This window comes from Talpa occidentalis, unplaced genomic scaffold, assembly GCF_014898055.3.
Source record: "Talpa occidentalis isolate TD23 unplaced genomic scaffold, MPIMG_talOcc4v2.1 talOcc4.9, whole genome shotgun sequence".
Lineage (NCBI taxonomy): Eukaryota > Metazoa > Chordata > Mammalia > Eulipotyphla > Talpidae > Talpa > Talpa occidentalis.
Genome location: NW_023605305.1, coordinates 109844012 through 109895250, shown reverse-complemented (window position 1 = coordinate 109895250; position 51239 = coordinate 109844012). Strand labels below are relative to the sequence as shown.

The following is a 51239-nucleotide window of genomic DNA, read 5'->3' as shown; positions in this document are numbered from 1 at the left end:
GCCGGGGCCGCCGCTAGGGGCGCTGCAGGCCCGCCCGGCAGGTGGAGCCCGACCTCGAGACCAGGGACTGGCAGTTTTATTTCTGCCTGTCTGGAAAGGATTATAAACCCAGGGAAATCTTACCGATCCGGTCTCGATCATTTAAAATATGCAATAATCTCTCCTTCTCAAGACTCAAGCTCCTCCCTGTTCCTGGAATAGCAGAAGCATTTGCTGAAGGATGTCAACCTTCTGCTCCTTCACACCCAGGGGTCAGCTGCGGGAGGGAACTGCAGGGACAGGTGAGGGGGAAGGAAGGGCATGGAGGGCCAGAAGGGCCCATCGCCTCTGCCTCCCGCCGTGCTCCCTCTCCTGCCAAGGCAAGGTCAGCTGTGCGCCCGGAGAGGAAGCCGGGGCAGGACAGGAGACTGCTGGGGGGCAGGACAGGTGACTGCTGGGGGGCAGGAGGGACGACTACTGGGGGGCAGGACAGGCGACTGCTGGGGGGCAGGACAGGTGACTGCTGGGGGGCAGGAGGGACGACTACTGGGGGGCAGGACAGGCGACTGCTGGGGGGCAGGACAGGTGACTGCTGGGGGGGTCAGGACAGGCGACTGCTGGGGGGCAGGAGAGACGACTACTGGGGGGCAGGACAGGTGACTGCTGGGGAGCAGGAGAGACGACTGCTGGGGTGCAGGACAGGAAACTACTGGGGGACAGGACAGGCGACTGCTGGGGGCAGGACAGGCGACTGCTGGGGGGCAGGACAGGCGACTGCTGGGGGGCAGGACAGCCGACTGCTGGGGGGCAGGACAGCCGACTGCTGGGGTGCAGGCCGAACCCCTGGCCCAGCCCGAGGAGGGGAGGCCCTCAGGCGGCAGGCTGACCCTGCGAGGCCCGCACACAGAGCCCCGCTCCCTGCTCTTGATGGGCTCACCGGGCTCTGGCAAGGGGGTTGCTGCAGGAGGCCTCTTCCAGGAGTCCCTGCCCCAGCCCTTCTCACTCCAGCCCTTCTCACTCCCGCCCTCATGATTTCCCCAGGCCCTTCCAGGGGGAGCTCGGCTTGGGCTCCTTCACGGGCACAAGAAGCCTCGTGGCCCAGAAATGAGAGCCCACGTCTGGGGCTTGCAGGCTGGTGAAGGGAGGCCTGGGGCAGACCCTGCAGGAGGGGGTGGGACCGGCTTCTGGGCGTCCTGGGTTCTTGACTTGGTTCTTGATCAGCCGCATCTAGGCAGAGCCTCCAAGTCTGCTGACAGCACGGCCTGGAGGCGGCCCGGGCGGGCAGAGCCCCGGGAACCCCGCCAGGAGCCGTGAGGGGCTCCTGGCTCAAATGCGGGCGGGGCTGGGGCGTGGGGGGCGGCTCCCTCCATCCCTTTCTGGGGTTCCCTGCACAGGTGGTCCTGGGGAGGGGGTTGCTTTATTAGTCTGGGCAGGAGTTTCTAAGTCACTCCCCCTGCTGCTGTGCCGGGGTTGCCTTGTTAGCACCCCAGCAGGTCGGGCCTTCCTGGCTCTGGGAAGGGTTTCCTGGGGTCCTGGAATTTCCGGGGGGCTCTGCCCTTCCTGCTGCTCGAGTGGGCTGCATCTTAGGGCCTTCAGGGAAAGAAAGAAAAACAAGGCAGCAGCTTCTACATGAAAGCAGACTGCATTCCTACGGCGGCACTAAATTTCTTTAAGGAGCCCCCATTTTCTGTCTGCTGCAGGCCAGGCGCCTTAGAGCCAGCGTTGCTAATGCTCTCACCAGCGCGGCCTGGGCCTTCGTTTTCGCGGTGTTCTGCACGTGAGAGCGGAGACCCAGCGAGGCTGAGGGGCTTGCAGGAGCCCCGCAGCTCCAGGTCGCAGGGGAAACAGGCTAAGGAGGCTGCAGTGATGACCCCCCACATTCCAGTGGCTTAGCTCTTACAGCAGAGCAAGTCCATGGATATTTTCTCACTGCTGTCTCGGTTCTGAGGCCCAGACTGGCTGCTGCGGCCTCGGGGCGCGGAGGGGGAGAGCTGAGGGGCGCGGGGGTGGGAGCCCTGGGGGGGCGCGCCCTGGGGACCCGGCTCCCCCGCCTGAGCCAGCGCGAGTCAACCCGCGGCCACCAGGGGGCGCAGCTCCGCGGGGCCGGGGCTCGGGCGGGACGTGCTGGGCTCAGCCTCAGGACCCGGACCTGCGGGGTCCCTGGCTCCCCTCCCTGCCTCGGGGTTCGCTCCCTGTTCCCCTTCACTCTTTCCTGCACCCCCCTCCTTCCCGTGCCTCTGCACCCAAAACTGTGCACTTTTCTCAGGGATCAGCCAAGTAAACACGAGCTCTCCGTGTGCATCCAGTTCATTCTAAGCGCTGCTAGGCCCAGACGGCTGCAGATGGAAATAAGGATCCAATAATTAGTGATAATTAGAGAGTTAGATAAAGTGAGACTCAAACCTGAGAAAAGTTTGCAGCTTCAGCTCTGGGAGAACTGCCCAACCCTCTCAAGTTCGAATGAGTTATCATTTTTTTAGTTAAGAAGGAAATAATCATTTCTTTGCATCACAGAACAGTCATCAAAACAAGGCTTTCTTATTTATTTATGTTTTCATTTTAAGAGGACAGTTTGTGAGGACAAGGAGAAAGAAGAGGCGAGTCCCAGGTGGGCCGGGGCGCTGCCCCAAGCAGTATTTCTGGTAAGGATTTCATGTGTAGCTTTTGAAGCGTCAGGCTTTCTGGTGGGCCTGTCAGAGGCTGCTGCTGTCCATCGCTGAGGGTGAACATGCTCCTGACTCTGCCCACAGGGATCTTGGTTGTGTGCTCTTTGTCGTGATCTTGTTAGGGGGAAAGGATGTCCTGAGATAATCTCATACAGGCTTTGTGGACTCCACCCCCACTCCAGACTAAAGCCATCAGGACATTGGGAAAGACAAATCCCATCACCACCAAGGGGAGGGTGGCTGGGACCTGAGGGTGGAGTTGGGCAGCCAGGTTGGATATAAAAACCAAACACGTGGGCCTTGCTCGCTCTCTGGCTCGCGATCGCTCGCCTCCTGGCTTCACCGCTCCTGGCTGGCGGCCAACTCTGAGAGCGCCATTTTGGGATTCCTGATCGGCGGATCGGGTAGGACGCATTTAAAACTTTGTCTCCCACTTTTCTCCCATAGCTGTACATTTCCTCATTTCCCTTTCCCTTGTAAATAAACCTTTTATTAACCTTTCACGTGTGCCTGCAGTAGAGCATTGATAAGTCCTTTTAAGCGCGCGGGTGAGGACCCACAGTCAGGCACCCCGTTTTGTATCGGGGTTGCTCTATAACAATCTTTCTGGAACTGTTTTTGCTCAGCAACAGACCTCAAGACCTTTCTTTAACTTCTTTTCCCCACAGGCATATGGATTTTTCCCTAGGTGGAGCCTTTGCAGGAGCTTTAACTTCCAGCCTGGCGGACTAGAGAGAGGGACCCCCAAAATGCAACTTCAGTTCTCACTGTATTTGATCAAATTTGTCACAGATGGAAAATTAACAAAATAAATTTACTTGAGCAAATTTGCAAAGTTGAATTTAAAAAATGGCTCCACAGTCACAAGGTGTAGGGGAAAGAAAGTATCAGGCTTTTCTGCCCTCCCACCATCAGGATAGATGACGGATCCTTGTCCTGAATGCATGCCTGATGGCGGGCACCTGGAATAGGGTGTGGGCATAGGTAGATGGGATTCAGCTGAGCTAAGACTGTGCTTTTAAGGGCGGCGTCACGGGGACGCCAGCAGCAGCAGTAGAAGCTGAGAAAGAAGCCGAAGAGAAGCAGAGAAAGCCAGAGAGCCCAGATAGAGTGAGGATTTGCTGGGGGTTGGGAGGACTGCCAGCCTCCCAGCACCCCAACACCCCTGCCTGCCATATGCCTGGTGAACCCCAATAAAAAACCTGCAAAAAAACCCACTAAGGACTCTGATTCCTCCTTTACCCGGTCTGCATGGGATCAGAAAACCTGCACTGTGCCCCGTTCCTGCCTTTACACAAGGGCAGATGCTCTACGGGACAGGTGCAGGGATCAGGAACGCAGGATGAATCTACTTTGGGATGTGAAAAGGAAGAGGAAAAGAATCACGTTCATGAAAATAATTTCAAAAATAGAAAGATGAAAAATGAAAAAAATGATAAACTGCTTACTGCACGGTAAGGAAATATATTTGGAATTGAATTGGATTTTAAAAGTTTGCTTCAAAAAATGCTTGCTCGGTGAAAATTGATCCGCGTTTCTATTTTCCGTGAGCACCAGGTCCATGCCTGTGACCCTTGCTGGCTGCCAGGCCCCGGTGTCTTCTGCAAATGTCACCAACGCCCTCTGTGCCTTATTTACACATAGAAAAATTCCACTTCCAATTGATCTTCGATCTCCATCTCTTTCCACACACACTCTCTCTCTTTTTCTAAAAACACTTTGTTCATAGATTATATTTATTCAGTCTCACAGCAAATAGGTGAGAGGTTTACTTCAATTCACCTGCTTTTCAGTGAAACGGCATTGGTCTAAAAGCACTACACGTGGTGGTAATTAGTGATATTTCTTGTGCAAGTCACTTAGTTTCCATAAGATTTATTTTTTATCTGCAAAATGACAATGTTTGATTAACTCAGAGAGCAACTTCGTGTTCTTATAAATAACAGAAAATTTCATATAGCAGTCTGAAATCCTTAATGAAATTTTTAGATTCAGCATCCCAGATTAACTCTGAATTCATTGAGATTTATTAATAGAATACATGATAGACATAATTATATGCTATATATTATGTATAATATCTATTAGATTGTTAATATAGGATATGTTGAAAACTAACATTTTCAGAATACTCTGTCAGGCTATTTTTATTATGTTTCTTGAGGTAACATTGATTTCCAATGGTGTGTTGGTTCACACCTCTACCAATGAATGTTATCACACCAGGTCTTCCACCAAAGTTCAATACACCTTGACCACAGTCCGTTGGGCCTGCTTACCTCTTTGTCCCCCCACCTTTCACCCTCCCCATATACCTATCTATATCATTTCTGTAGTCAGATTTCAAGGATTTTTTTTAAAAGATTTATTTATTTACGCATAGAAGAACTGGGGTGTAAGCCAGAGGTGCAGGGTGGGAGGTGGTGAGAGGACCCACCAGAGGAAGTGGGGAGCAAAACAGCCAGATCCACTGAAACACACTGCTGAGGGGTGAAGTGGGAGAGACAGGAGAGGTCTGCTGTGCCATGTGGGTAGCTCCCTGGCAGGGATTGAGCTCATGCTTCAGTGGCTGGCGATAACTCCTGCGCCACCAGGGAGGCCCCAGATTTCAAGGATTTGTTTTGGTCTGTTTTTGTATGTTCCTTTGCTTTGTTTCTTTATATTCCACATGAGTGAAATAATCTGGTATTTGTCTTTCTTCTTCTGACATACTTCACTTAACGTAAACCCCTCTAGTTTCATCCATGTTGTCACATCAGCACGATTTTATCATATACTTTTATATATATATCATATATAAATTTATATTTATATGCTATCTATTCAAGTAAATAAAAATATTAATATTTATCATATATTTTTACACACATATATCTTATAGATCTACCTACCTATATCTAGCAGAGTATTCCATCGTGGATATATCGCACCTCTTCTTTATTTTCTCACCTGTCTTTGGGAACTTAGGTTGTTTCCATAGGTTGGCTATTGTAAACAGTGCTGCATTGAACACTGGTGTGATCGTGTCTCTTTGAATTAGAGTTTTTGTATTCTTTGGGTAGATACCAGGAGAGGGATTGTTGGGTCAAATGGTAGATGGAGTTTAAGTTTAGGGGAAACCTCCATACTGTTTCCAGAGGGCCTGGACTAGTCTATATTCCCACCAACAGTGTGTAAGAGTTCCTTTATCCCCACACCCTCACCAACATTGTCTCGGGTCTTTTTTTTTTTTTTTTTAAGATTTATTTATACAAGAGCTGGGGTACAGGCCAGAGGCGCAGGAAGGGGAGAGGATTAACTAGAGACAGAGTAGGGAGCAGAACAGGCAGATGGACCGAAAGCACTGCTGAGGGGACCAGCGGGTGAGACAGGAGAGGTCTGCTGCTCTATGTGGGTTTCTCCCTGGTCAGCCAGGAATTGAATCTGCACTGCAGAGGCTGTGGACAGCTTCACAGCGCTGCACTCAACCCGCTGCGCCACCAGGGAGGCCCTGTCTCAGGTCCTTTTGCTACAGGCCATTCTCACAGGTGTGAAGTGGAATCTCATTGTGATTTTGATCTGCATTTCCCTGATGATAAGTGATGATGAACATTTTCTCATGTGCCTGTGCCCATCTGTTTGTCTTCTTCAGGGAAGTGTCTATTTAGCAATTCGGCCCATTTTTTGATTGGATTCTTTGTTTTCTTATTGTTGCATTGTATGGTTCTTTGTGGATTTTGGATATTAGCCACTTGTCTGATGTATGATGAGCAAATAGTTTCTCCCATTCTTTTGGGTGTCTTTTTGTTTTAATCATAGTTACTTCCTTTGTGCAGAAGCTTTTTAATTTAATATAGTCTTACTTGTTTATTGTTGTTTTCATTTCTCTTGCCATTGTAGCTGAGTCCCCAGACATCACCGAAGCAAATGTCGTGGAATGTTTTCTTCTATGCATTTTATGGTTTCTGGTCTTATACCCATGTCTTCGATCTATTCTCCTTCGTTTTACCTTTTTGAATTAATTTTCACGTATGGTGTGAGAGAGTGGTCTGGCTTCATTCTTTTGCACAACACACAGTCTCTTGATTTCCCACGTGTTCCATTTTCTCCATCACTCTCCTTTTACAGATTGTTTTCTTTCCCTTCCTTGAATGTTTTTGTTCCCATGGGTTCTGTCTCCAGCTTACTTCTGTTTCTCCATAGTCTCCTGAGGAAGTTTCAAACCATCTCATATATTTTACTAATACTTTTGTGTTGATAGTTGCAAAACTGATACTCTGATCTACATGGGGTAATGCCTGTTAAGCCTCAAACCACGAAAACAATATAAACCTGACTAACTTAAGCAGGAAAAGGAAATAATTGGAAATGTATTAAGTTTCTCAAGAATTGACCAAATTAAAAAAAAAAGAAAGAATTGACCAAATAGGGGAAGAAACTAAGTTTAGAAACTAAGCAGGGAGGGAAGCAGGGAGACCAGAACTCCCGCCAGAGTTGAACTGGTTACAGCCCACTGATCCAGGAGATAGTTGGCACCATTGCCACATGGGCAACACCACAGAGTTGCCTGAGGGAATTCTAACTGTCCTGCTTCTCTGTGTCACTTGTTTCCCACCTGCCTTTGCTTTGGTTGCCTGATAAGGGGAGAGCAAATATCTGGTTTGAGTGAGAAGAAAGGCCTTTCCTCCCACCAAGAGTCTAGTGGAAGAGTCTGCAAACAAGACGTGGATTCAGGTACATCAGGCCCACAAAGCCTGAAATATTTACCAGGTGGCCCTTTTCATGAAAATTGTGTCAACTTCTGCTTTAGAGGTTGTACAGTTTGAAGGTTGGCTGGTCAAATGTTTTTCATGTCACACTTGTGTTATCTTTGGCCTTCTGTCTACTTGCTTCTGGTGGATTCCATGTAGAAGTCTCAATGGCTAACTGTCTTGTCTAGACCTAGATTTTTAAGCCTGAAGGGGTTAGACATTTGTTTACCAACATTTATGCTCAGTTCACTCCTTATCCCCGATCCAATTTAATGGCAGTTATCTTGAGGCCATCTGAAGCAGCTGCTTTGTAGGGGAAAAATCAATGACCTTAATCCATTCTTGACCACGGGGATGGTATTTTTTTTTTGAAAGATTTATTTATTGATGCATACAAGAACTGGGGTATAAATCAGAGGTGCAGGGGGTGAGTGGATTCACCAGAGAGAGAAAGGGGAGCAGAACAGGCAGATCTACTGAAATACACTGCTGAGGGGAGCAGCGGGTGAGACAGGAGAGGTCTACTGCGCCATGTAGGTAGCTCCCTGGCCAGCCAGGGATTGAACTCGTGCTGCAGTGGCTGATGACAGCTTGATAGCACTGTGTCTTTAACCCATGTGCCACCAGGGAGACCCTTGGAAAGAGATCTTAAGAGGAGATGCCTGAAAAAGTTAAGGCCGTGGTCACAGACTTACTTCTTGCTATCAGATTAGTGCTTAATTTATAAATGCTATTTTGTTTAGGGACTAGAATCAGTTAACTAAGCAGCCCCATACTCTTGGACTTAAAGTATTAGGGGTATGCAGGGACTGCCATCTGTTCAGGGGTGCATATTCTTGAAGGGGTCTGGCCGTCCATATGCACAAAGGCAAAGGAAACATACTCTTCGTGTGAAAGATTTTAATAGAATTGGTGTGTGTGGGAGAGAGAGAGACAGAGAGACAAAGAGATAGAGACAGAGAGAAGAAAGGATTTCCCCAGTCCTAGTTCTCAGCAACTCCCCCATGCAGGAAGTTTGATTCATGGTATCCTGGGATTTGAAATCCAAGGCAAGTGCATTAAGTGGGGGTAGATTAAATGTTTAGTAATCCTTCCCCATTCACAGAGATGTGTCTGTAACAAAAGGCAACTTACGATGAGGCTGCAGGCAGAGAGAGCACCCTTTTCCACAGAATTGTGCTCCCTACTGCCCATCTTTGCTAAGTTTCCCCTAGAACACTCCTCTTTCATTGGATTATTCTAAAAAGGAAAGAGAGCACCCCAAATGTGATAATACACTGATTTTTAAAATAAATCATTTTGTCCAGAGTCACAGGGCTCGTTCATACCTCCCAATGTACTGTAGGTGACAATTGGAACAAATGTGTTGCTATAGCATATCAAGTGTCACTGGTTTTCTAGCATGCAATGATTCTTTTCTGTCACCTCCTAAGTCAGTGACACATTTTAAGGTATCAACCTATAGATAACACAGGATATAGGTTTTTCTGGGTATAAGTGAGGTCCCAAAAAACAATGACTTAGAAGTGACCCATAGCGCATGTCTTTGTTTGAAGGCAGACAGTCTGGGGCTGGTGTGGCAGCTCTGCTTCAGGAAGTTGTCCAGGGGCCCAGACTCTTTCTATCTTGGTGCTGTCAGTACACAAAATAAATTATACCTTACCCCTCTGGGTTCTTTGTGAGCTAGACAAGTAATCAAAATAGCATCAAGTGGGTGAACAAAGGAAAAATAATGAATTTAATAACTTACCTATCTATGGAGAATTCAAATGGTTATACATTCTAACAAATAATGGAGTAAACCAGGCAGAGTTATCCTGGGTTTTAAGATCTGGGGCACCAAGGACAGAGAGGGAAAGACCATATGACAGACAAGGAGGGGGTGACCTCATCTGTACTCTGTGAACAAAGATGAGATTCTTAGATCTTTACTGTTTACTGATAAACTTAGAACTGTGAGATCCTTCCAAACTACATTCTTCTAGGTTATAAAAGAGAGATCAGTGAGTTCTTCTTTAATTAGGGAGGGTTGAAGGATTTGGGCAGAAACAGGAGCTTCTCCTTTATCTCTCTTACTGCTCTCAACTCCAAAGCAGTTTGTATTCTTTTCAGTAATAGTAATAGACCTCCTGTAACCTACAAGGCCTTGGTTGACCTCTTGTTCTCATACCAAGGTGACAAGAGGCCTAACTTGGGCCTACTAGATTTGCCGGGGTGGGGGTGGGTATGACACCATAGTCCCCCATCATCCCTCAGACCTTGCCTTCCCTGATGATGACTACCCCCATGGATGAGTAGGATTAGCTTTCTTCCAAAAGGAAATGTGGGAAAGGAGTTATAGCATCTTCAGACTGGGCATTCAGACAAGGGTAGGGAATGTGATTCAGGTGACAGGCGAGACCTAGTCAGGGTTCAATGTTCAGTGGTCTCTGTGTCTTCCATAACATCTCAGACATCTTTATTACAACTGTTGGGGTCAGTCTTTCTTGAACAATGCCATGACCTGTGCATAACATTCCTAGGGATTTTGTCAACGCAATAGATGTTGAAATTTGGCAATGCAATTCTGTGCTTGGTTCTTAGCTATCTTAGCCTTAAAAGACTGCAAATCAAAAGATACTGCTTTTAGCACATTAGGAAAAATTTGGGGGTTGAAAATTTAGAGATGTAAATTTGTCATTTTTTATTTTTCAAGCTATCCAGTGCTCTTAGGAAAAATGATTCTTCCAACAGTCTTTATGACTGATATTTTTCATTCATTCTTTGCAATATGGTCTTCAAACTTGCCTAAAGGAGCTTATCATTCCACGTGACTAAGTGCTAAATTAACTGTTGCCGTTTACCACTGAGGGTCAGTGTTGCTAGATTCCCTTCCCAAACCTTAACTAGATTTTACTACTCTTTCCTCTGACTAGTCAGAAAACCAATCCTCCAGTCAACTGTCCGATTTCTTTGTTGATCCATTTCTTTACTAGTTTTCTCTCTCCTGTTTATTTTACTAGGTGGAAATTTTGGACTGTAAACTACAGAAACCATCTCTCATTGACTTAATCAGAATGTAATTGAGTTAGGGAGGATATGGGTTAGCTCAGAGAGTCTGCAGGAGGACTGAGAATCAGGGCTAGAAAATGAGCAGGGATTGTGGTGTGGTAGAGAAGGGGCCACCACAGTTTCCACCAAGGAAGCAGATGCCCTGCTTGGATCATCACAGCACACTGGGTAGTACCACTGGAGACATCTGAATGAGTTTCCAGCTGTCTGTCCCCTGCTTTTATTGTTTCAGTAATGAAACAAAGTGTTGAGTAGAGTGAACTGATTGATTGTATTTGGGTCATGTGACATATGAACCCAGATGTCTTGGAAAATCAATATCTAGTTTCTTGCGTTTTTGAAGGGTCAGTAAAGTGGTTTATCCACCAAACTGGCACATTTGATGTGCAGATATGCCATACTATGGCACATTTTCTAGCACAGAAAGTGGTTGTTCCCCTCTGGGCACCCCGCAGGCTGCTCAAGGTCTTCATATTTAACTGAAGTCATCATCATCTCAGCTAAATATGCTCCTTCTCTTATATTTGCCAGTGCAGTTGGTGACACTTTTCTCTATTTGCTCAGTTGTCCAAGCTAGAATTCCATGAAGGTTCCTTGACTTCTCTCTTATCCCTCACATCCAATCAGTTACCCCATCTTCTAGATTCATCTTCCTAAGGATTTCATGAATTTACCATTTTCTTTTTTTTTTTTTAAGATTTTTATTTATTTATACAAGCACTGGGTACAGTCAGAAGCATGTGAGGGTGAGAGAATCCACCAGAGCCAGAGCGGGGAGCAGCACAGGCAGACTGACAAAGTACACTGCTGAGGGGAGCAGCAGGAGGCAGGAGAGGTCTGTGCGCGCCATGTGGGACCCTCGCCCGTTGGCCGGGGATCGAACCAGCGCTGCAGAGGCTGCGGGCAGCTTCGCAACCCAGCGTTCAACCTCTGTGCCACTGGGGAGGCCCAATTTACTGTTTTCTTATCTTTACCACTACTACCCTCTTCCAAGCCCTCATTATATTCTTTTTTTTTTTTTTTTAGAGGCATGTTTAATTTATTTATTTGTTTGTTTGTTTGTTTTTGTTTATACAAGCACTGGGTACAGTCAGAAGCGCGGGAGGGTGAGAGAATTCACCAGAGCCAGAGCAGGGAACAGAGCAGGCAGAAGGACCGAAGTACACTGCTGAGGGGAGCAGCGGGCGGCAGGAGAGGTCTGCGCGCCATGTGGGACCCTCCTCCTGTGGCCGGGGAGCAGCCGGGGATCGAACCGGCGCCGCAGAGGCTGTGGGCAGCTTCGCAACCCAGCGCTCAACCACTGCGCCACCGGGCAGGCCCAAGCCTTCATTATATTCTTATTGAATTATTTTGATAGTCTCTTAACTGGAAGACAGAGCTTGACAGGTAAGACTTCTTCACAATGTTAGGGGAACCCAAAGAAGCCTAGTGAATCACCAACTGATCAGATGAACAAATATATTTCAACATTTTAGTAAAACTTAATGTGATCTGTGCAGAGGTGGCAAGACTTTGTAACATGAGACTGAAGAAAATGACTCACTCAAAGGAGTAACTGGTGGACAGTCTGCTTCTGTGATAGGGGTTTTGTGGTCCTTTCAAGCCCTATCACCTAGATAGCTGTCTGCCATAAGCATTCAAAAGTTTCCTACAATGATAGAATCTGATTTCTAAAGTCTTAGGTAGATGGAAATTTTTTGATTTATTTTTAATAACCTTAGACATCCAGAATGGGCACTGATGACATCTAAAAAGACTGAAAACAGGGCCTCCCTGGTGGCGCAGCGGTTGAGTGCTGGGTTGCGAAGCTGCCCGCGGCCTCTGCAGCGCTGGTTCAATCCCCGGCTGCTCCCCGGCCACCAGAGGAGGGTCCCACATGGCGCGCAGACCTCTCCTGCCGCCCGCTGCTCCCCTCAGCAGTGTACTTCGGTCCTTCTGCCTGCTCTGCTCCCCGCTCTGGCTCTGGTGAATTCTCTCACCCTCCCGTGCTTCTGACTGTACCCAGTGCATGTATAAACAAAACAAACAAACAAACAAACAAATAAATAAATAAAAACATGCCTCTATTTTTTTTTTTCAAGCTTTAAATATTTCAATTTTATTCTGCTTAGTCCAAATACTTTCCAATATTTAGAGAAATATTAGCTTCATACGATAAGTATTCCTTGTCAATATCACTTATCACTAATACTTTCCATTTGCCGTATATTCAAGCTTATTCAGAGAGAAAAACAGAATTATAAGGGCAGTATCTCAAATACTCTTATCTCATAAGTTAGTCAAGATTAAGTATCTACAAACCACATTCAAGAAGTTGAAAACATGAGCTGTGGCAGTTTTCAAGAAACGCTGGTCAAACCTTAATTAGAGCTCCATTAACATCTACCAAGCACCTGCTCTTGCAATGGTGCTTACGGACAAGCAGTTTAACTCTATTTTAAAATACTTATATATTAAAGACTTATAATACTATTCAAAGTTCTTGCCAGAGCAGTATTTTGAGTTTTCTACTGCTGGGAAATTTGAGGTTCATGTTGTCTTTCTTTCAGTCCCAAAAGCTCCGTTTTGAGTTCTCCAGGCTTTGGTGGAATTTCAGGTATTGTCAGGTCGGGCTGGTAGTACCTGTGCACCACTTGGGCCCCGGCGCACATGGCCAGGAGGCTGGCGGCGACCGTTTTCAGGTAGGTGGGCCAGGGCACGCCCGCGGGCATGGTCGGCGGCTGGACGGGGAGGGAGAGCGGCCAGGTAGATGGTTCCCAGCGCACGACGGACTCGAACTGGCAACAGGCCACCCACCTCCACGGGTTTTGAGTGTGGAGGGGCAGGAGCTTCAGAACTCCAAGACGGCTTCCGGGCGGCCGTCCAGGTGTGCCCGGGAGGAGACAACTGCGGAGCAAAGGCGGCCGGCGGCCGGCCCGAGGGCTGCCGGAAGTGCGCTCAAACATGCCTCTATTAAAAAAAAAAATTAAAAAAAAAAAAAAAACTCTCAAAAAAAAAAAATAAAAAAAATAAAAAGACTGAAAACAACCTAAAACCAGCAATAAGTTTCTCTAGCAATCAAATGATAGCAATTTACTGAAAAAACAAACCCCCCAATTTTTAAGCTGAATATTTAGGGGAAACCTGTGAACCTTCTGTGTATGACAGTCTAAAGATCTGTATTGCCAGGTGTTTCCCACAGCAGGAATAAAAGATATTCAGGAGGTTCAAACAGAAGAAAAATCACAGTTAACCTTGTGCTTGATTTCCTCTGAGTGCTGTGAAATTCTCCCCTGAATCTATACCAGACTGAAACACTTGTTAAAGTTGCATTGATTGTGTTCACAGTTAGATGCTCTAGTCAAAAAAGTTTGTCTGCCAATCCTACTTTATTAGCCATGAAATGATTTTCTTTTCATGCATTATTGAAAGCCCCACATTTAATAAAGTGAAAGGCATAAAAATGTTAGAAATGAGTAGAGCTGCTTTTCATGATTCAAGAAAGAAACTTTCACAGAAAGTTTGGGAAGTTGGGAGAGATCCCACAACTCATCTCTTTAGTGAGTGATTCCTGTATCAGGGATGCAAGTAGGGGATGGGCCAGCTTCTTGGTTACACCTCTCCTTTTAGCATTAAAAGAAATAATCTTTTTGCTCATGGCAGTTTTCTAATGTTTCAGTTTTCATTACTGAGATTGGAAAATAAGAGAGACATAATGTTGTGATGGAGAAATGTTAAAAATGGGGTGTTTAGGGGCCTCCCCGTTGGCGCAGCGGTTGAGCGCTGGGTTGCGAAGCTGCCCGCAGCCTCTGCAGCGCCGGTTCGATCCCCGGCTGCTCCCCAGCCACCAGAGGAGGGTCCCACATGGCACGCAGACCTCTCCTGCCGCCCGCTGCTCCCCTCAGCAGTGTACTTCGGTCCTTCTGCCTGCTCTGCTCCCCGCTCTGGCTCTGGTGAATTCTCTCACCCTCCCGCGCTTCTGACTGTACCCAGTGCTTGTATAAATAAATAAATAAATCTTTTAAAAAAATTAAAAAAAAAAGAAGAATCTGATTTCTGACCACCATGTAATTATTTTGAAATCAGTGATAACACAATATCTAGGAAAATTCAAGGTATTTGAAATTAAAACCATATACTTCTAAATAAGCTATGTATCATTGAAGAAATCAAGAGTGAAGCTACAAAATATTTAAACTGAAATGATAATGAGGATACATCAGTATCAAAATTTGTGGGATACAGCTAAAGCACTGATAAGAGAGACATTTATAGCTTTACATGATTGCACTAAAAAAACCCCAAAAAACTTATAATTTATTTAGTAAATTAATATTGAACACTTAATTGTTGGGTATATAATCTGAGCAGAACAGACATAGTCCATGTTCTCCTTGTGGCCACAGTATAGTGAGAGAGAAAAATAATAACCAAACAGATTAATATACAATAAAAATTATAGGTGCTATGAAGGGAAAGGACAAGGCATTATGGGGGGAAGTGACCTAATTTTGAAAGTAACATAAAGGAAAATCTCTTGGAGAATGTATTTAGCTCAACAGGACTTGAGTTCAAAGCAGGAGATAGTACAGAATTGCATGTAAGTTTCCAGGTATAAGGAGCTGCATGTGGACCAGGCACCCGGATATGTGGCTCAGGGGCTCAGAGGAGAGTCCATACTCCATCTGAGCAGCCAGGATGCTGAGCTGCAAGTGTAGTTAAGAATTCCATGCACTACAGGGCGGGAGGAAGGAGTAGGATCAAAACAAGGTGGGGTGGGAATTGTATGGGGACTATAACCAAGATGAAAATGCATACATGGTGCAAAATTGAAACATGATGTAAATATATATATAAAATTAAAAAATAATAAAAATAAATTTTTAAAAAGTCAAAAAAAGAATGGAAAAAAACAGAACTGGACAGCAAAAAAAAAAAAAAAAAAAAATTCCATGCAATATTAACCTAATTCTGTGCATTGCTTCTAATTCTCTACTCTGGGTTCCCCAGGGCATAGTTTCTCCTCCTGCGGGACAACCCCCACCCCTGCAAGCAGAAGTAAAACCCCAAAGATACACTCCGGTGAGCCAGTATTGGAGGAAGAATAAGCAGAATGTGTGAAAGGTGAAGTTCTTGTGGGTGTTTGAAGGCAGACAGGTCCAGATTAGCAGGGTCCAGAGATGCCACATTAGACAGTTGATACCTTTTGAGTGGGACGGAGAAAGAGTTGCATTGCTGGAGGGAGGTATCTTGGGTAATAATGGGAGTTTTCTAAGTATTCTTGGTGCTTCTGGAGAGAGCATACTTCTAAGCCCAGGCATTGTGTACTTTGACGAATGCAGCTTGCTCTGTCTCTACTCTTCTCTGCTCCTATGCCTGTCTCAAGGCTGCAGCCCTATGTGGCCTGGTTGGTGACTGGAGTGGGGTACAGGTGCCCTACTAGAAGGTCCCAGTTCCGTTGACTGAGGGTGCTGTGATGTGAGGGATTTAGCCAACACTTGGCCATGTGACAGGAATACCATCTGCACCCCAGGCACCTCGATTTTGCAGCTGCCACAGCCGACTCAAGCAGATTTGACACAAGTTTAGCAAATAGCTTTTCCAGGAGGTTCATAAATTTCCAATCTGCTGTGCTACATTTCCCCCTACAAGTGCCACCAACCAAATGTTAATTTGGATCCAAGACCTGAGGGTAATCGGCAAACGTATGGGTTCATCACAGAATTGGAAAGGAGATTGGGCTCAGGTGGTCCTAGAAAAAAAGCACATATATGTTATTGTTAAATCTTTATTGGTGTATCTCTCTTTACACATAGATGTATTCCTCACACATTGCATGTAAGTTGAATTTTTGCTATTTTCAATTTAATTTTTAGTACAAAATTAAAACAATCTAATTATACAATGAGTATTCCTTTTCCTAAGTCAAAAAAAAAAAAGACCCTAGATTTCTCCTTTATATAAATGACATATAATTGCATGTGTATTTATATTTGTGCTTTTGTATCTTCTGTGTAATTGTATTGAAAGGATTGTATCTTTGTTGGAAAATGCAGGGGATGTTGGCTCCAGACTAACTTGAAGATTTCCATGCTTAATTTAAGAGAGAGAAGAAAAGGTTCAGCTATACACACAAAGTAACTGGCACTAAGATTTCATCTTCATTGTTATCCATGAAACAAAAGATATAATATGCAGAATTGCACAGCATGCGGGGATGAATACATTAGAGCTCAGAGCTGTGTTTCCAATACAGCTTTTTGCTATCTTTTTTTTTTTTTTTTTAAAGATTTATTTTATTTATTTATACAAGCACTGGGTACAGTCAGAAGCGTGGAAGGGTGAGAGAATTCACCAGAGCCAGAGCGGGGAGCAGAGCAGGCAGAAGGACCGAAGTACACCGCTGAGGGGAGCAGCGGGCGGCAGGAGAGGTCTGCGCACCAATGTGGGACCCTCCTCCGGTGGCCGGGGAGCAGCCGGGGATCGAACCGGCGCTGCAGAGGCAGCGGGCAGCTTCGCAACCCAGCGCTCAACCGCTGCGCCACCGGGGAGGCCCTCTTTTTTTTTTTTTTTTAAAGATTTATTTATTTATGCATACAAGAGCTGGGGCACAGGCCAGAGATGCAGGTGGTGAAGGATTCACCAGAGACAGAGTGGGGAACAGAACAGGCAGACCGACTGAAACACACTGCTGAGGGGAGCAGCGGGCAAGACAGGAGAGGTCTGCTGCGCCACGTGGGTTGCTCTCTGGCCAGCTAGGGATCGAACTCGTGCTGCAGAGACTGTGGATTGCTTCATAGTGCGGTGCTTAACCCCTTGCGCCACCAGGGAGGCCTGCTTTTTGCTATTTTAAGACTCATGGATGTTAAGAGTATTTACTAATTGAAGAACTAGGGGACTGATAATATTGAAGAACACATTTATAAATATACTATAGAAAAATTCTGGGATGATCGGAGTGTCCCTAATTCCTGTTCCATTCAACCTCAATGACAATTGTTCACTTCATGTCCATGTTAGTCAAACAAGCAACTTATGCTGGAAGCAGGTTTTCAAAAGGGATTGAGTATAACTTTGGGAATCAGAATAATAACACCTTAGTGTAAGTAACTAAATATCTCCACTCATACAACTGTGTGGAGGTAGAGACCACTTGTGCTCCCAGGGGGGCCCCATGGAGATAGGAATAGCTTTCACTGTAGGGGGTGCTTCTAGTTCAGTAGTTTAAGGTAGGAGATGTGTCTGCTTGTATCCTCTGGACTTAGCACAGCTCCTGGCAGGGTAGGCTTCTTGTGGATGAAAGAACACACGACTATCTCAAGTCTAGTTTAGGTTGTGCAGGCATCATCAGAGAGAGTACACAGCACAGTTCATTGTAAGGTGGGAGAGGCAACTGCCGTGCAAATTCTATTCAATTAACATGAAGGCAATTGCATTGGTAATTGGTACTTTTTTCATACCCCTGGCTGCGAAGATGGCTCAAAGCATTTGATTCAGGTAGGCTCAATCATTAATTTTTCTTGGCCTGACAGGCAAACTTTGAGAAAGTGCTTGTTTTTCCACTCTTGAGTTGCTAGATGGAAAGTGGGTGGATGTTCTCTCTGGTTGCCTGGAGAAAGTAGTGGGTAGTAGGTAAAAATATAGCTCACCCACAAAATGAGGGATGCAGAGCCTAGAGTGAAGGACTGTGGACCCTGGACATGTCACTTAAGCCTTGGATCCAGCTGTTCTTAAATCTGAAATAGGTCAGAATGAGCTGGTTGGGAAGCCCAACAATCTTTTGATTAAATTGTTTGAACTGAGTTTGTTTCTTGCAACCAGTAAGCCCTGGATAATTTGTGTTTTTTGATTTTTAAGTCATGAACAGACATTGCTTTTATAAAATAAGAAAAAAAAGAGAAGTAAACGCGGATACCCACAGATCCATACTTTAGTGAAGAGTTCCATGTCTCTGATTTTTGACACAAGCTAAGTGAGCTCAAGGGTCATCCTCCCTTGGCTTCATTATCTAGCTGTGTCAAATCCAGTTTGGAGAGTGGGCAGGAATCAGGCTTGCTTCTGAATGCCACCATACTACTGTAGAGACAGTGGCCAATCTTTAGAAAATCCAAATTGAACAAAGTGAGGGAAAAACAACCTAGGGAAATGTCATGCAGAATCTACCTCCATTAGATGGAAAGCTTCCTAAATCTATGGCCTTTGGAAATTAACCATTCGAAGGTTCTCACTTAAGATGGTGCTTCTCTTTATATTATCTTATTAAGGTCTTTTGAAGAACATTAGTTTTAGATGTGGTCAAACTTGATTTATCAATTTTTTTTCTTTTATGTTTTGTGTCCTAGCTAAGAAATTATTGCCTATCCAAGATTGAGATGATTTTTCTCCTGTGGTTTTATTTAGACATTTCATTAAGTTTGCCCATTTAGGTCTATGATCTATTTCAAGTTAGTATTTCTGTATGGTGTGATATTGTTAAAGCACACCGGTGCCGTTCTTGTGTCCAAGAATGACCAAGACCCAAGTTCCATGCAAAAGCAAAAGTGGCCTTTATTAGCTAGCTCGAGCTAGGGTCGGAACCCCCAAGTGGAACTGACACAGCAGCCGCGCCCACACAGGGCTGGACCCCAGCACCAAAATTAAGCAGTTTAAATAGGCATACAGAAAGGGCCCCTTAGGGCAATCTGACAGCTTCAGATGTGGATTCTAGGAATCTGACTGTTAAGGTAATCTAATGGTTACAGATGCCCGGTTCTTAGAATCTAGGATTCCAGGAATTGCAACCTCACTGTCAGTTAAGCTCTTAAATGGCTGCTGTACTTTAAAATGGCTGCTGTTATGCTCTATTCTTACAGTATGATATAAATGTCAAAGTTCATTTTGTCTCCATATGAATATCCATAGTTCTAGCACCATTTGTTGAAAAATGTTCCTTCCCTATTGAATTACCTTGCCAACTTGGTTGAAATTCCATTTCTAGATTCTGTTATATTTCTCTGTTTTATATGACTTCTAATGCCAGTGACACATTGTTTTGATCACAGTGAGTCTTGAAATTAGGTGGTGCATGTTCTTTAACTCTATTCCTTTTTAAAAAAATGGCTTTGGCTCTTACAGGCCCTTTGCATTTCTACATAAGCTTTAAAATCAACTTGTCAGTTTCCACCAAAAAGATCTGCTTTAGAACAGATTTAGGTTGCTTTGATTTGTATAGATTGTATAGATCAATTTGGGAACACATGATTTAACAATATGTGGTCTTCTGGTCCATGGATGTGGTATTCTCTCAGTTTACTTAGGTCTTTAATTACTCAACAATGTTTGATAATATTTAGTGCAGATTTTACATGTTTTCTTAAATTTGTGTTTTGGTATCTTACATGTTTGATTATCTTATAAATTATATTTTAAAAATTCCAATTTCCAGTTTATTGTTTTTCAAAGAAGTAGAATTGATTTTAAAATATTTATATCCTGTGACATTCTTTTTTTTTTTTTTTTTTAAAGATTTATTTATTTATTTATACATACAAGCATTGGGTACAGTCAGAAGCGCAGGAGGGTGAGAGAATTCAGCAGAGCCAGAGCGGGGAGCAGCCGGGGATCGAACCGGCGCTGCAGAGGCTGCGGGCAGCTTCACAACCCAGCGCTCAACGCTGCGCCACCGGGGAGGCCCTATCCTGTGACATTCTTAAACTCACTTACTCTGGAAAGCTTTTTTCTCCCAATTCCTTAAGGTTTTCCACGTATGTGAATATGTCATGATCTGTGAATAGAAGTTATTGTTTCTTTCCAATGTGTCTGAGTGTGTGAAAAAAGTTTAATAGAATGTGAACCTCCTGAATTCATGGGAGAAACTTGGGAAAACTGAGTAACTCACAGAAATGATTCAAGCCATCACCTTAAATGTTATCTTCAGCTAAAGACAAAGCTTGTTGGAGGAAGAGGAAGGTCATTTATGGGAGATTACCAGGAAAAGCACAGTAGTCAAGGTATGATTGTTATGTAGATTTAAGTTCTTGACAAAAAGATTTGGTCAACCACCTCCCTTCACCTGTTTGCATATGGAGATTTCTCTTCATATATGTAAATGTTTGTGAGCAAAAACAGCTTTCAGAGCCCCTCCTATATCTGCTGTTTTCCAAAAATAATCAAACTAAAATAGTCTTTTTACCAAAGAGATGTATTTTCGGGCAGCAAACTTTATTCCTCCAAAGTCAATACATGTAAAACACTAGGTAAAGGTAAAAGGATAGTACTAAGCATAAAGTAGGCACTATATAATATGTTTGTTAAATAAATGCAATAAAAAATTAAAAAAACAAGTTAGACATTTGAGAAGTGATTAAAAATTCCTATCTGGCTTCCAATGAATACAAGTTCCATAGAGGGCTAAGAACTAGCTGTTTTCTCCTTTAGAAGTAAAGAAAGAAGAGACTTTCAGTGCTGACTTTATTTTTTTAAGCAAGGGAAAACTCCCAACAATCTCAAAGTTTTAAATAAAGCAAGTTTCTTTGAACAAGACTTGTTATTACTTGGGCAGAAAAACCAAGTCCTTTTCATTACTCACCAACAGATAAACCACAAGAGTCAAGGGTATATATTAATAGTGAGTTGCCTAACGGCTCTCTTACTTTGAAGATGTTGGCTCAGTCAACTTTATAAACCACATCTTCTTCTAAATGTAGGGGAGCAAAAATGTTTCACTCCAAAATACAAAAATATGTATTACTGGCCAGAGATTTATTTCGTGGGAGGGTCTCTGACGACTGAGTGGAGGTCACCCTTTTGAGAAAGACATTTACATGTTAAAGGAGGTGCTCTGCCCTTGCTGTCTTTGGAAGACCTAAACTCCTTAACTCTTTCCAATGGAGAAGGCAGAATTTAAATCTGTATAACATTCTTACCTTTGTTTATCGTGCCTTCCCTGTTAACTTCCCAGACCTTCCTCTTCCACCCCCACCCCCGTTTTTTTTTTTTTTTTGTTTTTTTTTTGTCTTAGTTGAGTTATTTAAGATGGTGTCTGAAGCTATGTGGGTGAGTGACATCGTCATGCTGGTTCTTTCCTATGTATATAGGAGATATACATATTATTATCAAATTACTCTTTTAACTTTTTCTCTTATCAATCTGTCTGAGATTTATTTGGCTGTTTGCTAACCTAGAAGGACCCAGCACTAATGGAGGACAAGAATAGAAAGACTGGAAAGGAGGTGCCCCAAGACCAGAACCTGACTCACAAGGAGGTGGGGGTCGAGGGGAATAACATGACCTTTATCTCAGCTGTAGAGGTCGTGACCCTCAGGCACCAGAGCTTTATCACAAGGCATGAGACCCAAGCAGGATCCCAAGCTCCAGGGAGTGGAGCACAGACCTGAGGGTAAAGATTTAGAGATTGGGCCCACCCTGGAATCTCGGTCCCTTTTGGATTCTGCCTGGTTATCCAAAATCAGCAACAAACTGAAGGCTCACAAGGAGTGACCCTCCCAAACAGAAGGGGGCTATATCAGTGCAGTCTCTGCACAGGCTCAGGACAGCACGCCCACTGCCCCCCTGTGACTATTGCAGGTGCCTCTTTTCACCAACTCTCTCCCTCTGCAGGGCAGCAGCCTCCTGCCTGCCTGTGACCTGTACCTGCTGGGGCTTCTCCTCACTGACCTCCCTCAGCAGGGCAGCTCTCTTCAAGGCCGCCCGCCTGCAACCATGCAGGCCCCTCTCAGCAAACCTGTCCCTTTCAGGGCACCTCTTCCTGCCCTCTTGTGTCTATGCAAGTTTCCTTTATTCTTCTGTCCTTTCCTTAATAAACTCGTTCTTTAATTATAACTAACGTCTCTGTCTCATGGAGAAACTCACTGGGGCAACTTGCCGTGTTGCTGAAACAGGAGCTCTGGTGAAAACCTTTACCAGAGTGAACCCAAGGACCCCACACTCTGAAACCACAGACTCCAAAAACCTCAGCAAGCATGATAAGGGATGATATCCTTTGCATCCTGACACAAAGCACAAAGAACCTACATTTTCTTCATTTGTCAGGTGTTGCATCGGGCAACACCACACTGATAAAGACACAGGAGTCATGGAGCAGGCTACATAGTGTAGGATGCTGCTGAAGAGCAAGATCCTGCCTTTTTATTGATATACAGCATAAGGGGGCGGAGAAAAAGGAAAGGGAAGGAGATTACAGAAAGGGGAAGAAAGTAGAAGATCAGGGATTGTGAGACTGTCCTCCAGGCACTTCTCATCTGCTTGATGACTGGTATTGTCATTGGGATCATGCCCTAGTTCCCCAGGTGGTTTCAATCTTATCAACTACATCTGATCAGCTTCTGGGGCCCTTTGTTATACATCATTCCTTGGCCCCCCGGGCATTCCCGTGATGTATAAATCTGGGTGTACGTGTTATGCATCTGTCATCACCACCCCCACCATCAACATTGTGTTCCCGGTCGTACCTCGTGATGCATAGCCTTTCCTCCTGATCTAGCTTTATTCTTTTGTTTGCTTTGAAAGGCACCTTGCAGGGTTGGGCTCCTGTACCTTGCTTAGGATTTAGAACTGTAGGTAACAAAATGGTGGCTGAACAGGCCGCTAAGGAGTAGCAGACCCACAGTCAGGAATGATATTGGTTGAAGAGCTTCTGGAATTTATGAAACCTTGTAAGCTATATCCTAAACTGTCCTCTATAGTGAATTCTAGCCTAAGACTCATCAGCAGGCAAGAGAGAAAAGCCATCTGCATAGGCTTTAAGTCAGAACCAGCTCCTGTCCTGTTCTGTGGAACAGACATGACGTGCATAATGATCAAGGATCCAGATAAAGAAAAGTTAAACAAAGGGTACCTAGCCTTTGCATCTTCACAACATTCTTTAGACACCAGCAAAATGATTAAGGCCCAAGATTTGCCCTCCTCTTTGAGGACCAGTAAGAAGCCAGAGAATGACATCCTGAATGAACTCCATCCCATTACAACCTTATTGATTCCACTCCCATTGTAACAGGGTGGTCCCCAGGAAAGGGGGAGGTTCCCTGCCCCACCCAAGAGAGGGTGGAGCTGAGCAGGGAGAGGAGAAGCTGCAGAAGAGACTGAGGAAGGAAGCAGGATGGAGCCAGGAGACCTGGAGGAGGCGCATGGAGCCTAGAGACACGTGAAGAAACTGCGCTTGTCTTTTGGTCGTGGACTGGGTGACACAGATGTGGGTGAGACCCGTGGGGAGGTGACCATGGCAGCTTTTATCTTGATGTTGATTTTGCTCTTTTCCTTCCGGGCTTGTCTGGTTGTTTCTGACCCTTTTCTGTGGGTCCCCACTGGAAGATGCTTTAGACTTGTGGCAGGCTTTGGGGCCTTGTTCTGGGCCGATCCCATTTGGATGGACTTTTACCCACTTTTACCCACGAGGGGACGGGTAACTTTGGGTGCTTGATTTAGAAACTAGACTCTTTGCCTTACCTGTATTGTTTCCTAGTTTTATTAAAGTTCTTCCCATTAAAGTCTCATATGTTTTGTGTTGATGTGGCGGATGGCAGAACCCATTTAGAATAGGCAGGTTTGCGGGTTTGGGCTGCTCCTCTCCCTGCCCTGTAACACCATCTCCACATTGATGAAATTTCAGGACTACACCTCCCAGCATGCCATGTCATGAACCCGACTTCCTGAATAGGGGACCACTGGGAACCAAGGGTGGAGTTAAGCAATTATGCTTGATTACCCTTCAGTTGTGTGCTAATGCTTCTGTGCACACAGATGGTAATTATTTAGGTCAAGATAATTTAGGAAACAAAAAGATACAAATCTATAGGGAAAACCAAAAATCCCCTGTCAAAAACAATTAGATATTTGATGTTTATAACTCACTGTCTCTACCTGTATAAACTGAACTCAAACTTGTGATTATTGAAAGGATCCTCATAGAGTAAAACCTGTTGGACTACTTTCCTTGTTCAAATCCTTGCTTTGATTACCTAATAAACTCTTAGTCTAACTGTTATTAGGACTTTTATTTCAGCTAACAATGGCATAACTAATTGAGAAGGAAGAAAATGCAATAGGTAATTTTTTATACAAACAAAGATTTTTGAAATGTTGAAAAACTTAACTGGGAATATAACAATCATAATGTAAATCATATACTTTTGTCATCACTTGGGAATTTTTGTCACCAAAATACTTTTGATGGCAAGTTTTCATAAATAGACGTTGGGAGATTGGGAGATAAGATTTGATGAATATTTTATTCTGTATCCCAAAAAACTGTTTTTAAACTACCAACTCTTTCTGGGAAAAAATTCTGCTCTACCAAGAGAACATTTCAGAGAGAATAATTTAGGGATTCTAGGGACCTCAGAAACCATCAAAAGAGGCAAAATAGAGTTATAGTGGCCAGGAAGCTCCTCACTGCCTTGAAGAGACAAGAACAAATGCATTTTATAAGGAAAATTAATTTTGATATGTAAAGTTTCACTTCAGCACATCTTGCTTATTTTTTTCATGCTTAAATTTTTATGAAGCTAGTCCTGCAAACAAATTCTTATGTATAAAATATTTCCAAAGAGGTAAGTCATTTATGATCCGTGAATCTTGGTCCCATATTCAATTTCTCACTGGAGAGGGTATATCCAATTGATTGATTTTATATCATTCTCAAGCCTTTCCACTTAAATCCTAATTCTCTCTACTATCTTTTCAAGTTCATTTTGTTTGGATACTCCCTCAAATAAAATATTTAAAAAATTCATTACAGTTGTTGACTATATTGTGAGTCATTTCCAAGATTAAAACTGGATGTGACTGGACTCTATTTAAACCAATGCTTTCTCTACTTATCTGCATTGGGGATTTCAGAGATTTCTTTAGCCTAGCATCATCATTTGTGGGTATACTATCCTGTCGTTCACAGAACTATTTCAACCGGAACTTTGAATGCAGAGCTGTCCTGTCTGAACGCTTCTGCTATACCAGAGATTTTTCATTTTCCTTTCAAATCCTGCAGTATTATTTTGATTTTTAACAGCAACATAAAATTGTAATTTTTTTAACCCTAAAAATGACATTTGTGGTATTTCCTTGACTCTAAGATGCCCCAATCATTTAATGGAAACTTTTTGGGAATGGTACCTCCCAAATATGAGAGAGCTCGTAGTTTCAGAAAAGTTAAATTGTGGGGAGTAAATTTTGTCTTATAATAATAGTACGTGTACTGAAGTGGAAAAATATTCAAGATCTATTTTCAAGGGAAAAAAGCAAGTTGCAGGGCAGTGTGTTAACAAGTATAACAAAGAGCCCCCAACTCCATGGAGTAGAAGGATACGTCTTGTGCACATAACAGTCCTTAGCAGGCGAACAGTTTCTTGTGAAGACTCCTGCAGGCACTTAGGCAGGGCTAGACTGAAGGAAGCTCTGTCACCTCCCACATGGGGCCACCTTCATCCCAACCTGCTAGAAGGAGAAAAGACCTTGGAGGAGCAGGTGTGAGAGGTTTTCAGGGCCAGGCCTAGAAGAAGTGCACATCATTTCTGCACATGTTCCATTGGCCACACTTGGTCACTTGACCACATCTAACTGCAAGGCAGGCTGGGAAATGTATTCCAGGCGTTATTAGAAGGGAAGAAAACAAAATGTAGTCTAGCAAGTTCTGATGTATATCTGTATATGTCTTAGTTAAAAATATAGAAATCTTTTTTCTGTAAATGTTATTTATTGTCCTGTATTATTTTCATTATTGTTTATGATAATTCTTTATTTTCATTTTTTAAAATGAAATATATTTATTTAAATATATATATTTTACATCATTGTTCATTTTTGTATAATGTTTGGGTTTTCCTCTCAGGTGTAATCCCATAAAATTCCTACCACCAAGTCACCCGTAAACTGTCACCATAGTCTCTTGTGATTTTCCTCCCCTCATTTGATGCCTCTCCCACCCCCTCTCCTGCTGTATGTCTCCAATTTATAGTTTCCCTGCTAGTTCTCTCTCTCTCTTTCTCTGTCTCTCTCTCTTTTGAATAAAGAAATTTTAGGTGTATTAGTCAGGGTTCTCCAGAGAAAGAGAACCAATACTTTATTATGAATATTTGACTCATTAACTTATGGAGGCTGAAAAATCCCACAATCCGCTCTGCAAGGGAGACTGGGGAGAGCCGTGGTGTAATGTCAGTGTGCCTCTGAAGGCCTGAGGACCAGGGGACTTGGTGGAAATCCTAGAGGAGGAGGGCAGTGGGCTAAGTTCATGATTCAAATGCTAATTTCAACTGGAAAAACCTTTACAGACATCCCCAGAAACAATCTGGGCGCCTTGTGATCCACTTGAGTTGACACAAAATTAACTATCATCTAGCACACTCATAGAAATAGCTATGGAAGACTATGAGTGAAATAACTTATGCTTTACTTGAGCAGATGGAATATAGGTGAAATTAAAATTTTTTCTTTATCTCTTTAAAAATATGTATTATTTTTGGAGGCATCAAAATCAAAATTTAAAAATATTGTAGATGTCTATCATGTCCCTAGCAGTGGGATGGAAATACCTTCTTTATGTAAAGTTTCTAAGGCTTGTGAAGAATAGGCCTCTCCAAAGATGTGCAGATAGGCTTTTTGAAGATATCCAGAGCAGGATTTTTCCAATATGTCACCTGGCATGTGGAGCTCAGATCAACTGAGGCCTTGTAGGTCTCAGGAGAAACTGCTGCCATAACCTTAAAGGATGCAGATGACCTAGATTTAGGGATCCTCTCCAGAAATAACCTTTTTATTGGAGAAACATGTCTTAGGCAGGGCAAATATCCAGAGTACCTGGATTTGCCGTATGAAGTCATCCCCAGACCCTTATCCTTAACTTGGGATAAAACCCTCAGTCTGTACCATTTACGCTACAATTTACAATCATGTAAACTCTCATACATATGTAGTGAATGTGTTCTTTTTCTCCCATTAGTCTGTCTGATGTTAATTTGTTTGCTCTACCAGCCTATGAAGGACCCAGAGGAGTAGGGGGAAATCCCCCCTGTGCCCTAACAACATGTCTACACTAGACTCAGCAGAGTCCTCCCTGAGATCCCAGCTGCGCTCAGAAAGGCTGGCAGCCAGAAAGAGCATCTAAATGATGTGCAAGACTTTATAGAGTAAGAAAGCAGCATCTATTGTGTCTGCCTGGTGACACAGATTTATCGTTGATTGAGTTTACAGGAACTTTAGGGCTCTTTGAGCACAGTGATACTTTGGTTACAGCACATTAGGCACACACAATAAATTGCTGCTATTCACACTTAATTAAAGATGCACTTCGCTAAAATAAATCACCACCAAGAGGGGATCTCAGGGAAATTAAGCCAGCCCACCTGCCAGCTCGCTCGCCCATCCTCCAACTTAGAATGGGTACTTAACCCAGTCGCCTAATTAGGATAACAAGTATTTTTAATGACCTCAGTTTCTGCTACCTGGGATAAAGATCACACTGGAGATTTACAAAACTCCAATAGAAAATTTGGGGTTTGTAATGATTCAAATATTTTAAGCAGACTATACATGTAGTCATTTGGTAAGTTCAGCATTGTGATTTATAAGAAATGTATGTATGTATATATATATTTCGCATATCTATTTGGTCTTCATCAACAGTTTCTGGCTCACAACTCCCAAACCCCTTGGAAATGCCTATGTGTTGACAGTGATGATGGCATCATTTGTTACGTGAATGAGGTGACTTGGAGACCTCCTGAAGATGGGGTCTGACTGCCTGGCTAACAACTATGTGGTTAGAGTGTTTGAACCTCCAGCCCCTACCCCCACATCGACGGGGAGGGCAGAGGTTGTCTCAATGACCAATGAGTGAATCAATCATGTCTGTGTTTGCTTCTTCTCTGTAAGAAACCAAAAAGAAAGGGCTCAGGAGAGCTTCAGGGTTGGTAAACATCTGGAGATTTGGGGACCATGGTTCCCTTGAGGGTCATGGCAGCTCGGTCTGTCCTTTCTTGATACCTTGCCCTGTGCGCCTCTTCCAACTGGCTGTTCCTGTAGTAGTTGGTGATTTAGTGAGACAATGGGTTTCCTGAGTTCTGTGAGCCGCTCTAGTAAATTAACTGAACCTGAGGAGAGGTCCTGGGGCCCTGGGATTTATAGCCAGCTACCGAAGCACAGTTAACAGTGTGGGCTTGTGACTGGTCTTTGAAGTGGAGGGAGGTCTCAGGAGACTGAGCCCTTTAACTGTAGACAGTGATGCTCTCATAGACAGTGTCAGAAATGAGTTGAATTCTTTTTTTTTTTTTTAAAGATTTATTTATTTATTTATACAAGCACTGGGTACAGTCAGAAGCGCGGGAGGGTGAGAGAATTCACCAGAGCCAGAGCGGGGAACAGAACAGGCAGACTGACGAAATACACTGCTGAGGGGAGCAGCAGGCGGCAGGAGAGGTCTGCGCGCCATGTGGAACCCTCACCGGCGGCAGGGGATCGAACCAGCGCTGCAGAGGTTGCGGGTAGCTTCGCAACCTTAACTGCTATGCCACCAGGAGAGGCCCTGAGTTGAATTCTTGGACACCTTGTTGGGGTCTGAGAACTGCTGGTTGGTGTGGGAAAGCCTCCACCCAGACCCATGCTGGAATTGGGCCCGGGAACCCCTTCAGTAAGAAAGGGAGAGTGGGATCATGTACTCGCCTGTTCTCAGGCAGGCTGGTTTCTTTTGACCTCTGGAGTTGGCTGTTCCTACATTTTAATTGAATTGGTTACTTTACAGGCCCTGTGATAACAAATAGGATAACATTTCAGTGTATTTCTGTGACCTAGGAGTTACTGTTTTTTTTTTTTAGCATATGTGTTTTATTTTTTTTTAAAGATTTATTTATTTATGCATAGACGAACTGGGGTACAGGCCAGAGGTGTGGGGGGTGAGAGGATTCACCAGAGACAGAGTGGGGACCAGAACAGGCAGATTGGCTGAAATACACTGCTGAGGGGAGCAGCGGGTGAGTCAGGAGAGGTCTGCTGCACCATGTGGGTAGCATTCTGGCTGCCCGGGGATCAAACTCGTGCTGCAGAGGCTGCAGATTGCTTCATAGTGCAGTGTTTAACCCCTTGCGCCACCAGGGAGGCCCTGTGGGTCACAGTCTTTAAAAAAAAATTGTGAAGGACTGAATTGGTTTGGATTTTACCTAATATGAATCCAGACTTTTCGATATGCCATGTGGAGCCATAAATATGTATTTGAGACAAGACCTGAGGAAGAATTTAGGCACTAGCTTGATTTCTGGACACCTTAGCAAGAACTTAGAAAGATTTGGTTTCTCCTTTATCATATTCCTTTTATCTTAAACTCCTTTTCTGGATGCCCCCCCCACCCCATGCCACCTGTCCAGGGAGGTGGTCTACCTATGGTCTGAAGACACAAATAGATGTTCCTAGGGCATAGAAATTAAAAGTCCCTTTGGAAATGGAAGGTGCTGGGGTGGGGAGGGCTAGCCGGGCTCTGCTCTTGACCCAGACAAAAAAGAAGGCCTATTTCAGGGCCATCGCCTGAGAGCAGCAGACTGTATTTTCCATCAGATGCCAAGTTGCAAAATGTCGCTGCTCCTCTTCTGTCACTGAGCAAATCTCTCGGGTTTTGATGGTAATTTCTGCAAATGAATGGCAACCAGCGCGGGGCTCCTGCTGCAGCTGATGGCTGGTTCTTGGGCCCAGGGCAAGGGATGATGGACTCTCAGGCCTTCTCTCACTTGCTGGAGCTCTTGGGAGGCTGTTGCTTGTCCGGGACGTGGCCTCCCAGGCCTGCTGGGCCTCCTCTTGCCCCTGCAGCTCTGGCTCTGTGTGTCAGACCTGCGAGCTCTTCTCTCTACCGAGCGGCACAGTGCAGAGTTCACTTCCACTAAATCTTCCCTGACATTTTGCTGAAGTTACGGTTTCCCAACACCAGCAGTTCTCTGGTGACCTCAATGGAAGGGAGCCAGCCTCTAGCAAATCTCTTGGAGGAGCAGGCAATAAATAAAGGCCTGGGCAGTGAGTGCAGCAAGGATGGAAACCTGCTGTTTTGTCCAATTGCATCAAGAAAGAAAAACGCCCCGGAATCTATCTTGTCCGATTTGGTGGCCATTACTCAGAAAGGACATTCCCTGGAGAGGCTAATTCTCTTGTTCTCATTCTGGCTTCTTTTCTCTACTGCAACAGGGCCAGAGAGGGCTGACTGTTGCTTGTATCCTTCATGAACTACTTCTGGAGCAAAGTTGCCGTTGTCTGAAAAGTCCTGCCTAATTCAGAACAGTTTTCAGAAGCATAACAAGGAATCAGGATATGGAGGGTTTTATTTTTTATTTTAAGATTTATTTTATTTATTTATACATGCAAAGCTAGGGTGTAGGCCAGAGGTGCAGGGTGTGTGTGAGGACTCACCAGACACAGAGTGGGGAGCAGAAGAGGCGGAATGACTGAAATACACTGCTGAGGGGAGCAGCGGGGAGACAAGAGAGGTCTGCTGTGCTGTGTAGGTCACCTCCCTGGCCAGGGATCCAACTCATGCTGCAGTGGCTGCCTATAGCTTCATAGTGCTGAGACTTAGCCCCTTACACCTCCAGGGAGGCCCTTACATAAATAGCTCAGGGAACAACCCATCCTTCCAACAACCCACACTGCAAACACTAATTGAGCACGTGCCACATCCCAGGTATTGTTTTGGACCGCAGGCAGGAACAGAACAAAGAACTGTGGGGAGCTTCTTGCATTTGGGGAATTATAAGTAGTTCTGAATAGCATGGATGAAGGATGCATATGATTTCTCCTTGTTTTCAAAGATAGGAAAGACAAAACCATTTTCCTCATGGAGTTGTGTTGCGTCGGGCCACACCACACTGATAAAGACCCGGGAGTCGTGGAGCAGGCTGCACAAGGCAGGATGCTGCTGAGAGCAAGACCCTGGCTGTTTTGATTGATAGAATAATCACAGAGCATCAGCTACGTGCGGTAGGAGGACAAGGAGAAAAGGATGGATGACACGCAGGAATGTCATCTAGGGCTTGGGGGGACACGAGTCTGCTGACCATGTTATCAGCTTGATGACCAAGTGTCGTCATCAAAACTAGACCCCAGACCCCTGGCCGTGGTCCTAATCTTATCAACAAGGCATTCCACGGATCAGCTCCTGGGGTCCCTTGTCATACATTGGTCCTCGGGCCCCCTGGGCGTTCCCGGTCCTACCCCTTGATGCATGCCCTTCCCAGGGCGATCAAGCTTTCTGCTCTTGATTGATATGAAAGGCACCTTGCAAGGTTTGGCTCCTATGACTGTGACTGGACAGTTCTGACCTTTGTATAGGAAGGCAGAGCTGCGGTAACCATCATGGTGGCTGAACAGGCCGCGTAAGTCTAGCAGCCCCACAGAGTTGCTATTTGAATGAAAAGAACAGAGAAGAAAACAGCCAAGGTGTGACGTTCTTTAACAGGAGTGTGTGCGGTGCTGCGGGAGCTGAGGAGAGAGGGCAGAGCCCGGGAGGCCAGGGGGGGTCTCACTGGGCAGAGGAAGCTTGGACTGAGTGTTGAAGGGAGTAGATTTTTCTCAAGTCAACAATGGATGAGCGTGAACTCCAGAGAGCGGAAACAGGACTTGCAAATGCCCAAAGGCCTGAAGAAGCAACCACTAATATGCTGCTGCTCGGAAATAACTATAATGTGTGGTGCTCAACAGCCAGCACACAGACGTGCGTCTGGGAGGACCTTGTATTTCCCCGGGCAGGAAACGTGGGTCCAGAGCCGCCCTGAGTTCACGCCTGCCCAGTGGCCAGGGAGCGCCGTGGCCCGGGGCGAGGGAACTCCTCTGAACCTAAGGCTCAGCCTTTGGAAAACCGAGCAGCAGCATCTACAACGCAGGCGTATAACAGAAGCAAATGGAGGCTCTGAGTGACTGCCACCGACCATGGCCCCCAAGTGTGACCTGTTCCCTCCATTTATCTTCTATGCTAGAAGTGGGAGCCGCCCTGGCAGTGAGGGTCGGGGGTCAGGTGGCCCCGGGCAAGACATCCTCTCCTGTTCAGGTTGTGTCCAGGGCTGGAAACTCCCCGGAGGGGCCTATAGGGGTTGGAGGCTAGACTGACACTTTGCACCTTTACTTGGGGGGCAGTGACCAGCTCTCATGGCCCCTCCAAGCACGGACATCTCAGAGCACAAAATGCTCATTTACTCTGCTGATATTCAGGGTCGCCAGGGAGAAGCTGTCAGCTCTTCAATGCCACACAAGGCAATGCCACACAAGGAAACCGCATACCGCTCCCCAGATAAATGGGTGCTCACCAAAGCTGGCACACAATTTCAGGGGACCCCCTGGCCCCCCACATTAAGACCGCAGCGTGAGGTGGGCGCTACACCCTCCTAGCAAGCAGAGGCGGTCCCTGGGGAATGCAGAAAGCTCACCGGACAGGGCAGCCCCCCAGGACGGCGGTGGCATCTGGACTCTGCCATCCGAGAAATGCAGATGCCGACATGCCAGCTCTCCGGCCTCTCACCCCTGAGCTTCTTCTTCGCTGCGTTCGGTTTTCTGAGTGGCAGATGCTCATTAGGTCATGTGGAGTGATCTCATTTGCGCGCAGCAGTGATGGGCAGAAAATCTCTGAGGCTGCAGCAGCGGCCCCCGAGCCTCAGATCGATCCAGAAGAGCAGGGCGGAATGACCTCCCTTCATGGACCGCGAGCTCTGCGGAAAGAGTTTTAATTATAACATTGAAGTGCATTTGTCTTATAAGGCATATCAGGGATAAAATATTAAAAGGACAAATACTCTTTTCCAAGAGAATGAGTTTGCCTGCCAGTGTATTTTATTGGAACAATAATTCTGACAAAATCAAAGTAACACCCGAGCTCCTGCCAGGGGAAGTTGATGAAAGGGGAGCATCTGTCATAACAACCAATACCCTCTATTCAGCACCGACGGTGCACCCGCCTGCTCTGCCTGCTTCACTCTACCCTCCTGCCGATGCCACGGGGATCCGCGTTACTCACCGGGAGACTGAGGCCCAGGGGGATTTGTCCAAGATCACACAGCCAGGGGGAGGCAGATGGAATTTCAACCAGCGCTGCCTGATTATAAAGCACATCATCTTTCCTTTTAAACTATCTCTAAATTTAATCCCTCCCCTCCGCCATAACATGTAGAGGTGGTTAAAAGATCAAGAATGCTGGCAAAGTCCATAGCAAAAGTCAGTCATCTTGTGCCCAGTAACCCCACTCTCTCAGTCAGGGTTAACCAGAAAAACAGGTCAAATTGATGCCTGCCTGCCTGTCTAATTTATCTGCTTATCTATCTATCTATCTATCTATCTATCTATCTATCTATCTATCTATCTATCTGTCTATCTATCTCTCTGCCTATCTATTAATCCGTCCACCTACCCACCATCCATCCATCCACCAACCCTCTATCTATTTATCTGCCTATCTATTAATCCGTCCTCCTACCCACCATCCATCCATCCATCCACCAACCCTCTATCTATCTATCTATCTATCTATCTATCTATCTATCTATCTATCTATCTATCTATCTATCTATCCTAACTCTCTGCCTATTAATCCATCCATTATCTATCTATCTATCTATCTATCTATCTATCTATCTATCTATCTATCTATCTATCTATCTATCTAACTAACTAACTATAATATATAGAAAGCTTACTATGATGAGCTTGGGCAAGCAATTATGGAGGCTGGCAAACCCAAATATGCAGGCTTGCCATGCAGGCTGGAGGCCCAGCGTAGAACTGGTGATGCAGTTCAAGTTGGAAGGCACAGCTCTTTTTTTTTTTTTAAAAGATTTACTTATTTATACAAGAACCGGGGCAAAGGCCAGATGTGCGGGAGGGTGAGAGGATTCACCAGAGACAGAGTGGGGAACAGAACAGGCCGACTGAAGAAATGCGCTGCTGAGGGGAGCAGCAGATGAGACAGGAGAGGTCTGCTTTGCCATGTGGGATCAAACCCACGCTGCAGAGGCTGCACAGACAGCTTCACAGAGCTGCGCTCAATAGCCCGCGCCACGAGGGAGGCCCAGCAGAGCTTTCTTGCTTGAGGAAAATCATCTTTGCTCTATGGAGGCCTTCAGTTGATTGAATGAGACCCACCCATGTTATGGAAAAACAAACTGCATTACTCAGAATCCACCTATTTAAATGTTAATTTCATCCAAAAACACTCACAGAAATAATTTTTGTTGTTGTTTATTTTTGTTTTTCTCTCACAGAAAAAAATCTTTGACTAAAAAGCTGGGCACTGTGGCTCTGCCAAGCTGACATGAAATTAACTGTGGCATCCTCTTTCAATTCTATGAGGTTTTAATCTGGTACTTCCTTCTATATTTCTTAAAAGATGCCCTTATTGTTATTTCTGGCTTTATTTCTGCTTTAAGTATCACCTATTGGCTTTTCACTAGAGCTCCTTCTGGCTCTTCACCAGAAGATTTTGCTAACACTCTTCCCAGTGAGACCTGTCCCTGCACTGTCCTTTCAACACCATTGAACAACCCTTTAAATCAATATTCAGAGCTCACATTATTATGCCTATTAGTCACAGCTGAGTCACAGGGAGTGTTCCAATTACATCTCCTGGCTGTTCATCTTCCTGTTTTTTCTTAGAACAAACATCACCTCATGTTTAGCTTTCTACTTCACTGCTTAGTATCTATCCTGGATCATCCCCCCATTCTGTCAGAACTAAGAAATCACTCAATCTACATTTTGGAAATTCCCTCAATTTCATTTCTGATCTTCCTATTGACTTTTTAAAATTTTATTTATTTTATTTTTTAAAAAGATTTATTTATACGATAACTGGGGTACAGGTTAGAGGTGTGGAGGATGAGAGGATTCACCAGAGACAGAGTAGGGAGCAGAACAGGCAGATTGACTGAAAAACACCGCTGAGGGGAGCAGCAGGAGAAACAGGAGAGGTCTGCCGCGCCTGTGGGTAGCTCCCTAGCCGGCCGGGGATTGAACCTGCGCTACAGAGGCTGTGGACAGCTTCACAGAGTGCACTCAACCTGCTGCGCCACCGGGGAGGCCCTTAAAATTTTATTTTTAACTTTCAAGAGTTTGTTATTGTTTTCAGAATGTTTATATTTTGAGCATCTCTTATTCTCAACTCAGGGATGCATTAGCTTACCTTACTCTAAGGATAAGAATTATAGATTTTGGACTGGCCTCTTCTGTTCTCTTGACTATCTCTTCTTCCTCTAAGTTTACTTAATCTTTTGTTTTACTTTGATCTCTTTCACATTATAGGACTCTTCCAAATGTCAAGTAATCCTTAATTGTCCATTTTTAAAAAAGATTTATTTATTCATACAAGCACTAGGGTACATGCCAGAGGCACGGGGGGAGGGTGAGAGGATTCACCAGAGACAGAGCAAGGAGCAGAACAGGGAGGTGCCCAAACTGTACTGCTGAGGGGAGCAGTGGGCAAGCCAGGAGAGGTCTGCTGTGCCATGTGGGTAGCTCCCTGGCCAGGACCAAACTTGCTCTGCAGTGGTTGCACGTAGCTTCATAGTGCCTACACTTATCCCCTTGCACCACCAGGGAGGCCCCAATAAATAAATAAATCTTAAAAAAAAAAAGAAGAAGTGCCTGGAGAGCAGACTCACAATCCCTAATCTCCTTCCCTTTCCTTTTTCTTCTCCCCCTTATGCTGTATATCAATAAAAAGGCCGGGATCTTGCTCTTCAGCAGCATCCTGCGTTATGTAGACTGCTCCATGACTGCTGTGTCTTTATCAGTGTGGTGTTGCCCGATGCAACATTCACTAATCTTTCAGCAATTCTCTTTGTAGCTCACTCCACGGAGGGATTCAAGAAGTCAGATTTTAAGTACCAGGTAGAGCGCTTAATAGACTAAGAGTCACTTAGCCGAGTTGACTGTAAAGTAAATCCCTTTCCCCGTTATTGTTGCCAGCTGGCTTGGTTTATCAAACATGTGGTTCAACTGCTAAAGTGGCTGGTCCGCTATGAATGGCAGGCAGTCGGCTCTCTAGGATTCTTGGCAGGTCTTACAACTACTATGTTGTTTTGGTCTCAGGGGAAATCAGGTTTTAACTTGGCCGAGTACGGCTTCATCCCTGATAGTGTAAAGTCATCTTGAAGCCTGTCTAAATACTGTTCTCTCCTTTTCCCCTTGTTGTTTGACAAGCTTCTCATTTTTTAAATCTCAGAAGAAATGCCAGCTGTTCTGTAACACTTCTTCTAGCTCTCATCTCTATCTTCTCAGGGTGCTTTTTATGGGGTTTTGGGGTAAACTGTCCCATAGGATTGCAATCACTTGCTTGTAAGTTGCAAGGTGACAGTGTCAGGTACTATCCATGCCTGGCTTGTGCTTGGGGACACCATGGCATCTTGGTTGGTGGCATGCACAGCCACCAACAATTAGCAAAGTTTGGGTGTCCTTTTCCAGGAATGGTGGTGGTTTCTGTTGATCTACCTTTTGGCTCTCCCCTGTCATCTCTGGAGGTAATTCAAGTCTTTCTATGGCAACACTCCTTACTTACCCTCCCTGCCAGGAGAAGGAACTGGGATATGAGTGAAAAATAAAAGAGAAAACCAAGAGCAATTAGCCTCTGCACTGGGGGTGCATGTATATGGGATGGACAGGAGACTGGGGTTCAAAGTCTTGGCTCTCTCGGATCTTCCTCCTTTGGAATGTGTCCTGCTCCTGTGCTGCTGGTGGCCCCAGGTTCCCTTAGCTCTTCTGTCCTGGTTGTTCTCGTGTCAGCAGCCTGCAGACATCCAGTGCCCAAAGAAGGCCATCAACCCTATGTGTCTACTCCAGTTGGAAAATTCCTTTATTTCAAGACATTTTCTAGTACTTAGTAGAAAATGAATGATTTCCCTACTTTGGCATTTGGGCTTGCCTTTAATGAGCATGCCTGTGCACAAGGTTATAATGGGATCTTTGCTGTGATGCTGGAGGAGACTACGGGTACACAGGGGCCCTGCAGAATGTGTTTGAAGGGGCCCAGCTCTGATGGCAAAAGAATATTTCTCATAAAGATGAACAAAGAGGGGCCTCCCTGGTGGCCTAGGGGGTTAAGTCTCATTGCTATCACTGTGATGGCCTGAGTTCAATCCTTGGCCAGTGAGCTGACCCACATGGCACATGGCAGACCTCTCCTGTCTCACCCACTGCTCCCCTCAGCAGTTTATTTCAGTATATCTGCCTCTTCTTCTCCCCAGTCTGTCTCTGGTGAATCCTCTCCCCCTCTCCCCCCCATACCTCTGGCCTGCACCCCAGTTCTTAGATGCATAAATAAAAATAAATCTTAAAAGAAATGAACAAAGAGTGTTTTCAAAGGAATAGGACCAACTTTTTTTTTTTTACATGGAACATTTAAAAAAAGCCACAAGACACTCTAAATATTCATCAGTTGGTGAAACAACTGGTAAAAAACCAAAAATCTAAGAGAACGCTATTTGGTAGAAAGAAGGAGCTTCCACGGATACATGCAAGGATGTGGCTGGATTCAGGAACATTATGTTGAGTGAGAGGAGCAGGAAGAAAAGACGACAGGGCACACAATTCCATTTATATGAACTGTCTAGAAATGAAAATATATGGGGATGGAACTGATGAGGGGTTTTCTGGGTGAGAGCTGGAGTGCACCTGGATCCCCCATGGATACAGCGTTTCTGTTTTTTGGTTTTTTTTTTTTTAAAGATTTGTTTATTTATGCATATAAAAACTGGGGAACAGGCCAGAGGTGGGGGTATGAGAGGATTCAGCAGAGACATAATGGGGAGCAGAACAGGCAGATCCACTGAAAGTCACTGCTGAGGGGAGCAGCAGGCGAGATAGGTGAGGTCTGCTGCTCCATGTGGGTAGCTCCCCAGCTGGGCATCGAACTGATGTTGTGTATTATTTGTATGATATGTAAGTTATAGCTCAGTGAAGTTGCTAATCGTGAACCTAAAGAGGACACAAGAATACTGGAAAACTCTTCCAATGGGTTCCATAGCTTTCGTTGATCCAGAATTCACGTGTACATCAAATTTAAAATCTTTTTCCTTTCCATTAGCTCCTCTGTCTTCTTGGCCTTGGAGAGAAGGAAATGGCACGGAGTCCTCCTTTTACTAAGGATGGTGGAACCAGAAAAGCAAAGGAAGAACACAATTGGCTCCCTGAGCTGACTCCCCCACATGTAACCTCTCAGCCCCCCACAGCCCGGCACCTCTTCACTCCTCTTTTTGCTGTTATTTTAGTCATCCAAGCACAGAGCATAAAGACCTAAATTATCAGTGTGAGCGCGTTCAACCTACACATTTCAGCTCCAGTCTGGTAAACACTCCTGAGCTTTCTTGCCAGACAGGCCCAAGGGCAGCTCTGAACAGGACAGGAGGCCCAGGGTGGGGAGGGGTGGCCTGAGGGGTGTGCTGACCAGTCACTGCTACTACCAACCCAGGTCCAGGAAATCCAAACCACTGAGCAGAGCCAGACCACCCAGGATAGAGAGGGGAAGAGTCATAGAAAGAGCAGGAGAGAAAATACCCTCACGACACACACCTGGGTATCCTTTGGTCACTGCAAGACTCTTCCTCATTTTTTTTTTTAAAGATTTATTTATTTATGCATACAAGAGCTGGGGCACAGGCCAGAGACGTGGGGGTGAGAGGATTCACCAGAGACAGAGCAGGGAGCAGAACAGGCAGACTGACTGAGATACACTGCTGAGAGGAGCAGCGGGAGGTCTGAGACAGGAGAGGTCTGCTGCGCCATGTGGGTAGCTCCCTGGCCGCCTGGGGATCGAACTCGTGCTGCAGAGACTGCAGACTGCCTCATAGTGTGGTGCTTAACCCCTTGCGCCACCAGGGAGGCCCAGGACTCTTCCTCATTATCCCTCTCAACCTTGACGCGCTCCAGGTGAGACTTCCTTTACTGCTCAGTGAAACGGAGGGAGGGAAGTAAGACAGTGAAAGGGCTAAGAACTCCATCCTCTGACTTACATTAATCATCTATATTATTTATTTTTTACATTTATTCTGTATTATTCATTATTTACATTAATTATATGTATTATTTATACTAGATTATATGTGTATATATATGGGATATATAGATCTCTTTGGATCTTCTCCCTTTGGAATGTGGCCTGTATACTCGTGTGTATGTCTGTGTGAATATATATGGATAGATCTGTTATATCTATAAACCTTTTTATCCACATTTACACTACTAAATGTCTATTGTGTATTCAGCCTTGTTTTATACCCCTCACATTGAGTCCTCACCATAACCCCACGAAGCTAGTACTTTGTGTGTGTGTGTGTGTGTGTGAGTGTGTGTGTAGAAGAACTGGGGTATAGGCCAGAGGCAGGGGGTGAGATGATTCCCCAGAGACAGAGTGGGGAACAGAACAGGCGGATCTACTGAAATCCACTGCTGAGGGGAGCAGCGGGGAGATAGGAGAGGTCTGCTGCGCCATATGGGTCAGTTCCCTGGCCGGAAGCGCTGAGACTTAACCCCTGTGCCACAGGGAGACCCAAAGCTAGTCCTTTTTAATAGATGAGAAGACCAAAGTGGAGAGATTCTCTTGTCTAAGATTACCCAGGGCCCAATTGGTGAAGCTGAGCCTTGAGGCCACATGCCCCAGGGAGCTTCTCATGACTCCACGCTGCCTGCCTCCAAGCCCCCCACCCCGCTGGTTAACTTCAGGGTACACAGATCCTGGGCTCTCAGATCCTGGCAGCCCCGCTTTGCCTTGTCTGCGCGGCCTTCACTGCCTGTGATTCTCCTGAGCGGTTCCTCTCACGCCCAGGCTTGGCTTCTGTTTTCGCTGCTGCCAACCTTGTGCCACAGTCCCAGGAGGCACTGGAAAAGCTTGTGGATTTTATGGGCCTGGGGATTTTTGAAGGGATATGAGTGTTGATTTATGTTCTCTTGTGTTGAAAATGGTCTTCTAAGCACTTTATGGACGTATTTACATGGAAATCTTCCAACGAAAGAATATCCTATCATACAAAGAAATTTGCTGCCAATATTCTTTCATTTCAAAGTGACACTGAATCAGGTCTGAGTAAATATTTATGATTTCTCTTGAAATGTGACAGACTCATGACATGGTAATTAATTTTACTGTAGGCTGACTTCAGAATGACTTCAGTAATATATGAGTAGGTGTGTAAAATGTTTATAGGCTTTCAAAAATAAGCCCAAAGCTTAAATGAAACCTTAATCAGACAACCGAGGAGGAATAAAATTGCAATTCTAATTTTGCTGATAGAATTTCTGTGGGAAGCAAGGAATTTTAGAGATTGATATTCATTGCAGAGCATCAGTACACACCATCTATTTTATGTAGTGTTGAACTATTTGGAAACTTCAAACACACTTACTTTTTAAGAAATGCATGCATTGAGCAATAGTTAAAAAAGGAAGGTTAAATTTAGAAAACTGGCTGTGGTTTAGGCCAAAAGCTGCAAGGAACATATTTCATAACTCTTAGGAGAGGCTAAAGGAGTAATGTCTCATCGGAAGCCTCCATTTGGGGGCGTTTCTTTTCTCTCACCCTTTATATTTAATCTGTCAGCAAATCCTATATCTTCTACCTTAAAAATACATCCAGAATCTGGCTACTTCTCACCAACTCTACCACTGCCACCTGGTCGAACCCACATTATCTTTTATTTTTTTTAAAGATTTTTAAAAAATTTATTTATGCATACAAGAACTGGGGTACAGGTCAGGAGTGTGGAAGGTGAGAGGACCCACCAGAGACAGAGCGGGGAGCAGAACAGGCAGACGGACTGAAATACACTGCTGAGGGGAGCAGCGGGTGAGTCAGGAGAGGTCTGCCATGCCATGTGGGTAGCTCGCTGGCTGGGACTGAACTCAGGCTGCAGTGGCTGCGGACAGCTTCACAGGTTTCGTCTTAACCCCTTGCACCACCAGGGAGGCCCCAAGCCCCATTATCTTTGGGTCAGCCCATGGTGATATATGTTGTGGAGTAGGACAAACGCAACTATAAGACCCACAGGAAAAATGAACAGTAATAGTAAAAAAAAAAATCCCACTTCCTCTCTTTAATAATGTGTGGTGATTTGTTAACCCCCTCCTGTGCCCAATAAATAGATTTTCCCCAAGGAAGTCAATTAGTCTACAACCACTGTGTTCATTTACAATGACTGAAAATTGGGCTAAAGGCTGTGCTGGGGCTGGTTCAAGGGAGCAGCGGTGGAAAGTCTTGAGCCTCGCCCCCTTCCCTTTTTAGAATCTTCCCAGAGGAAGCTTTGTTACCATGAAGTGAGGTTTGAGTTCTCTTTGCAGGTGGCCTGAGGTAGGGGATCAAAACCCCATCCATCAATGTAGCCACAGACAGGGACACAGGAGCACCGAGTCTATGTGGACATAGCACCTGGTACCACAGGGCAGTGTGTGGGAGACCCGGGGGTGCAAAATGATATTGAAATGGAGGGCAGCCTGCCCTCAAATGGTTAGACTATGCAACGGGTGTTGTAATCCAACTGACCTAACTTCTCTCCTCCCACCCCGCCCCGCTCCCTCTTTTTTTTTTTTTTTTTTTTTTTTTTTTGTGGGACCCTGGCCAGAGGCTGGGAATCGAACCAGTGCTGCAGAGGCTGCGAGCTGCGCCACCAGGGGAAGCCCCCGAATTCTCTTTTAAGGCTTGTTTTCCATAGGTGCAGCTAAACCACAGTTGTCCACTGATGCAATTAAGCAAAACTGCAAGGTGAGAATGTGCTAGCAGGTGACACCCATAAAAGTGAGGGCCTACCAACAAGGAAGATCTAATTTGTGCCTCACCAATCAAACCGCCAAATCATTCCTGGTCTTTCCCTACTCCTACCCCTATAAAGCCAACCTTAGCCCCCTGATCAGGGAGACAGATTTGAGCCTTGTCTCCTTGCTGGCTGACCTTGAGATAAAACTCTTTTTTCAAAAGCTGGTGTACCATGGGATTGGCTTTATGCACATGGGTGAGTTCTTGTTTGGTAACATATATTGCGGAGATGGGAAGAAAATATCTTTGCCAATATCTTATTTAAAAACAAGAAAGGGGGCCTCCCCGGTGGCGCAGCGGTTGAGCGCTGGGCTGTGAAGCTGCCCACGGCCTATGCGGCGCCGGTTCGATCCCCGGCTGCTCCCCGGCCACCGGAGGAGGGTCCCGCATGGCGCGCAGACCTCTCCTGCCGCCCGCTGCTCCCCTCAGCAGTGTACTTCGTCCGTCTGCCTGCTCTGCTCCCCGCTCTGGCTCTGGTGAATTCTCTCACCCTCCCGTGCTTCTAACTGTACCCAGTGCATGTATAAACAAAACAAACAAACAAACAAACAAACAAATAAATAACATGCCTCTAAAAAAAAAACAAGAACGGAATCAAGCTTTACTTAAGTTTAATTACTTTGCTTAAATATTGAACCACTCACAGATGTTTGGTCTATGTGTTTGTTGTTCCCATGTTACATTACAAAGCTCAAGGGGTGTCCTGAGACACATGAGTGTCACACACATGCACACAAACACACATGCACACACACATACAGATGGCCATTGTAGCTTCATTCACTCATCTGATTTTAGAGTATCATAGCTCGTTTATGCTACTTGAGAGGATGTATAGATCATATTTTCTGTTTTAGCTAAATAAAAACTCACAAGTTAAAGGAGTGATTTAAAAAGGACTCTGCAAGGAAACAGTGAGGCAAATCCAGGTGTACAACGTGGAAATGGCACCGACTGTAGCCCAATATAAGCTTATTGTCAGACATGCTGTTATAGGGCACCCCGATATTGAACGGGTTGCCTGGCTGTGGGTCCTCACCCGCGCGCTTAAAAGGGATTTACTAATACTCCACTACAGGCACACACGAAAGGTTAATAAAAGGTTTATTGACAAGGGAAAAGGAAATAAGGAAAATGTACAACTCAGGGAGAAAATAGGGAAATAAAGTCTTTAATGCGTCCTACCTGATCCGCCGACCTGGAAACCCAAAGGCGCTCTCAGAGCTGGCCGTAAGCTGCGAGCTGGCGGGGAGCCAAAATGGGGGACCCCCCCCACCAAAGCCCACGTGTCTGGCTTTATACCAACCTGGCTGCTGAACCCCACCCTCAGGTCCCAGCCACCTTCCCTTGGGTGGGGATGGGATTTGGAGTTCCCAGTGTCTTTGGCTTTGGCCTGGGGTGGGGGGTGGAGTCCACAAAGCCTGTATGGAATTAGCTTTAGGACAGCCTTTTCCCCCTAACAATTCCCCCCTTTCACTTTTTGCCACCATTTCCATGGTGATGAAGATCGAATATATAGATGTTGGGATGATCATCTAATCCAATCAGATGAGAAGTTGACAAAACATATTTAGAGATTACCAAGAGTGCTGTGCCTTTGCCTGCACTGGCATCTATGATGAACCTTAGCCTAAGTGCATAGTAGCCTTGAGATATTAACTATTATTGTATTATTGTATTATTAACTATTATTGTATGTGGAAGTACATGTGTATAGTTTATAGATAAATTACTTATGTTGAGTACAGGGCTAAAAAATTTTACTGCTATGTTTGTGTGATTGACAATAAGGTGAAATCCTTGAAGGTGATTGTATTAGGAAACTAGACCTGCTTTAATAAGTCCTGGTGCTTTATGATAATGTGCTTTGCAATTTGGGCAGAAGCAGCTGGCTAGTCTGGGTAGACCTGAGATCAGAGACTTGTTGCTTATTCACTTGCATCTGCATTTCTTTTCTTTTCAAACTGCATTCTTAAACAATGCCATCCACATCCTGGCAGCCCCAGATGCAGCTTCCTGTGTGCTGTGAGCCCTTTGAAAAAATAATTCCATAATTTTATAACAAATGATATTTTTATACTGAACAGTAATAGGTAATACTGAAGCACAGTTTTCTATATTTTTTTCTTCATCTTGTGCAATGTAATTTATATTTTTAAAGTCTCCTCTTTTTTACATGTGTAATTTTTGTTTGTGTCTTTTCTTAGCCTGACAATGATTTTTCCTTTTGTGGAAGAGAATTTGCATAACTGCTCCATATGTAAAACAGTGTTGCTTGGTGAGTCACGGTCACAAAAAGTTCCCTTACAGCATGTGAATAGATCTCTGCCTCAGCCAGATTCTTTCTGCAGCAACCCTCTTTGACAACCAAGCTCAGAGGCTCCCACTGGCCTAGCCCCTTGCACGTCTTCTAAGACCCAGCCAAGAGGCCAGCTTTGGTGGGGTGGGGGATTTCGAAGCTTTGGCCAGGCCAGGCCCCAGAGGGTGGGAACTGACAATGGGCAAGAGGTTACCTTTTGAGCCAGCTCCAGACCCTGTGAAGCAGGGGAGGCTTAGCGCTCAGGGTGGGGTGGGAGAACCACACGCAAGGCTGACTGGTCCCCTGGCTTCAGTGGTGGAATGTTTGTTTGTGGGCTCCTGGCCAGGCAGGCCTGGTGCTTTGCTGCTCAAGATGCCTTTTCCACAGGAGGTGGGTGTTCAGTGACCAGTCACTCAATCAGGCTCTGCTGTTTGGGCATCTTGCTTGCCTCCTCATGCGCCAGTTTCCTCAGCTATAAGGTGAGCATAATAATGCCCACTTCATGGACTTGTGAAAGATGAAATGAGAATCCACAGAATGCACTTAACTCAATATCTAGTAAGTTGCTACTGAGCTACTGTTATTACTGTCGTGCATTATGTATTCAGACTCAGTTCCCAGCTGAGTAACTGGGGAACTTGGTGATTGAAGTAAAATTAGACTTTGACTGCCACCATCCCCCAAATAATAGATCATTACTTAAAACAACATAATAGATCATTACTTAAAACAACATAAATAGTTTACAGAAATGGGCTCTGGGAGCAGAGATGTAGATTCCAGAACCATTTCCACCACGTACGTGACCTTGGGCAAGTCACATGGCTTCTTCTGTACCAAGGGGTTTCCATAGGCAGGACTGAGTGGTGAGTACATGACGGAAGTGTGTTCAGAAGGGCTTCTGGCACTCCTCAGACCTCAGTATATTGTCCTTTGCCCCTTAAGAGCCACTAAATAAATCAAGTCATGTTTGGGTTATGAGAACCAAGAATAACTTTATTGTCCAGGGTTTGGAAGCCCATGGTGATGGGACAGGTAATACATATTTGAGCTCTGTCCCCAGTAAAGTGTTCCCCTAAGTTTTAAAAGCTGTTATAGAAATTATGAGACCTGAGCAGGGTTTTGGTAACTGCTGATCGGTGGATAAGTTGGATCCAAGTATGAGTAACCTGGAGACCCACTATTTGCAATTGGCGTCTGCAGCGGGGGCAGTTTTGTAGACGGAGTCGTACCCTGTGGCATCTCACACTAGCGCTGGGTAGTTAGTGTCAGAATTGAGTTAAATTGCAGGGCACCGAGTTAGTGTCTGCAGAACTGGAGAACTGCTTAGTGGGGGAAACCCACGCATTCAGTGTCAGAGACGTGAGTAGAGAAACTGTTTCTCCTTTCTCTGGAAGCTCCAGCCAGGTGGAGACCCCGTAGACACAGACAGAACCAGGAACATTTATTGCATCCTACTATGTGCTGTGCAGGGGTTACACATTTTATAATCTCATAGATTCCTTAAAATTGTGTGACACAGTTTTTTGGACAAGAGGATCAAAGTTCAGAGAAGGTAAGCCCTTGTCCTCGGTTGATCTGTCTAGAAATCCAGAAATCCTACTTCTTGCTGCCCTGCCTCAACCCAGATCTCTGGACAGTAAATCCTGTATCTCTAAAGGGAAATCCCTGATCTTCCCTCTAGTTCAACACTTTGGTAATTAAAATAGAATGAGAGTGAAGAGGTGGCTGTTTGGAACTCTTATAGCAATACTAGAGGACACTCATTTCACCAGCTCAGTCACCTGGGTGTTGGGTAAGGGGAGTCAGCTTTAGTTTGGTGCTGCTGTTTATTTTTTTATGACCTTCAAGGCATACTTGTGCAGCTCAAGCTTCCATTTTAACCCTCCCATTACCAGCCCAACAACGACCCTGTTGGTTTGATCCATGAGGGATGGAATTCAGAGTCATTTCTCCTCCGAGAGCCAGAATCTCCCTGTCAGGACCTGAGACAGCAGTTCTTGGGGCTTCATGGATGCAAGTTCAGGCCTTAGAGACCCCTGCAGGCTTCATCAAGAAGAAAGATGGAGAGATAAGCGTCTGTAATGACTGCTGGCTATTGAGTCTGACCACCACCTGAAATCAATACCCGCAAGTTAATCCCAGCCTGGCTGGATCCGTTACAATGGGCTATAATTTATATCACACAGGCAGGAGCCACTGGGGAGGGACAGAGAAGCGGAGTGTGGAAAGGTGATGAGGGCAGAACTACATCAGGCTCCAGGCAACTCGTTTCTATGCTCCTAGGGTGTCTCAAGTTGGAATTCCAGACAGATTCTTTTAAAAAATAAAAATACCTTTTCTACCCTGATTTTAAAACAGTGCATGAATATTATCTTTTTAAATTCAGCAATATGAAAAGGTTGAAAGAAGAAAATGAAAATCCCTCCTATAACCTTGTCATGTGGTAAGAACATTCTGTGTAAATCCTTCTATTCATATACCTCTAATTCCCTACAATTTTTTTTCCCTACAATTGTTTCAAAAACAGTACTGTATTCTTATCTTATTCTTATCACTTTTAACATACCAAAATATAGATCTGTTATTATTTTAATAGATTTATGACATACCATTATAGAGATGTAACACAAATTATTCAGCCATTCCCCTCTTAATTATTGTTTCCAATTTGCCATGATTATAAACAAAACCCTGGTATATTTTTGGTAAGGATTTAATCCTGTGGTTGTTAACCCTAAATCTGAAATTCCAAATGACCCCAAGAATCTTCACCTCATGTATATATTCCTCTGTGGTAAATAATGGCTAAAGCATTCATTCATTCATTCATTCATTCAAGTACTTATTGGGTGACTACGATATTCCAGACAGAGTATTCCATGTACTCTGTGAATGTGCAGAGAATAAAACAGACAAATTCTCTTCCCCCAGAGTGCTCACCTTTAGAGGGGGAATAAGCAATAAACCAAATAAATGATAGTTTTTAAAAAGTGGCAAGAGAAAAGTCAGGCAGGGAAAGCATTTGTTCTCTCAGTCATCATGCTATTCAGTTTAATTCACTTAGCATCTGTTGCTCCCCTACATTATGTTATATTAGATATCTGGAAAGAGGGGCCTAGGGTGAAATGAAGTTTGAGCCCCTGTTGTAGATAAGCTCACATTCAATTGTTTTCTTACTTGTGACTTAGCCATTTCATCTACGTATATTTTGTCTTCACAACTAGATTAGAAAGTGTGTGGGGACGGGAACCACACTTTCTAGTGTGTTCTCCTGAGCTTACTTACATGTTTTTATACATCAATGTCCGTCGCCAACTTGTGAAATGGAGACGAAGCTGGTGGTTTTGGGAGCTGGTCAACTGGGTTCTGATAAGTCATGAAAGAGTCAGGGTGATTAAGCATTGGGTAAAAATGAGCGCTGATTAAAATCTAAGTTTAGGGCCTCTCCGGTGGCGCAGCGGGTTGAGCGCAGCGCAGTGAAGCTGTCTGCAGCCTCTGCAGCACGGGTTCAATCCCTGGCCGGCCAGGGAGCTACCCACATTGTGCTGCAGACCTCTCATGTCTCGCCCGCTGCTCCCCTCAGCAGTGTATTTCAGTCAGTCTGCCTGTTCTGTTCCCCACTCTGTCTCTGGTGAATCCTCTCACGTCCCACACCTCTGGCCTGTACCCCAGCTCTTGTATAAATAAAATAAATCTTTTTTTAAAAAAATCTAAGTTTAATGAGAAAGCTACCTGTTTAGATCCTGGTGTTGACATGGAAAAAAAAAACATGGCTCTAAATTACATATCAATTATACAAGAAGCAAGAAGAACACCAAACTTCCACGACGAAAGAAAAAATACAGCAAGACACATAATAGTAAAGCTCCCAAGAATCCAGGACAAGGAAAAAATAATGAAGCTGCAAGAGGGAAGAAACAGATAACATTCAAAGGAAAGCCAATCAGGCTGACATCAGACTTCTCTGAAGAAACACTACGGGCAAGGAGAGAGTGGAGGGACATAGTCAACAGACTCCAAGAAAACAGATGCCAACCAAAATACTCTATCCCGCAAAGCTCTCCTTCCTCTTTGAAGAAAGAATATGGACCTTCCCAGACAAACAGAAACTCCGGAATTTCATTGCAACTAAACCCCCACTCCAAAAAATACTACAAGGAGTCCTAAAGCCAGAACCTCAGAGGGACGAATAACAATGAAAGAAGGCCAAAAAAAAAAAAAAAAAGTTATTAAAAGAATAAATAAATAAAATCAAAGGAAAGACAAACACAATGGCAAATACAGATGTTAACATATCAATATTAACTCTAAATGTAAATGGACTAAACTCTTCAATAAAAGACACAGAGTTGCAGCCTGGATTAAGAAACAAAACCCAACCTTTTGCTGTCTACAGGAAACACATTTAGCTACAAAAGATAAAAATAGGCTCAAAGTTAAAGGATGGAAAACAATCCTACAAGCAAATGGGCCAAAAAAGAAAGCAGGAACAGCTATACTTATATCAGATAAAACAGATTTCAACTCAAAAAGATAAAAGAGACCCCAATGGTCACTACATTATGATCAAGGGACAATACTTCAAGAAGAAATAACACTCATTAACATATATGCACCAAACGAAGGAGCACCAAAATATATCAGACAACTGTTGTCCTCTCTGAAAACAGACATCAGAGAAAACACATACGTAGTGGGAGACTTCAACACACCACTATCAACAATGGATAGATCAACAAGACAAAAAATAAGTAAAGAAACCAAAGCTCTAAATAAGGACCTAGAGCAATTGGGCTTAACAGACATCTATAGAACACTAAACCCCAAAAAAACGGAGTACACATTTTTCTCAAGCGCACACGGATCATTCTCCAGGATCGATCACATACTGGGGCACAAGACAAACATCAACAGATACACCAAGATTAAAATCATATCAACCATCTTTTCTGACCATGAAGGCATCAAACTAGAAATAAACCATAAAAAGAAGGCAAGGAACTTTCCTACCTCATGGAGATTAAAAACCACACTACTGGAAGACCACTGGACTAAGGAGGAGATCAAAGAGGAAATTAAAAAATTTTTTTGAATTGAACGACAAGGAGGACACCAATATCCTAAATGTATGGGATGCAGCAAAAGCAGTAATAAGAGGAAAATATATAGCAATAGAAGCTCACATCAAGAAACAAGAAAGAACTCAAAGAACAACCTAATCTTGAAGCTCAAAGATCTAGAAAAAGAACAACAAAAAAACCCCAAAACCAGTAGAAGAAAAGAAATAATAAAAACCAAAGCAGAAATAAATGAAATTGAAACTAAAAAACAATCCAAAAGATCAATGAAACCAAGAGCTGGTTCTTTGAAAAAATCAATAAAATAGACAAACCCCTAGCCAGGCTCACAAAGGAAAAAAGGGAGAAAGCACAAATAAACAGGATCATCAATGAAAGAGGAGAAATCACAACGGACACAGCAGAAATCAAAAGAATAATCAGTAACTACTATGAACAGTTATATGGAACAAGTTTAACAATCTAGAGGAGATGGACAAATTCCTACAACTCTACAATCACCCAAAGCTAGATAAAGAAGAAATAGAACACCTAAACAGACCAATTACAATTAGCGAAATTGAAATGGTAATTAAAAACCTCCCCAAAAACAAAAGCCCAGGACCTGATGGATTTACAAATGAATTCTACCAAACATTCAGAGATGAATTAGTGCCTATCCTTCACAAACTCTTCCAAAAATTGAGAAGGAAGGACAATACCAAACACGTTCTATGAAGCCAACATTACACTAATACCAAAACCGAACAAGGACAACACAAAAAAGGAAAACTACAGGCCAATCTCCCTAATGAACACTGATGCAAAAATCCTCAATAAAATTTAGCCATCAGAATCCAACAATGTATCCATAATATAATTCACCACGACCAAGTAGGATTCATTCCAGGGCACAAGGATGGTTAACATCCGAAAATCAATCAACGTTATCCAACACATCAACAAAAAGAAATATAAAAACCATATGATAATATCAATAGATGCTGAGAAAGCTTTCGACAAAGTGCAACCACCCATTCATGATAAAAGCCCTTGAAATTCTTGGGATACAAAGGAACATACCTCAACATCATAAAGCCATCTATGACAAGCCAACAGCCAGTATCATTCTCAATGTGAAAAGCTGAAAGCAATTCCATTAAGATCTGGAACAAGACAAGGATGTCCACTCTCACCACTGCTTTTCAATATAATACTGGAAGTCCTAGCCAGGGCAATAAGACAAAGAAAGACATCCAAGGAATCCAAATAGGAAAAGAAGAAGTCAAAACTATCTACATTTGCAGACGATATGAAATTTATACATAGAAACCCCAAAAACTCCACAGAAAAAGCTAATCAACTCATCAATCAGTTCAGTAAAGTGGCAGGATACAAAATCAACACGCAAAAGTCAGTAGCCTCTATACACAAAACAATAAATCTGAAGAAGAAGAAATCAAAAAAAACCATCCCTTTGTTATTGAAACAAAAAAAATCAAATATTTGGGAATCAATCTAACAAAAGAGGTAAAGGACCTATACAAAGAAAACTATAAAAACACTGTTAAAAGAAATAGAAGAAGACACAAAGAAATGGAGAGACATCCCCTGCTCGTGGATTGGAAGAATAAACATTATTAAAATGGCCATCCTTCCAAAAGCAATATACAGATTCAACCTATTCCAATCAAAATTTCAATGTCATTCTTCAAAGAAATAGAAACAATTATTGAT

The 51239-nt window shown here is 44.3% G+C and overlaps 1 protein-coding gene across 1 annotated transcript; it reads right to left on the bottom strand.

The window, feature by feature from the left end:
• Window positions 1-12508: 12508 nt before the first annotated feature.
• On the bottom strand, window positions 12509-13352 carry LOC119235944 (ubiquinol-cytochrome-c reductase complex assembly factor 6-like). The gene has a single exon (XM_037499548.2). It carries the CDS (start codon window positions 13135-13137, stop codon window positions 12934-12936), a length of 204 nt encoding a protein of 67 aa, XP_037355445.1. The 5' UTR covers window positions 13138-13352; the 3' UTR covers window positions 12509-12933.
• Window positions 13353-51239: the final 37887 nt, after the last annotated feature.

Bases quoted from the DNA above. Each gene is read 5' to 3' on its own strand.
- LOC119235944 (XM_037499548.2), bottom strand. From the start codon at position 13,137: ATGCCCGCGGGCGTGCCCTGGCCCACCTACCTGAAAACGGTCGCCGCC.